Source organism: Marmota monax, unplaced genomic scaffold (assembly GCF_021218885.2).
Source record: "Marmota monax isolate L192 unplaced genomic scaffold, Marmota_monax_Labrador192_F-V1.1 WCK01_AAM20220418_F8-fsc00122, whole genome shotgun sequence".
Classification (NCBI taxonomy): Eukaryota; Metazoa; Chordata; class Mammalia; order Rodentia; family Sciuridae; genus Marmota; species Marmota monax.
This window is the reverse complement of record NW_026695223.1, coordinates 6,987,834-7,041,840: the sequence shown is the minus strand read 5'-3', so window position 1 is coordinate 7,041,840 and position 54,007 is coordinate 6,987,834. Positions and strand designations below refer to the sequence as shown.

At 42.6% G+C, this 54,007-nt stretch overlaps 4 protein-coding genes and 1 non-coding gene across 10 annotated transcripts; all 5 read right to left on the bottom strand.

Moving 5' to 3' along the window:
- Positions 1–3,926: 3,926 nt before the first annotated feature.
- Positions 3,927–19,093, bottom strand: Casp2 (caspase 2). 4 transcript variants are annotated; one of them, XR_009225858.1, is made up of 12 exons: positions 18,930–19,091; positions 16,636–16,786; positions 16,182–16,349; positions 15,947–16,028; positions 15,269–15,363; positions 14,831–15,007; positions 10,716–10,844; positions 10,472–10,562; positions 7,156–7,293; positions 6,911–7,020; positions 5,905–6,748; positions 3,927–4,683 (listed from the first exon to the last, which is right to left on the bottom strand). XR_009225858.1 is itself a non-coding variant. In XM_046434123.2 (12 exons), the coding sequence occupies exons 1-11, from the start codon at positions 19,001–19,003 to the stop codon at positions 6,617–6,619; spliced, it is 1,347 nt and encodes a 448-aa protein (XP_046290079.1). In that variant the 5' UTR covers positions 19,004–19,092; the 3' UTR covers positions 3,927–6,115; positions 6,568–6,616. The 4 variants fall into 4 exon arrangements, 3 of the variants coding, with proteins under 3 accessions (XP_046290079.1, XP_046290078.1, XP_046290080.1); XM_046434123.2 differs by having other exon boundaries at positions 3,927–6,115; positions 6,568–6,748; positions 18,930–19,092; XM_046434122.2 differs by having other exon boundaries at positions 3,927–6,748.
- Positions 19,094–19,373: 280 nt separating this feature from the next.
- Positions 19,374–30,904, bottom strand: Tmem139 (transmembrane protein 139). Of its 2 annotated transcripts, XM_046434120.2 has the most exons (5): positions 28,931–30,904; positions 23,465–23,620; positions 21,863–21,909; positions 21,133–21,382; positions 19,374–20,922 (listed from the first exon to the last, which is right to left on the bottom strand). In XM_046434120.2, exons 2-5 carry the CDS (start codon positions 23,479–23,481, stop codon positions 20,520–20,522), a joined length of 717 nt encoding a protein of 238 aa, XP_046290076.1. In that variant the 5' UTR covers positions 23,482–23,620; positions 28,931–30,904; the 3' UTR covers positions 19,374–20,519. The 2 variants fall into 2 exon arrangements, with proteins under 2 accessions (XP_046290076.1, XP_046290077.1); XM_046434121.2 differs by lacking the exons at positions 23,465–23,620; positions 28,931–30,904 and adding an exon at positions 22,302–22,366.
- A 147-nt stretch (positions 30,905–31,051) lies between these two features.
- Positions 31,052–35,591, bottom strand: Gstk1 (glutathione S-transferase kappa 1). 2 transcript variants are annotated; one of them, XM_046434170.1, is made up of 8 exons: positions 35,429–35,587; positions 34,889–34,970; positions 34,554–34,682; positions 34,159–34,259; positions 33,959–33,994; positions 32,102–32,218; positions 31,650–31,743; positions 31,052–31,374 (listed from the first exon to the last, which is right to left on the bottom strand). In XM_046434170.1, the coding sequence occupies exons 1-8, from the start codon at positions 35,498–35,500 to the stop codon at positions 31,325–31,327; spliced, it is 681 nt and encodes a 226-aa protein (XP_046290126.1). In that variant the 5' UTR covers positions 35,501–35,587; the 3' UTR covers positions 31,052–31,324. The 2 variants fall into 2 exon arrangements, with proteins under 2 accessions (XP_046290126.1, XP_058431703.1); XM_058575720.1 differs by lacking the exon at positions 34,554–34,682 and having other exon boundaries at positions 35,429–35,591.
- A 1,911-nt stretch (positions 35,592–37,502) lies between these two features.
- Positions 37,503–37,576, bottom strand: Trnaa-agc (transfer RNA alanine (anticodon AGC)). Its single transcript has one exon. It is a non-coding gene; the product is annotated as a tRNA-Ala (tRNA).
- A 13,100-nt stretch (positions 37,577–50,676) lies between these two features.
- On the bottom strand, positions 50,677–51,639 carry Tas2r40 (taste 2 receptor member 40). The gene has a single exon (XM_046434041.1). It carries the CDS (start codon positions 51,637–51,639, stop codon positions 50,677–50,679), a length of 963 nt encoding a protein of 320 aa, XP_046289997.1.
- Between the last annotated feature and the right edge of the window lie 2,368 nt (positions 51,640–54,007).

The window sequence follows — 54,007 nt, the reverse complement described above, 5'->3', positions numbered from 1 at the left end:
CCTTGACAGCTCTGTCAGCGCAGGCAGATAACAGGGAGAAGCGGAAATAAGCCAGAGGCAAGGTGGTGGGAAAGGAGTGCTTCCCATGATGAGCCAACAAGCAAAAGACAAAGGGGAAGTCACCTCTTTATTCTTCCTCTTTTAGGCCAATAAATGATTTTTGACCGAGGCCTATCTGCTCCATCCAGCATTGGGTCTATTTCACAGACTTTCCTAAGAAGATTCCTTCCCAATGATCTCATTATAGATGAAAGCTATAAACTGAGGCAAAATTTAGGATCCATCCAAATTCAAGGACCAGGAGGTAGGGACACCAAACGTCTAGCCTACAATGTTTAATTTTGACCTAAACTAAATGGAATCACCCAAACAATCGGGAAGATGGATACCATTAAAAAGTACCTTTTCCAGGTGCTCAACATTTCTAACATTCAGAGAAATGAAATCAAAACCACGAGATATCACCTTTTAGGATGGCTACTATCAAAAAGATAAGAGGTAAGTGTTGGAGAGTATGCAAAGAATAGGGAACTATTGTGGACTCGGGTGAGAATCTAAACTGGTACAATACTTATGGAAAATAGTATGGAAATTCCTCAAAAAATTAAAAATAGAAATACCATATTATCTAGCAGTCCCACTTCTAGGTATCTGCCCAGAGACAAATAAATCACTCTAAGAGATATCAATACTCTCTTGTTCAATGCAGGACTGTTCACAACAGCCAAGATATAGAAACAACAGATCAACAGATGAATGTGATATGCATATACAATGGACTATTATTCAGCCTTAAAAAGAAGGTAACTCTGTCATTTGTGACAACTTGGATGGATCAAGAGGACATCATGCTAAGTAAAATATGCCAGAAACAGAGAGACAAATACTTCATGATCTCACTCATGGGTGGAATCTAAAGCAGTGGAATTCACAGAAGCAGAGAGCAGCGGCTGGGCTAGGGGTATAGGTCCTGGGGAGATGGTGGTCAAAGGATGTAAGGTTTTAGTTATCAAATGAGTTCTGGAGATGTAATGTGTGTGGTGAGTATAATTAACAATACTATACTAAGTGTCTGAAATTTGCTGAGGGTAGAGCTTAAGTGTGCTCAACACACACACACACACACACACACACACGTACACACACTCCGGGGTAACCGTGAGATGATGGTTAACTACCTTGATTATAGTGATCACTTCACAATGTATACGTATACTAATACATCAAGTTGTACGCCATAAATATGTAAAATCTCTATTTGCCAATTATATACCAATAAAATTGAAAAAAATCTCGTCTTTTCTACCATTAGTCCCATAAATCCTCAGACCTATCATCCACCCTTCGAGATGACAAATGTTTGTGATTGTTTGTTTGAGGGACTAAAGGTTCTGTGAGGCTACCTGCTCTTACTGCAGACAGTAGATAAGGCAAGCTCTAAGGAACTGGTGCGAAATGAAAGGAGAGCTTCCTCAACAAAGAAAATAGAGTGAAAAATGACATTATATTGTTGGAGGCCTTCAGAAACAGAAAAGATTTTTCACTTGTTTGTGAGGTCTGGCTCTTTTAAAGGTAATTGGTTTTTGTACAAAACTGATACAACTATCAGATGCAATTGCTATTTCCTTCCTGCCCCTGAGAAACTCAGCCTGACTCAGACTTGGAGGCGGAGACCAGAGGGGTCAGGAAAGTGCTCATACCTGCCAAGTGGAAACATGCAGTCCTGAAGGAAAGCAGACTGCCACTCTAAGAACCAGATTCTTATATTAGGAGAATCAAGAACAAACCTGCGGCTTCTGGAACTGCTGTTTGAAGGAAGTTATACAGAGTGGCCACAGGGGGCATAAGCGGGAGGGAGGTTTGTTTGGCAGGTAAAGGTGCTTGTATAGGATAGTCCTATGCATCTCCCTTGGAATTTAGGTATGGATTTTCTGAGTTTTTCGTATTTTCCAACTCCAAGTCCAGCCTCCCCAACTGATGGGGCAATAAATCCGACAGTCATCCTGTTATCCCTCTGCATGGCTGGCAGCACAGCACTCATGCTCCGCTTTCTGAAATTTTAGCAAAGCAACTACAACTACCTCTGAGACACTTTCTCTTTGTAGAAGACCCCACTGGTGCTCATTTCTCCTCTACTCCTTATTGGGCTTTGCTCTTTCAGGACTCCTTGATCCTAGGCTGGGGATGTAGCTATCATTATGATAGAAAGCTTGTCTAGCATGTTTAAGGGGCCGAGTTCTGGGTTCAAGTCCCAGCACAGGGTGAAAAATCCTTGGTCTTTTTCTATCTGTTCCCAGCAGATTAGGATTTCCCTGTAGTAATCAGCAGGCCTCTTTCTACCTCTTCTGGCTTTCCAAATATGATAATCTTTTTCCTGCATCACATTTAATCCTCATTGGGGCCTTTGAAGACAGAGACCTTTTCCTCATTTTTAAGTAAGGGCAACCGAGGTTCAATGTAAATTATCTGGGCCAAGGTTTCTAGTATCTTCAAAGGCAGGGCCAGATTTGAAAATCATACCTAGAAAGTTCTAGAATCCAAGTTCTTAATGCTACATTTCATTTATGATAAATGATAATTGAATCTCTGAGCCTCGTTTTCCTTCTGAACAAACCAAACCAAAAAACAGTGGGAAGTCCCACTCCTTGCTCAGTGCCTCCCTAGGCCCTGCACTCCATCCCCAGTAGCCACTCTCCTGTCTTCAGACAGCTCTCCCTCCTCTTAGGTTCACAGCTCTGGTCTATCATTTGTTTCATTTCTTCCTGTTTTCCTTTTCCGTTTGTGAAAACAGGATGGGGAAGGGCGGCAGAGGGCAGCCCCCAGCTCAGGGAGGGGGATAATTTTAGAAGAGAATCCCCTGGCAGAGGTAAGTGGGGGAAGGGAATTGAGTTGTGAAATTCAACCTGATGCCCTGATTCAAGGGCAGGTGGCAAGGACATGAACTTCTGCTCAGCAAACACTGTTCTGTAATTCCGAAGCTTTCCCGTCTTGAAAATGGGTTCTTACTCCCAAGATTCCTGCAATTCCTTAAACTTTCCTAGATTCTTGTATCCCTGACAGCGTGACCAACTGGTTTCAGTCCCTTTTTTGTGCTCTTTGCCCCTGGTATTCTTTCACACTGGATCCCCTGTCTGGTGACATGCTTCAGCTTAACTATGCCCTTTCCCTCTTCTTGGACAATTGCCCCCCCCCCCCCACTCTGTACTCCTCAGCAACTTTCCCCAAGTCCCACAGCTATTTCCCACCCAAATGCTCCTACAGAATTTTTAATCTCTTGCTAAACCTCTGAAGCCCACCTCTACCTGCACATTTGTCTCTAGACATATACCCCAAGAGCACAACTCAGAATCCAGTGCTTCCATGCTGCCCTAGAATTCTTTTTTTTTTTTTTTTTTTTTTGGTACCAGGAACTGAACTCGGAGGCACTCAACCACTGAGCCACATCCCCAACCCTATCTTGTATTTTATTTAGAGACGGGGTCTTAGTGAGTTGCTAAGTGCCTCGCCTTTGCCGAGGCTAGCTTTGAACTCGAGATCCTTCTGCCACCTTGTGCCACCATGCCCAGCCCTAAGTCTGTTACAATCTCTGCTCACCTTAAACCTCACTTGGACCATGTGAGAAATAGAGTACTACTATTCCTTCCCTCCTATCCTCCTATTCCAGTCCAGTCTGTCACTCCAGCCTCCATCCCATAATTAAATAAGCTAGAACCAACACTGCTTGGTAAAGACTCATCTGAACATGAGAAATCAAACCCAGGGCTATGCCAATGTATGAGAAAGAGGGGCAGCAAAATAAGGGGTCTTAAGTTCTAGGTATGCCTCGTGAGGTGGCAAGGAACGACGCAGGACAAGGCCCAAGAAAATGAAGACATGTGGCTCTGAAAACTGAGCATCTACAGAAACAGACACCAGGTAGGCAACAGTAACAAATATGAACATTTATTTGGCACCTCATGGCAAAACAAATCTTGGCAGTGGGAAGTTGAAAGGCTAGATCACTTAAATACGCCCATCCTACACTGACCCAAAGGGAGCAAGTCTTCAAGCCACCCGCTCGCACAACAAATGTTTATTGAGCACCTTGACTATTGCATGTGTGCATTCCGCTAGGCACCATGCAGGATGTGAAAGAAGCTGTCTCACAGATGGTATGTCTTCAAGGAGCTAAAAATACCAGTGGACAAAAACAGAACACCTGGAAAAACACAAGTACAAATACTCAACTGTACAATGTCAAAAGGGAAATTTTGTCAAAAAGTAGGATTCTAGAAAGGGTTGGCTGCTGCCTCCTTTCTTCATTCAACGAACATTTACTGAAGATTTAGTAAGCGCCAAGCACTGGGTCCATACTGGTAAGAGAGCCAGGGTTCCTGCCCTTTTGGAGCTTATAGCCTAGTAGGAGATATAAAAACAAACAAGTAAAACAAACAAATATGTAATTACAAGTTGCAATAAGTGCAAGGAAAGAATGAAACGAGCTGGACAAGGTGGTGGACACCGTAATTGCAGGTTCTTGGAAGGCTGAGGCAGGAGGATCAAAAGTTCAAGACCAGAATCAACAATGTGGCAAAACGGGGCTGGGGGTGTGGCTCAAGCGGTAGCGCACTTGCCTGGCATGCGTGGGGCCCTGGTTCGATCCTCAGCACCACATACAAACAAAGATGTTGTGTCCGCCAAGAACTGAAAAATAAATATTAAAAAACAAAAACAAAACAAAACAAAAAAAACCCAAAAAAACAATGTGGCAAAACCTCTTCTCAAAAAATTAAAAGGACTAGAGGATGCAGCTCAATGGAAGCATGCCCCTAGGTTCAATCCTCAGAACCAAAGAAGAAGAATTAAACAGAAAGCAGTAATAAACAGAGAAGACTGTTTATAGACCATAGGTTGGGAAGGCCTCCATGAAACTCGAAGAATAAGATGCTATCCCAGGCAAGAGCATTGGGATAGAGAGCTTAGAACAGCTGAGACACTAAGAGGCCACGGGGTTACAGCATAGTGAGAAGCCACTACTTAATAAGGTTCAAGTGGAAGACAAGGGCCATATCTCACAAACCGGGGTAAGGAGTTTGAATTTTATGAGGTGTAACAGGAAGCCAAAGAGTTCCAAGCAGGAGAATGACATCATCAGATTTATATTTAAAAAACAAAAAGTGGCCAGGCAATGGAACATGCTTATCATTCCAGTGACTTAGGAAGCTGAGGCAGGAGGATCAAAAGTTCCAGGCAGCCTCAGGAACCTAGTAAAACCCTAAGTAACTTACAAAAAACCTGTCGTCCCCCCTCCCCCCCAAATAATAAAAAGGGCTAGAGATGCAGCTCAGTGGTACAGTGTCCCTGAGTTCAATCTCTAATACCAAGAAACTAAAAACTAAAATAATGTCCCCCAAAACATAATGAACAAACAAAAAAACCCCAAACCATTCTGTTATGTGAAGAATAGATTGGAGGGGGTAAAATGGAAATGGAAAAGAATGCCTTAAGAACAGGAAGGTTTCATAGAAGTAGAAATAAAGTTTCTAGGTTTGAAAGAATAATAATGTATGTGGTAATATCCTCACTGAAATAGAATGGGAGGGGAGAGAAGACCACATAAAATCGAAACAAGTCTGACCAAGAAGCAGAGTGCAGGAGCCAAAGGACCCAGCAAAGGGGCACCGCCCACTGACATGGCAGCACTGAACAGGAGGAAACGCAGCGAAAGGGAGAGACATGAAGGAGGGAGACAACAGTGGGAAGCTAGTCCAGAAATCCAGACGTGAGGTTCCCTTTGACGGCTCGGACATGAGAACACTACAGGAGAGGAAGGGACATCTCGGAGAGAAAGCAGACACGGTGGCAGGTCAGTGTGAGGAGAACACCACCCTCCTGGCCTTTTGCCCACTCTCCCCACACACTCACTTCAGTAACTGCTCGGGGAAAAAAGGCCCAAGGAAGCTCTTTAACACTCCCAGGAGCAAAGCATGCAGACCCAACCGCTGATGAAAGGCTGGCTTCCTGCAGCCCAAAGGACGAAGTGAGAAGACTGCTGTCCACAGGGACCCGCGGTCCTGAAGGGAATGTACAGGCACTTCTGCTCACAGTAGAGGGTGTGTCTTTCAGTCACATCTACCTTTTCAAAGCCAAATGAAAATGCCTATGTTAACTAAGGACACCCTCCAAACTCTCACTCTGGGACAAACGGTGTTGGGAAGCGAAACAAACAACAGATATGAGACCATCTCTGAGACATCATTACTACTGTAATAAGAGTGACGACCAAAGTGCCCCGCAGAAGCCCTGGGGGCCGAAGTAACAAACACTAAGAAATCTGCATGCCCTCCCCCACAATAGTACTGTTCATAGCACTGCCTGCCAGGCTCTTTGATTGCAGCCAAAACATTCCTGGCAACAAGTTCAGCCACAGCCGGCTCTACAGGGAGAGCTTCACACAAGAGGAGCTGGCCTGGAGTCCCACACACAAAGGCGGAGATGACGGGTACTGGAAACAAGCCTGGGGGGTCCCCATATCCCTGAGGGGGCAGAACAGAAACTGCATCTGGAAGAAAAAAGGCTCTATCGTGCCTCTGGTGGTCCAGTGGCCGCCAACAGCATGGACGATGGGGAGGTGGCATCACGTGGGAGGGTATCCTGGGAACAGGTAGAGGTGACGGCACAGAGTGCTGCAGTACTCAGACATCTCCTTGCATCGGTGGAACTCTGTGCCAGGGGCGTAGCCTTCACGCTCCTTGATGAGGGCATTCACCTGGAAAGGCAGAGCCAGTGGTCCAGAGTCTGAGATCAGCTTGTGCTTTCACGACAGCAGTCCAACACAGGAGAAGAGAGCCTAAGAGAAGTGGGGCAAGGAAGAGGAAGGGAGAATGCTACGGAGATGCGAGGGCTTGTGGAGCCGGCCAGGCTGACTTACCTTAACCAGCATGTCGGCCACATGCATGTCACAAGCCCTCTCAGAGAACACCTGAGTGAGTGCCTCAATATACCAGGAACCCCGTTTGGTATTCCGCATGGCAGCAGTGCCTGCAACCAGAAGGCATGAAGGTCATGGGGAATCCTCCCCCATACAGGTGACTTCCATGGTATCTTGTAACCTGCAGTATGAAAAACTCAAGCCCAGAGTATACCTTCTGGGTTACCTACTGGAATTCCAAATACCTTTGAGGCAGGCATAGCCACAAATCATGTCAGAGCGAGTGGGCAGTCTCATCCTCAGCATCTCCTCCTTCCCAGCATCACTCTCCTCACACCCGGGCTTCTTTCCATCCTGCTGGTCAACACCGCGATCAGTCTCGTCTGTAGAAAGGCACACAAATTGAACAAAGATGTTACTTTCTCCCATCTCTAGCAGCCTGTCACAGGTAAGCCCAAGTTCCCTATAACCTTGAATGGGAAGAGTCATCTCCAGCTGTTGTCTCCAACCTATGATAGATGAATTTAAAAACAGAAGTTATTACTTTCCCAGCATGCCTCATTATCCAGGGGGTGCCTACTAGGCCAGGCACTGACTGCACTCAAACACATGCATATATACACGGCGAGGCAAAAAAAAATCATCTAAGTTCAATTGGAAAAATACCTAGAAGTCACAGTGCTTTGACTGTAAAAAGCAATAGAATATTGACACACTCAGTTTTATTACATAAGCAAAAACCAAAAAATGCTATATAAAAATCATAACTTTAATCTGTATTATCGGTAAAATAAGCTATAAAACTAATCATGATCAGTAGTTCCCATGGTGATTTTGATATCTTTAAAGCACTTACTACTTGTTTAATTTTACAAGATAAATTATAGCAGGCATCTAAGATTTAAGAGAAATTTTTTTTTTTTTAAATATTTATTTTTTAGTTTTCGGTGGACACAACATCTTTGTTTGTATGTGGTGCTGAGGATCGAACCCGGGCCGCACACACGCCAGGCAAGCGCGCTACCGCTTGAGCCACATCCCCAGCCCCTTAAGAGAAATTTTAAAAAGGAAGAAATTAAAATAGGAATAATTTATTTTTTTCCCTCAAAACTGAAAAAAGAACACCATCATTCAAGCTCAGTGGTAGTGTCATAGCATCACTGAGCACATGCCCAAACTCTTTGACTTAGAGCTTATCTATCCCAAGACAGATTCTTATTTTCAATGTTGCTGTTTCATTTGGGGGGAGGCAGGAGTCCTGTTGGTAGAAAGGGAGACAGGGAAGACCACAGGTCAATAGCAGAGGTGTGTGCTCTTTCATAGTATTTCCTGCTCCATGCAACATTCAAGAGCCTGGTGAAAAATTGTGGAAAAAAGGACCAAGATTCATTGATTCAATAATAGGTCACTGAGCAACAGCCATGTATCAGATGCTGTTTTATATGAAGCCCTAAGGATATGGTAAAGGAAAAGTCACCTTATGAAACTTCCACTTCAATTGAGATGTTAGTCAACTTGGCAGGGGTCATACTTTCATAGACATTAATTATATTATCAAATGTAGCAGAAGGAAAGCTCAAATTTTCAAAGGAATAATCAACTACTGTTCATCCTTTAATGAATACAGTTTTGAGAGACAAGGGGAAGAGGAGGAGCAAAGATTCAGATTACCCCAGGAAAGAGCAATTGCCCTATCCAGATTCAGTTCTGTATTCATCTCTGAATTCAGAAGAAAATGACCACTAATGTCCTATTTATTTCACTTTGCTGGTTATGACTCCTAAAGGAAATGGGCCAAGATAAGAATGTCCTTCAAGAGACAGGGAACTCCTTTTTTGCCTTCATATCATAGATCTATCACTCAGTAAATGCTACTGGTTCTTTCTTTACAACATCTCCTAATGTTTTCTATATTACTGCTATAATTTCTTAGGCAGGTAAATTTTCATTCATTCATCAACATTTGTAAGTGCCACCAGGGCAGGCAGTGCTCTGGACTTGGGAAAAGCACAGTTAATGCAAAACTAGGTTTGTGTTCTCATATGCTCTTAGAGCAGCTCCCTCACATGGTGACCTTCCTGGGGGAAACTCAACATATTATTTCTTTCTTAAGCTCCCAATAGCTCCATACTGTCATCTGTTGAAGTTCAAAATCTCAACTATGAGTAAAAGTTTGTAATCAGCTGGACCTACTTCCTGTGATCATACACACCACAGAAAATGTCAGCTTTTTAACTGGATCCCACAACTGGGGTTAGGGGGAATGTGTCCTTTTACTCTCAGGTGCTTGTCACATTATACTGTTCCTTTCCCTTGGAAAAACTCTCCAAAGACTTTACCAAAGATTTACCTATGTAAATCATATATCCTGGATCCAAATTAAGCCTTACCCTAGCCACAAAAGTCTTTTCATACTAACTGCACTTAAAATGATGTATTCTTACCAAGTATTTCCTCATAGGTGTGGTTTCTAATTTTGCTCATGCTTGAGAACTAGTCTCAAGCTACTAAGTGTATATTTGCTTTAGTTTCCAAAGTAACTGCTAGGCTCTAAAGTGAGGCCACATCCTCTTTTGCTTCTGTGATAGTATCGGGTGTAGTATTAGTCATGTTGTAGGGCCTCAGTAAACTACATCTTTGGTGATATCAGATTAGGAAAATAATGTTAGCTATTATATAACAGCTTAAAAAATGTGAATGGTTGGACAAAATGGACTTCAACCCAAACTATAAGCCCCTTGAGGGCAGTGACCACATTCTAACAGTAATAGCTAGCTTTGTAGATTTACCCTAAATCAGGTACTGTGTAAACTTGCTTTTTCATGCACTATTCTATCTAATCATCACAACCACCTTATGAAATAGGTATAACTGTCTACATTTTATTTAAAGAAAACTGAGGCGAAGGAATGTCAAGTAACTTCTTTAACTTCAAATAATTACTAAGCAGCAGAGTCAGAATTTGACTCCAAATTTAGAACTCTTAATTACTACTGTTTTCCTCCAGGGTGAGAAGCAGGCCTGTGGTGTCTTCTGAGCCTTGTCATGCAGGCCTGCCTCTTAAAGGGGTAGAACAGACTGCAGGAAAAAAAAAAGAGGGACAGAAGCAGCTCAGGAAAGTCCAAGGTTGAAATGGAATCTGTATTGTTATCCTGTGTGGTCCATGAATGATAAAAAGGAAGCAAGAATGGAAGTGTAGGTGAACAGAGAAGTACAAGGGGGAAGACAGAAGGAAAGAGAAAAGAGGAAGGAGATAAAATGTGAAGAGAAGTAGGAAAAGAGAGACAGAAAAAGGGGCGAAGACACTGACAAGAGAACTCTGAGAACAGGCTATGGTGGTGCACAGAGAACTGACCAGCCTGAGAGCCAGGGGCTGCCCAAGTCCCAGCACACCCCATGCATTGGGAGACACTTACAGAGCAAGAGAGGCGGTGGCAGCAGTGAACAGAAGGAGGTGCCCAAGGGATCCAATAGCACCTGAGAGGAGCAAACAGGAAAGTGAGAGCTGGTGGAGGCTGCCCAGGAGCCATTACCCAGGTGCCGGTCTGCCAGGGCACTCACCTCCACGGCAGGCCTGGATGAAGAACATTTTCGGCTTGTTCTGTAGGCTTGGACAGTTAGCGTTGTCAAAGAGCCGAAAAACCTCTTGGAGCTGCGGAGAGAAATAAAGGAGAAGAGAGGATAAGTTGTCAATAAGGACTCCGGAAGTCCTACACATACAACAGTAACTGCTGCTATAAAGGAGGGCAGGCGGGAAGTGACGCAGCTTAGGTCCAACTGTCAGCTTCCCCTAGATTACACACACCTGCAGCAGTTTGCCGTCCACACCATAGATGCTGCCCTCCACACCATGTGAAAGGAGTGCCACTATGCAGGAGTCTGTGACACGGTGTGCAGGTAACTGTGCAAAATTCTGGAGTTTCTCTTGCATTTCCTAGAAGAAAAACACCTTTAAGAGTTGTTTACTGACATCAGCATCAATATAAATACCAATCTCTAGTTTCTGTTTGAAACCCTAAGCTATTAAAGATAAAATGTTTTCTGTATATTCCTGTAGCAAATGATAAGTCACCCCTTTGAGAGGCTAAAGAAAGCTATGCACTTGCCAGAAAAATGCACAAGAATTCAGACACAAAACTCTGCATATAGATTCACAGACTCACTGGGAAAGGTTACAAACTCCTAGACTAAAGCAAGTCCCTAATGAAGCTATTCCTGAGCTGGTCAACTGTAATTTGTTCCCTGACAATGAACCAGATCCTTCATTTGAACAAATGACCTTACAAATGAAACAAGGGGGACCATTATTCAGCTACAGGTAAAAAACATTGCTCTGTGACAGGGTTAATATCATCATGACAGAAAGCACAGCAGAATTTATATGTTTCTTTCTGTCAGGGACTACAAATATCCAAAAGACAATGACAACGTCTGCATAAAACATTTTGCTTAAGGAAAGCACACTGTGATGGACGATTCCACACAGGGCAGACTACATATGTGAATTCCGATGTTAGTCACCTAGGAGTGAACCAGGGTCCGTAGATTAGAACAATGGTTAGCCTCTTGAGGCTCCAATTTCCACATAATAGGAAAATAATTACAAGCAAATGTTCTTAGTTTGTGAAGATTAAATGAGCTATTGCACAGAAAGGAATCAATCACTGTGTTTGTCATTATAACACGCATGTCTAATAGAGTAATCATGTTACTTAAAAAAAAAAAAACCTATTATGGATCAATCTTGTAGTTTGAATGAAGATCTTGTTTATCTTGCACAAATGCCTACAGGAAAATCACTAACTTAAACATTTGGTTCATCCACCAGAGAGTTATATATTGTCTTATAGTATAATAATTTTCAAACCTATGTCTCTCTGGGTCTTCTCTCGTACCTGAGATAAGCAGAGAGAAAACAAATTCATTTGATTATGAATTTGAAGAAAATTTAATGAAAATATGCTCTTTCCCATATATATTTACCATCCACTCATCCCATTAAAGACCACGTTAGTACAATATATTTTACTGGTTCCCAAAGTGTGATCCCTAAAGCAGCAATAGCAACATCAGATAGGAACTTGTGAGAAAGTTTCTGCTGCAAACTGTTAACAAGCCCTCCAGCTGATCCTGATGCTATAAGTTTGAGATGTATTGATCTATTTGTTTGGAATAATACTTCTGTTTGTATATAATTGAAATGTAATATAAAAGAGTTAAATGCATGGCAACATAACTTGAAATAGACAATATTGAAAAAAAAAAAACAACTATTTTTTCTATCTTTGGGGTAAATAGAAGCCAACTATAATGGAAATCTTAAATTAATAAAAGATCCAAAATTAATCTGTTTATGAAACACATAATTTCAAGAGATAACATGCTTGTGACTGTTCCTTTAGAGTTGACCATTAGTAGAATTGAACATGTAATAGTTAAGAAGTTACTTTTGCTTGAAGAATGGAATAAAATATATACCTGGGCATCTAGTCATAAGTATTTTCAACTTCATAAAATTATTCGGCCAGTAAATAGAGTATAACAAAACTCAAAGTAAGAACATACATACTTTGTAGCTAAACTTAATAAGATTAAACTATTCAACAAATGCAGATTAGTTATTTGGAGGAATTTTTCCACAAGTAGAATAGCTTAAAATAGGATCTGTAGATTTATTTCTGCAGTAGTTCTATAAATAGCGGGGTTCTTAGCTCTTGGGTGTGTTTTGGCTGGGGGTTGGGAAACATGTGAAAAGAACCTGTGAATCCTCTGAAATTACACACAAATTATAAGGATGGCTGCATTTTCCAGGGATGATCCAGCCTGTCCTTACATTCTCAAAGCAGTCTGTGATTGGAATGTAAGTTAGAAGACATTAGCACATCAGAAAAGGAACTTTGCCACTTCAAAATGTATCTCCATTTCTTAATGTCCGCATTAGGTCTAGCAACCTCCTGAGGTACAAGGTAGATGCAACAATGCAAAGAGATACTGAAAATAAACCTGGGCGGAGAGAGTTCTGGTGTTCTCTTTGGCACTATCAACAGAAGAGTGTTCACTATGATTAACTGTATTATTCCCTGTTTTCTAATGGAATTTAAAGTCAAAATGTCTGACAGGCGAAAAAGAAGACCTTAATGTTTTTTGGTGCTGAAAAATTACACAAGAGTAGTCTCTTGAGAGGTTTACCAGGAAGCAGCACGCAGGGCAGATGCCCGGTGCATCAAATTATGACACCCACGGTGATCACCTAGTTTATGACTCACGCAGCTCTTGCCTACACACTCTTCTCCCTGCCTAGATGCCACCACTCTCCTCTGCCTTAGTAGCCTCTTTAAGTCTCACCTGCCTCATTTATCCTTCAGACCACATCTTCCCAGGGGATTCTTCCTCTTTGCTCCTACAGAAAATGGTGTCTCTAATCCTGTTTGGTCTTTAGGAATATAAAGGGATGCATTTCCTTTTCAGATGACATTAAGACTCCTTAATCTATCTCAAGTCCCTTGAATTCAAGGCCCACATTTTAAAAATTTCTGATAGCTAACAGTCCCCCATTATAAGGTGCTCAAAATTAAGCCTCATTGCAACTCTAGTTATAGAACACTGTTCCCAGAGAATGAGAATTCAATAGGTCCTTGAATCTGCATCAGGCTTGCCATAAATGAAATGGCATTTATTAAATCTACTGAATGTATCAAAATACAGCAGTAAACAGCTGATTTGGTGACTCAGTATTGTATCTTTAACTATTATGCATATAAAATCCTTTCTCAGTTGTGTATGATTTAGAAAACCATCACATAATAGACTCCTAGTGAAATGAATGGCTGAACCAAAACCTCTGAGGAAACATACACAGTGTACATTTTGTGTCAGTGACCTTGTCACAGGACTCCCTCTGTAGTGACTGGTACACAGGCTACCCTTGTCCCTGCATGGCCAGCAGGCCTCTCTGGCAAGTGTGTGACCTACTTCAGTACAAGACAACCGAAGATGCTGTTCTGCTTGGCTCTTATGGTGAAGCTGGCAAAAACACCAGAGGACAACATCTAGGTACCCGCTGACGAAAATGGCTGCAGCCAAGTGACAGCAGATGCATAACTATTCCCACAGAAGCAGGACAGCTGGGGAACAAACAAAGGACACAGAACAAATGCTAAACAGAAAACCAAGATTCTTTGCCTCAACAGGACAAAGTGAATCTCCTAGAAATTTTAATGTCACCACTAACAACCCCAAAGGCAAGTTTAAGGAAGTATTATTATGGAATCAAAATAGTTCATAATAAACTTGTATATAAGTGACTGTTAACTTCAAGAGAAATTCTAAAGGCAATGAAATCAGTAGTGGTGCAGCTTGGTCACTGAGGTTAATGAGGAATAACCCCAATGAAACTGCTTATGGTCTGAGAATCTAGTCTGGAAGCAATCTACCCACAAAAGGACTTGGGGCCATAACCCCATAACATATGGGGAATATGATTTGAAAGAATTATACCTTCTAAAGTAATCATTTAACAAATAATTAAGCTCCTAAGCAGTGGTATCAAGCAAGAATAAATGTCCTGCATAGTCCCAGTTTATAAATATCTTTTCTGAGTTAGTTAGGGTGAATCCCAGTATCTCATCACTTCCTGAGAGGCTGGGAATCAAGTTTCTGAACATGTAAAAGTGAGAACCTAACCCTGGACTATTATTACTCCATGAAAGCACAGTTACTCTGAGATGTCAACACTGATACAGCTGGATGGTTCTAATTCTTTTTTACTAGATTGCAAAGTGAAGAGCACAACAGTAGTGACGCTGTGAGTACATAACCTCTAAGACACATCCTAGCAGGCACAGAGGCAGCAGACTTGTCTGGCCCCCACGTGTTGCCCAGTCATCTGATTTACATGCCAGTCTTTCCAGTCTCAGGTACCTGTGCAGTCTGGTCATGTAGAACATGGACATTGTAGCCCAAATGTTTGAAGAGGGTGACTAGAGTACTGTGGTCCACATCCCCTCCAGAGCGAAATTCCAGTTCTTTCTCTCCAGTGAAGAGCACATTACTCAGCACCAATGCCAGGCCGCGAGGCCGAGACTGCAACCTGTAGGCCTGGGGAGTGGGGGCAAGTTAGACCATGAGCTTCTTAATGACAGGAACTATGACACCCTCACTAGATTAGGCATCCCCCACTCCCAAAGACATAATCTTCTTAACTTCACCAGGTGAATAGAGACCCACTCACAGAAGGCATCCAACCAGCAATGACTTTCTGACTAATAAGGCAGTTAGAAAATGCACATGAAAACTAGGTTCAAAGACTCATGAAAGAGTATCTAATTTCCAACTTTCTTGCCATTACACAAGACTCACCAACTGGCAGTGTGTTTGATAAAACTCAGGAGTGCAAGGCTTCACCTGAAGGCAAGGAGGACCATCTCCATTATCTAGGGAGTGTTCCATAGTGTCTGTGATACAAAAAGAATGCAAAAAAACTTGTATATAATTCAAACATCAATTCTAGCAGTTAATTATAATATCAGACATCCCTCTGAACTGAGGTTTTGATAAATTTTGGTCTCTTATTCCCCTGACTGGTAAACTCCAAGAGGGCACAGGTGCTGTTAGCTTCAGCTCACAGGGGATCCTCTACACTGGGCTTAGGAGTAGTAGGTACTCAACTTGTTTAATGTCTGAAAAGGTGATCTGATAAATGCCTGTTTTTAACCACCAGGCTACACAATTAGTAGGTTGGTAGCCCCAAACATAGTCTTTTCTCATTCAGTTTTAAAGAAAAGACAAGTTAGTTGGATAGAAATTTTCTACCAATATAAGTTGCTCAACAGGCCAATCATTATAAAGAATATTAACTGTGATGGAAGGGAAATGGGCCCAGCTAATGCACTATTTAAATTATCCTACTAGTCCTTAACAAATTCACTGAAGGAATTGTTCCCAGTATGAAATATGTCTTAGTTAAGGAAAAGTCAAACACTAGTCAAAAAAAGAGAAATCAATGTGTGAGACTCCTTTTAACCCATTAATTCTCACCTGATGACAGGCGGAGCTGCTTGTGAGGGGTACAGGACTCACATACTGGGAAAGGGAGATTCATGTCGTAGTCACAGCTCAACTGTAAAAAAATTTTAGGACTCACCATGATAGACCTTAGGGAGAAGGTTCAGTCCAAATAAAATAAAATCTAGTTTCCCCACCCTGTCCCCAAAAAGTCCTTTCCAGCCAGAGTAACCCTTCCCCAAATCTCAACATATCCAGGGCTCCATACCGGTGGGAGTACGTGCTGAAGACCAGAGAGAGTGGTGAGCAATAGATCCTCCAGGTGCCCCTGCTTGGTCTCCCTCAGTGCTGCACAGAAAGCATCAAAAGCCTGGGGTCCCCTCTTGGGCAGCAAGTTGAGGAGTTCCACATTCTGGCTGAAACTGCCCACTTTGGCCTGAGAGACCAGAACAAACTATGAAATCACAATTATCTAGTTATAATCCCATTTTTTACATAAGCTTTCTAGTAGTTTCCTCATTCATCTTAAGAATTCCTTTTACAGAAAAAGTTATGTACAGGTGAAGTCTTTTCCATTATGTCTTTTCTTTCAAATTCTCTATAGTTAGGAAGGCACCTGCATATCCTTAGCAAGGCATCATGGCTTTCCACATTTTATCATCTTCTATTCCTATCCCTAAGATTAATTTATCTCCTTGCCCCTCTCTTTTGCCTCCAGATACCTGGATGAGCTCCCTCATTTCCAGAGTGATGATGTCCTTCTCCAGGAGATGTTCCAATAGTTCACTCAGCAACAGCTGTTTGGCTAGCACCACTCGGTTCTTTTTCAGAGTCTCCTGATGGTCAGGATGCATACCATAAACCACTGATATCCTATAGACAACAGTAAATGAAAAGGCAGTCGAGTACAAGTTGGGACAAAGAGTAGAGGAAGAGCCATGGACAAAATAAACAAAAAGGGGACTTACAATAACAAAGATTAGGCTCATTATACTGAATTTGGTTAAAATCAAAGATGTACTAAGCAGTAATAGTACACCAATCCTAAGGGAATAATGTAAAATTCTTTGGGGAGTACATGCAACTGAGGCTATCTGAGATGAACTGTCTGACTGTGGGATAAAAATATCTTGATACCAAATACAAGCACACATATATTTAAGAGAAAGGATATATCTCTGTCAGACAGACCAATATTAAGAGAGTTCCAGAAAACATTCATATTATTAATCTAAAAGTAACGTAAGTTTAAAATGACCTTGGGTGAGGAATAAAATAATTTAATACAAAGGCAAAATCAGAAGCCAATGGCCAGATTTAATAGTCACATGCTTTCTAGATTACTTACACAAACGAAGTTTTTTAAAACCTTTAAGTTACTGTGACAAAATGACACTAGAAATGATCAGAATCCTATCAGATGTAGTGATGAACAGTGTCACTTGAAATTATACTGCAAGGTTAAATTACTTTGGTAATAGATATCTGTATTTCAAAGATTTTTTAGTGTTTCTATCAATTTGGGAAGAGACCAACTTCTGCTTATGAATTAAAGACTCCTATTTCCGATATATTATCTAGGTGCCCTTGTATGTAAATGCAGAGGTCTGCTTAGTTTTCAAATACACAACATTAAAGGCTTGTTGGCAGTGAGAAAAGAAAAAAAGGTCCATCACACAACCTAAAACCTAGTTAATTAAACCTTCATCCTGACTTCAAAAAATAATAAAATTTACAAGAAAAACATGCATCTATAAAATGGATGTACTTGGACTAGATATTTATAGTTAGAGGGAAAAGCAGAGTCTGAGAGGAATTCAGATATCCAAGAAGAGAACAAGTGGGCACCTAAGACAGAGGAGATATTTAGAATACTCCTGCTATTCCAAATGTGGTTCATAAGTAACAGATCTCTTTTCAAAGCAGCAGATCTCTTATGATTGGTAACAACCCTAAGGAATTTGAGATAAAGATCAGTCTTTAAAACTTTCTCTTCCGATAGTTTTCACAAGGGCCATTCCCTCTAGGTCCTCTCTGCCTACCATGCTTCTATTTCTTTTGGAAGACCTTTGGCCTGTCCTTAAAGTTGATACTGAATTAGGACTCCCCAAAAAGACTCTCCTCCCTAGGCAATCTTATCCATTCTCACAACTTATTCAATTTCCCTCAAGTACCAGACTTGGTACTTGAATTTTCAACCAAAAACTTATCGGTTTTTATCGAAAACGTGGTCCACTCTCTGCACACCTGCTCCCAATGTGAACTTTTCAAAAGTTTCCAAACCTTCAATTTTTAAGACACAGTTGCAAGGTGGGGGCAGAGAACCAAGGGAGTCCTAAAGTTTTGATTCTGTGTGCTTCTGAAGGTGCCTATTCCGAAATTCTGGGTTAATCCCCAGTCCTGGCCCTGGTTTGGACCAAGACCATTACAATATATCTTTCTAGTTACATCTGTCTCATTACAGGAAAGATCAAGGCAGAAGTGGCCACTTGCTCTGAGACTCAGGAGCCTCCCAATCTTCCCAGAGTACTTAAACTTCAATGCCTATGTTGAATTCTTCTTAAAAACTTGGTCATTATATGGAAAGCAATGCAGGTCATGAAACTGTCTATCCAAATCAAATGTATATCAGGCAGAACACTTATGTCTGCAGAAAGGCTCATTGGTTTTTAAGGAGAACAGTTAGTTCCTCCTCATCACCCAGAAGAAAGGATGGAGACCAGCAGGGCTGCAAAGAGCTATCCTTATGCAGAGCCCCCAAGAGGTGGACAAAGGGAGGCTGGGGCAGTCTTTGCTCACGAAAGGCAAGGCCAAGAGGGCTGCTCGCGCGCCCCTGCGCGGGGTTTGGCTCGGAACGGCCCCGAAGGATCCTCAGGGCCTCCCATCCTTGGCAGCTAGCCCGGACACGGCTACTTTTAGGGCTCCAAGAACAGGGGGCGACAAGACTGCACACTGGGACCGCGCGGTCCACTCTCCTGGACGCCATGAAGGCCCCAATGACCCCTTCCCCTCTCACCTGCGCCTCCGGTCAGCAGCCATTAGCCCCCTTTGCTGCAGGGCGGGAGGGGACCCTGCGCTCGGCGCCGCCATTTCCCGCTTTTCCCGGGCTGTGCACGCACCGCCCACAACCCAAACAAACCCAGGGCCGCCACTTCCTCTGCATCCCTCCCCCGACCTCCTGGGCAATCGCGCCTGCGCCTACTGCCCCTAGCCCCGCCCCGCTTTCAGGCAGGTCCGCCTTCGTGATGGTGCGTGCGCAACACAGAACTCTTGCCGGGGTCGCGCCGTCTAATGGGAAGAGAGCAGGCGCCGGCGGAACTGGAAGGGGCGGGGAATGGCTGAAGCCCCTCCTACTGAAGAATCCGACTGGCCATCGGCTCCCGCGGAAATCAAGGCCTCCTCCTTTGGCTCCTCCCCCCCCTCCCTGCCAATCCTGCTGCAATAACTTCCGGAGACCGAGGCAGTGAGACTTGTCGCTTTACTGGAGTTACCCCCAGGGGCGGCATGCACAGATTAGAGGGCGAACACCAGAAGGCGCTAGACAAGACCCCCGCGACGCATGTTGGTTTGCGGGGGAAGTGAGGAGCATCCCAGTCGCAGCACATTGGGGGTCTGAAGAAGCAGGACACGGGGCTGGGGTAGAACCCCAGCAGTCAGTCAGAGTGAAGCCGAAGGGGCTGGGGACACTCTGCAGGTGATCCCGCGCTCCAAGATAGATATTCAGGAGGGAGTCTCCTTGGATACTACCCTTCACCCGTTGCCAAGAAACACGTTGTTAACCTTTCTGACCTTCATCCATTGTCAAAACTTGAAGTCTACCTGGGGCAATTTACTCCACTGCTTTCAGACAGGATGAAGACCCTGCGTGGGGATTGCACTGTAGCTCCTGGGTAGGGGAGAGGCACAGTAACTGCTTCCCACATGGAGCAGGGACCATCAGAGCTGTGATTAGCCTTACTACTGTAGGAAGCTGGGTCACTCCTGATCCTGCCCAGCCCACCCTGTTAGATGTAAGGATCCTGCATTCTGTTTGTATGAAGTCCTCTGTATAGCAACTGTTCCATGATAGGGACTGAGACAAATGTGGAAGGCCTGGCTTCCTAGTCCTTGCCTTGCATTGAAATCAGGAGTTCATTCAAGTTATTTTTATGTTATTTACTAGCTGTATGTCCTAGTGCATGTTTTATAACTCCTCTGACCCTTGAAACCCCATTTTTCAATGAGGGTAATAATACTTAATAAGGCTGAAAGCCTGAGAGAGCTAACAGAGGTAAGGCATTTGGAACAGATGGAAATATATCTGTCATTCAGATATTACTTTACTTCCTTCCTCAGCTTCTCTGGATTACCCCACCACCTCACCCTAATTTAACTCTGGAAATACTGGGCATAGGGCATGTCATAAAATGTTGCCAGAAGACTCAAATTCTGTTACCCATTTCTTCACTGGGAAAGGCTTACCATAGCCTGACTCCCCTCTGGATTCAAGTCCCCATTTTTGATGTCCAGGCAGAAATGCGGTTCCTGACACATGGTGAGCGCTGGGAAATGCTGGTCAAATGAATGAATGGGTCTGATGTAGAGCCATAAGTCCTGAGAGAGTTGCTTAGGGGAGTGTCCAGTTGTTTTCATAGAAAACATTATCATCATCAGGGTGAGCAAAGCAGACATCATAGGCAGGGGGTGGAGTAAGAGGCTCCCTTTTGGGGGTTGCCCTCAAGCTCTGCAGATCAGGAGCAGTGGATATGACCCGCGGTCCCCGAAGCCGAAGGCTGATCAGAACTCTTCCAGGGCTTCCTCCTGGGGTCATAGCCCCCTCTGAGCCCACTCGTCTTTCCAGTCTATGTGTCACGGGCCTTTCTGATTGGCTAGGTTGTCCCCCATCAAGTTCTGGGGGGATTACAACACTGCTGTAAGGGGGTGGTTGATCCAGCTGTTGGGGGTGACTCTCTGATTCCAACACTACCATGGCCTCTTCATATGTTGGCACCTCAAAAGCTTCATTGTCCCTGGGGGAGAAGAAATAAGGTCATTAGTGGCTTCCTGAAAGGACCCCTTTTCCCCTTTCCTGTTTGCAATCCAGACCCCTCTACTGGTCCTTAACCCTTGCTCTCATTAGTACCAGTGAAGGAGGAAAGCAGAGTCTCTTAGAGTCTAAAGGTGTAGAGGAAGGATGGTCCCAGTATGTATTCCTGTCATCCACCCACACCTTCACTCACCGTGCATTGCTTGGGGTCTCTGGGCTCTCTGTCTGCATTGATCGGAGCCCCCGTTCCAGAAAACAGGCCAGGAGGGAGGCAAACAAGAAGAAGCCAGCCAAGGTGAGAAAAAAATAAGCAACAGGGGCGATGTCTGGCCATATGCTCAGTAAAGCCAGCCCCAGGAGTAGGGAGGCACAACTCAGGGAGAGAAGTGGTTTCTCCAGTCTCCCCCACAATTGGCTTGGCACCATGGCCCTGCCCAGAATGCCTGCAAAGAGATACACAGCTATGGTGTGTAACTAGAAATTGGGATCATGGCTGTACCAGGTAAACAAATTATATTCCTCAGGTGGGTTCCATGTGCTTCAATCTCAAATAATGACCTGCAGGATCCCCTCCAAGTCCACAGTTCTCTCTAGGTTATCATGTAGCAGGAAACCAGCCCAAGAGTTCTGACTTCCAGCATTCAAGCGAGTTTATTGTGTCTTGGCTCTGCCTGCATTCCTTTCTCCTTACCTGTAGTCTCCCTTCCATCTTCCCTATAAACCATCCAGAATCCAGTGCAGGCCACCCTGCCACGGCCTCAGTGCACACCGGCATCTCTGGAATCCAGGTGATTCTGGAATCCAGGTGATGGGGCAGGCCCGCCTTTCTCCATTATTGCACCTGTTGGACCTCCACCCTTTGTTTCTCCAGCTAGAGGCTTTCAGTCTGATCCAGTTGGAAAGAGAAGGGGTATATCACTTACCCTGTCTGTCCCGGTTATCTTCCAATGTCCCCACAGTCAGCCATGCTCTAGTAAAGAGAGAAAGTACACATTGACGCAGCAGAGCCACAGGGACACAATTATGTGAGAAAGAATCTTACAAAGGCCTGGTAGGGGACAAGGCCCTGATCACTCTTGTCCTCTTTGACCCCATATCTGCCAGACACCACTCCATCCCCAACTCACTAAACTGGGGTTTCAAGTTTCTGCTAGGAGTCAGAACAGGGGCAGCAAGTTTAGCGGACAAGGGAAAACTTTTCTCTCACAGTAACAATCCTGAAGCAGTCCATATCCCCAAACCAGCCTGCCAATTCCCTGAAGTTTATATAGCAAAATGTTATAGATCCCCCTCCTGACACACCAGTCCAATTCCTCAACCCCAGCCCCGCCCCCCCCAGCGGCCTCAGGAGTTCCTGCTCACCTGTTTCCATAGACTGCAGGAAGCAGGTCTGTGTGTGGGGTGGGGGTGGGGAAGGGTGCTGGGGGAAGGAGGCGGAGTCCACTGGCCCCACCCTCTCTTCTGCCCCAATCCCTTTGTCCTGCCCAGTCTTCCTCCTCCCCTCTCCCACCAAGGCTGACCTCCTACTATCCCCACCTGGATTTCCTTTCCACCTATCCATACAAAGTCTTGATGAGCGGGCTCCCCCATCCTAGTGATCTTTGTACTTAGGACCCAAAGTAGAATTAACCTTTCTCTTCTTTTCAATGCACTGGAAGTTAATCAGCCTGGGCAGTTTGCCTTTTATTTAGGTAATTTATTTTCTGCCTGTCTTTCTGACCAGAGTGGTTATTTTGTTTCTTATTTCACCTTTGTGGACCACAAGGTGCTTGGCACTTAGTGAGCCATGGTGTGTGCTTGGAGTGGGTGCATAGCTTCTGCTGTTGTTGCTGCAGACTGCCTCTTTCCTGCCAACCTGTCAGAGGGGTGTGTGTGTGTGTATGTGTGTGTGTGTGTGTTTCTTGGCCTGTTTAACTCTTGATTCTTCAAAATTCACTTAGGGGTGATACCTGCTTTGGAGCCTGTCTGCACTGTATAGCCACATCATTTTTTTATTTCTTTCTCTGGGCCTTTTCCTGGTTATATACTTTTCTTCCACTGTTCCTTAAGGAGAGTTATTAGTTTCAGTCATCTTTGAAACCCTGAAACTAGTACGGTTCCTGTCACAGGGTAGGTATGAGCTCAGTAGAGTTGATTCCAGTATCAGAAGCCACCTTGCTTGAGGCCTCATGACACTCTGTGGATCCAAAGCCACTCCTTAGCTTTGGGTCAGGCAGTAAGTCTCTGTGAGGGAGGTGCTGGGAAATGGAGAGTGGCTGGAGCCTATAATGTCCTGGAGCCACTCAAGACTGGACTCTTTTCCTTCTGCCTGTTAGTGGGAATAAAGGGGGAAGCTGCAGACAGAGGGGCACAAATATAATCCAGAGCCCCCAGGGACAGTTGTGGGGGTCTAGCCAGGCTGCTGTAGCAGAGGGTACGTGGAGTGTTCACCCCAGGGCTGCAAATGTTCCAGCCTACTGTTTTCCAGTCCCAAAGAAAGAGTTTGGAAGACTCAACAGAGAGGTTTTGGACATTTTATAACTTACTCCTTAGCAGCGGCCATGGTGATGTAACGGAGGGATGCATGTGCCTACAGCCAGGGGAATATGCACGACAGGCTGCAGCCCACTGCACAGGTGGTTTTCCCCAGATGTATTATGAGTACATTCCTTTATTTCACAATCCTCTCTTCAGATGCTCTCCTAAAGATAGAAGATAAGAAAATGGCCAATTTCCCCCTGTCTATTTCCTGAGGTATCACATTCCTTAGAGACTTTATCTTACTGCAAGCTTTCCTGGGCACTGATCAGTGTTTAACCCAACAGTGGTGTTTGTGTGTGTGTGTGTGTGTGTGTGTGTGTGTGTGAGAGAGAGAGAGAGAGAGAGAGAGAGAGAGAGAGAGAGAGAGAGAGAATATGGATATGTGTGCAGTATTAGCTTCATTTCCTTTGTCTCAGATCATTATGGGAAGAGGGAAGAGAGTGATGGTAACCACTTGAGGTGTGTCTATACACAGTAGACTTTGGAAGTGGAAGAAGAGAGTGGTTATTTTGTTTCCACCAATATGGCTAGAATCAGGATTTTGACCTTCAGTTAATATATGAACAGAAGGAAATTGACCAGGCATTCATCTTTGGTATGTGTGCTAAGTTAGGGAGCTTTGTTGGAAGGTGTTTGGAGAGGGAAGAAGGTACAGAGTAAAAGACAAAGGTCAAAAGGTGTGGGCCTGAATGTCTGCAGTGTGAGGGAGGGTTCTGCTGTCTGGGAGAGGTGGGGCCATTCATAGCTTAGGGCTCTTCCAAGTCAGAAGAGGGTGCTGGACTGCCTGCTGGCTGTTCCCTTTATTAAAGCAACAATTTAAAATAGGTTTTTTTAAAAATTGCATTTGTTAAAAAAAAGAAGTTACAAAATATTTAAAAGCTAAAGAAAAGTGATTTGAAATATCCTAATATGACCATTTAAAATTTTTACAATTCCTTCCAGGTTGTCCACATACAAACTAGACTGTTCTTCAGTTGAGATCAGATTAATTTCATCATTTGGTATTTTAAAAAGTTTCAAACATTATATAGAGTATATTTTGCCAGTTACTATAGTTCTTTTTCTTTTCTTTATATATAAATATTTTTTTTGGGGGGGGGGTGAATACTAAGCACACATTCTCTACTGACCTATATACCCCATTCTTACAATAGTAATTTCTAATAACCATACAATATTTTGTTGAATGGATATGCCATAATTTGGCTAACATACCCTTATGATGTATTGCTCTATAACACTGAGCTTATTTCATTCAGTTTTCTGGGTTATTAAAAATGAAGCCACAAGAAAAAGAAAGGTGGGGGAGGGTCCTGTGAAAATCAATGGGGGATCAGTAGGGTAGAGGAAAGAGACCAGCAGGGGAGAGAAAAGGGGAGGAGAAGGGGAAACCCGGGGGAGTTTGTATATGTATGAATATGTGACCATGAATTCCACCATTATGTACAACTATAATGTGCCAATGAAAATATGGGGAAAAAAATGATACCTCAAGAAGCAGAAAGTAGTTTGAGGTTGCAGGGACCACAGTGGGGGAGGGAAGGTTGAGCAGTACTTGCTAAATGTTTTTTTTTTTTTTTTTTTTTTTTTGCGGGGGTGACAAAAATGTTCTGGAGTTAGTGGTGATGCTTGCAGAACTCTATGAATATACTTATAAAAACCCCAGTGAGTTGTACACTTCAAAAGGGTGAATTATTTCTCAGTAAAGCTGTTTAAAGATAATGTAATGAACATCTTCTTACAGGTAGTTTTTCCTTCTTTTTTGGATTGAATGATGAACTCTAAGAGGAGAACGAATTATAAGTTATGTCATCAAGAGGCAAGCAATATGAATGATTTTATTGCTCTGAATACATGTGGCCAAACAGTTCCCCAAAGATTTTCCTTTTTTCTTTTCACTAACTTAGTATCTTAGAAAAATGCAAATGCATGATTTGATTAAACTATCATTCCACTTTCTACTTGGCTGCTTTTGACAAACCTGTGAGAGGTTAAATCACTCCTCTCTGCCCACTCACGATTTCCACCTCATCTTGGGGACAACAATGGAGACCCGGGAAGGGGGAACAAAGGAGGAGACAGATGATTGTGATTGTGGTGAGATCTGGGTGTCCCAATGGGTGCTTGTCTCTGCTGTGCATTTCTGTGATCTTGTGTTTCTGAGTCTGGGTCTGCTTCATAGTTGTGGTCAACATGCATGGGATGTTTGATGTGTACTGCTCCCTGTGCTTGGAAACACAAATTAAGTAATTTGAAGTACATTAGGTAGTTTCTGTGATTTTGTCCATTTTATGGATGAGGTCAGAAACTCGAGGGACCTGAGTCTAATCAGACTGACCTAATCAGAGTTGGGATCAAGGTTTGAATCCACATCCAAGCTTAGAACCCTGGCTCTTAACCACTGTATCATCCCCCTCCAAACACTTTTAGTGGCTGCCCACATAATGATAATTTAACAAAATACCTACAGCAGTCTGGTCTCCCTGAGGAGTGGTTCGTGGTTCGTTGCTGTTTTCTCCAATGTTTGACATATTAACAGAAGGCTGTTCTTGAGGCAGCAAGGTCAGCACAGAAGACCACCAGACAATAAGGGAAGGTTAGGGACACACAAGGCAGGAGGGGAAGCTAAGACTGCACCTGTGCACCAGGATGCTAACTTTCCATCATCTACTTAAGACCGAACAACCCGAGATCCTAATGCTGAGGCCACTGGCTTCTTCTGAAAGGATATTGGTGGTCATAGCTATTTATCTGTGTAGAAACAATTGATTGGACCCACATACGAAGATCCTTAATAATAAACATGAAGGGTAAGTCTGATCATCATTTTCATTTTACAGAGGAGGAAACCAGTTCAGAGAAAAATGCATGATTTATTTAGTTAGAACCAAATTCAGAGCCGTGACCTTTTAACTCAGACAGATTTTCTGCTCCACAATTATCTTATTTCTTCCAAAGAACCATAAATCCTCCAATAATGGAGGAAAACTGCGTGCCAGCGCCCTCACTACTAGTTTCAGTATCATACAATGCTCCCTAAGAGAAAATGTGAACAATGGTGTTTGGGCAGTTGCCTCAGCTCAGGTGTACAGCAGGACGTCACCAAAAGCTCTTCTGAAACTTGAGAAAGTGAGTGTGGTTGTTGCTGAGCAGCCGCAACAACAAAAGCACCATTTGTTAGAAATGCCTTCAGATGGTAGCAAAAGTCCCACATGTGTGCTCCCTAAAAATACCAGCAAACAGAAGGCATTGGGGTTAAGCACGTGTGTTTTGGAGATGGCCAAACCTGGTTTTAAACAGCTCATTTCTGCAAGTTGTGTGCCCTTGCTTAAGTTACATAACCTTTTGAGCTTCAGTTTCTAATCCCTAAATTGGGGAAATTAAGCCCAAGTTTACTGCCCCCTTTCTATTTGTATTCCTCACCTTGGTGAACTGCAGGTTTTTGGTTTGAATGTAAGGGACACATCTGTATGAGACCAGGGTGGGGGGACCATCCTGTGACTGGGCACCTGATGTCACATGGAACATTTGTTTGTTAACATTGCACATGACCTGGTGCTAACCTCCAAGAGTCCCTACCCAGGAAAGGTAACATTTGATCTTGATCTTTGGGGTTTTTGTGATGTGGGTAGGGAGATAAAACACCATATGAAAGAAATAATGATTGAGGACAGTATCGGAGATTGTATCTTGTGGATATTAATAAATCTTGAAGAACATAAAAGTTAGAGATTACTAAAATATAATTATTTTATTTAGTTAAAAATAATTTAAGTTGTAGTATAAAATTTAATAGTTAACAAGATTATAGTTGAAAGCAAGTCTCCTTATAGTGCTAAACTGGTCTCTTGGATCCCTTCCCCAGAGGAAGTTTCCTGGTGTTTTCTAGGTAACTGTGTTCACACTACCCTGACAGAGACCATGAGTATGCAAAAGCAATATGTAGATAGGAATGGCAGCACACATCTGTAATCTCAGCAGCTGGGTGGGGAGAATGGAGAGGTTTTGAACTAGCCTTAGCAACTTAATAAGGCCCTCAGCAACTTCTCAAGACCCTGTCTCAAAATAATAATAATACAAAAAAAGGCTGGGGATGTGGGCTCAGTGGTTGAGTGCCCCTGGGTACCAGGAAAAAAACACACACAAACACATACAGAAAAGAATTTTGTAGTGTATCCACGACCTAATCTTGCAATTAACATTATATGTACTTGCTTTATTATGTGTTTCTCCTTCTATCTATGCCTTTGTTCATTCATCAATGTATCTTTTTTTTTTGATGGGGGGAGTATTGGAGATTGAACTCTGAGGCACTCAATCACTGAGCAACATACCCAGCCCTATTTTGTATTTTATTTAGAGACAGGATCTCACTGAGTTGCTTAACACCTCGCTTTTGCTGAGGTTGGCTTTGAACTCTCCATCCTCCTGTTTCAGCCTCCTGTGCCTCTGGGATTACAGGTGTGTGCCACCACACCCGGCTCATCAATATATCTTAATCCTTAGTACATTTCAAAGAAGTCTGCAGACGTAAGCACACTTCTGCCTAAATACTTCAGCATGCACAAAAATGGAGTTCAATATTTGCTTTGAAGTAACATCAGTGTAGAACAAAGCATACAGATTTTAAGTAGCTCATGCTCCAAATTTTGACAAAGGCATACACTTGTGTGACCTCAACTCCATTTAAAATGTGAAACATTATTATTGTCCAGAAAGTTTCTTCATATCCCTTCCCAGTCAATTCCATATGCAAATATTATTTTTTCCAACTTTTGAAATACATTTTTATATTATAAAACATGTATTTGATTTTATTGTGTGTGTGTGTGTGTATGTGTGTGTGTGGTGCTGGGGGTTGAACCCAGGGCTTTGTGCTTGAGAGATTTTATTGTATTTTAGGAAACATCTATTAATGTGTTTAATGACTTTCCAGCTGATAACCATTTAGATTGTTTTCAGGATTCTGCAATTAATATTTTTCTCCATTTGTCTTTATTTACATGTATATATAAGAAACATTTCTCAAAGTGAGGCTTTTGATAGGTATGACCAAATTCAAAGAAGGTGTAGCTGGCCACACTTCTGCTGCTGGGGCCCTGCTTCCTCATGCTCTGAGGGAAGGAGTTGACAAATTTTTATCCTGCACTGGCGATGTGGACAATCTAAGGGGTGCATTCAAGAGGCAGCTCAGAGAGGAATCTCACTCACTGGGAGCTACAGACCAGAGAGGACAGATGCCTGTACAACTAACTGTAAGACAAAGTTCCAAGTGACCGGGGCTGGGAGTGAGGCACAGGTGCTGCTGGGTTTCAGAGAGGACACTGAGTGCTGGGCAGGGTGGGGATGGGGAATGTGCCAGGGAGGAAGCAGGGTTTGTCCACACTCCTTTTATGCATGGCTCGGTAATAGGCATGGGGCAGGGAATAAATACTTGTCAAATATTTTATTGGTAATTAGTGAATACTTACTGATTTAATGAGTCATGATCTTCTGATCCCTTGGTTTCCCCTTAATTGACACACACCCTATTCAAATCTTTTCCAGTCTGGCACAAGCTAAAGCCAGCCACACCCTTGAACATGGGCTTGGCTGTAAAAAGGAGTTAGGATTATTTCTTTAGAGGTGGTAACCTAGGAAAATATCAAATAATGATTAAAAACAGACTTATATATTAGTGATTTATTTAAACTGAGATTCAAATTTTTTTTAAAAATATAGATTTTGAACTGTGGACTGAGTCTGGAGTACTCTACCACTGAGCTATATCCCTGGTCCTTTTTATTTTTTATTTTGAGACAATGTCTCCCTAAGTTGCTGAGACTGGCCTTGAACTTGCAATCATCCTACCTCAGCCTCCTGGGATTGCAGGCATGTGCTACCGCACCTAGCTGAAATAAATAAAAATTTCTTATTTATAGTACATATTTTATTCATTTATTTAAAACATATAGTACATGTTTTAGTTAGCTTTTTTGTTGCTGCAACTGAAAGACCCAACTAGAACAACTGTAGAGGACAAAAAGTTTATTTGGGGGCTCACAGTTTCAGAGGTCTTAGTCCACAGAAGTCCTGTGCTATTCCTCGGGGCTTGAGGTGAGGAAGAACATCATGGTGAAAGAGTGTGGGAGGAAGCAGCTCACATGGTGATCAGGAAGTAGAGAGAGATTACACTCTCCACATACAAAATATATACCCCAAAGCCACGTCCCAATCCCTACCTCCTCCAGCGACAACCACCACTTCAGTTGCCACTGTTAGTCTCTATCAGAGGATTAATTCACTGATTAGGTTAAGGCTCACGTAACCCAATTATTTCTCCTCTGAACCTTCTTGCATTGTCTCACTTGGAAGCTTTTGAGGGACACCTCACATCCAAACCATAACAGTAGAAAAACATCACTGTTCAAATGGCAGCACATGAAGCCAGCTGCCCATTCCACTGCAGTTCTCTAGTCTTGTATCATGTAAATGCTTTCCATGCCTTTATAATAAATTAGTGATATTTAAACAATTAAATGATATTTAAAAAATTCAAAAGGTGTGTGTCTGATCCAAGCCAAGGTTTTACTTTTCCCCAAGATTAAAGAGACTCTCTTAGCTGGGATTAAGGGGATGGGACAATTAAGCAATGGTCCAGTTGGCCTCCCAGCCTCTGCTGGCCTCTGGCCACCTTTCAGTGCTTCTACTTTTGCTTGTGCATAGGAATAGCAGTTGAATGAAACTCCTTCGAGAAGGAAAATGATGGGTAATGGGTGTCCAATGCTTACTTCCACACAGACTCCCACTATCACTCATCTGCCCTGCTTTCCCAGCAGCAGCATTTCCGGCACTCTCCATTTGACTTTTCAACTTTGTAACTTCATCCTCCTCTCCTGCGACCTTGCAGTCTCCTCCTCCTTGCTACCTCCATCTCTGTTTTGCTTCTCTCCCTGACTCTCTTCCCTCTTCTTTGCTCCATTTATTCAGGAAGCATTTTCTCAGCATGTATGATGTGCTTACAGGATCAGCTACAGCCACAGAATGTGTGAGATTTAGTGCAAAATGAAAAATTCAGGACTGCATGTTAAAAATTATGAAGAATTTCAAGACAGTGACTGCAAGGGTAAAGCCACTTGCAAGGCCATGTGAATGTGTAGGCTGCAAGCCTGTGAAGCTGGTCTGTGCGCATAGTACTGTGGGGATAAGGCAAAACATGGAGCATCACAAAATTATAATCTCATTACATCCTTTTTTTTCCTGACAGTACTTATGTAACATTTTAATACCTTTAATTATGTTGCAAATAGTTGTGTGTATTTATAAGGCACAATGTGATATTTTAATATAGTACATTATTCTATGTCTTGGCAAACTGGTTAGTTACAAAGTTTATGTGGCTTCGTCCTCTGTCCCTGACAGAGACAAACAGGCGACTGACTAAGGAAAGGAGGGGATTGTTTCCCCAGGTCTGCCCCACAACTGTCCAACAGGAGGCTAAAGAGCAGGGTGGGTTGTCCTGAAAGAGCTCTTTTTGCTCCACTCCTACAGTAGACAGGATGTGATTGTAGGACTGAGGGTATGGCAACACCACCAGCAGACTCAGACATAGAAAGGTTTTGCCTGATGGTATTAGGTTTATTTTGTGGGATAGCAGAATTTGGGGCTTTCATAAGGCACTTATAAGGCATAGAATTAAAGGTAACCACAGCTAAGGAGAGGCCCACTCCCCATTATCCCTGGGGACAGGTGTAAGAGAGCACTTTTGGGGCCACAGAGGACACCCTGCCAGAGAGAGAAATCCAAGTCCAGTGCTCCAATAGTGTGGCAGGAGAGAGGTGTGACAACAGGCCTGCTTGTTGATACCAAGAGCCTGCAGGACAATCTTAAAGTCTGGCATTCAGGGTTGGAGGCACAGGGCCCATCCACTTCTCTCCTGCATGAAGAAAATCACAGATGTCTACACGCTATTTTCAAGTGAGTTGGCAGAGAAGTTGGCCCACGGGGGTTTTCCAGGAAGCCAAAAGGCTTCCTTCTCTTCCATGGGGGGTGGTGGTGGCACCTCCCACCCCATTTGACCTTGAGCAGCACTGACTATCCAAGGCTTCCTGTTGGATGTGCCAAGAATATTTTGCTCTGAACCCTTCTGTCTAGTCAACTGATATAACAGAAGTGGGGCTGGAATCAAAGGCTGCGGGAACTTGAACTTACCCAGCAGGTATGCCAGCAACTCCATTCGGTCAGAGCCAAATAGCATGTGAGTTTGGCCATCCACATGGGCCACGGTGACAGGCAGTCCAAAGGCCTGAGAAAGCAGTTAGTAGTGCAGGGGGCAAGGTGGACCAGGTGTTTATTAGGCTGGGGTGGAAGGCTATAGTAACTTTTATTAGGGACCATAGAAGCAAAGCCACCAAACAAATGTTTGAAAAGAGGCTCCATGATGCAAGGCACCTTCTCTGCTTCTATAGCACAGAGGCTCTGAATTTCTCTCAACATGTTCCTTCCCCACCTATCTTGGGCTCAGGCAGAGGAAGAGAGGAAAGGATTGCCTGGAGAGCTAAGAAGGACTCATGAGGGCAGGGGGCTTTTGGGTAGGAGCCCCATGCTCAGAGATTCTCAGGCTGTACCTTCAGGATGGGGCTTGGGAACACACAGTCACTCACCCCATATTTACAGGCCACCTCTGTGACCTCCCTGAGCTTCTTTTTCACCTCGGCTGTGGAGATCATCTCCAGAAGGCCTTGGGCTTGCTCTGCAGATAGACCTGCCTTCTCTGCAGCCTGAGGGGACATGAGGGAATATAACTGTTGGCACTATGAAGGTGAAGCTCTATAGAAAATTCTGGTTGTTCTTTTTCTTCCTCCAAGCTTTCCTGGCAATGTCTTGACCCACCCATCAGTGGTGGTCAATTCTTGTCAAGAGAAACTCTTCTTTCTCTAAAATCTTCACAAAAGTGAAAAGAGCAGAGGGCACAGAATCATAGTCACAGAAACTAAATGCCAGAGAGCATCTTAGAAATCAACTAATCCTACCTCTTCCCTTCAGGAATGAATTACAAATTACTAGCTCAGAGGCAGAGGCTGTTGGCAGCAACACTAGATTCCAAGTCCCTAGAATTTAAGTCCTGTCACCATGGCCCATGTGGTTCCTTCCTTTCTTGGATTTCCTGAATATCTCATGCTGCTTTTTTGTTTGTTTTGCAGTGCAGGGGATGGAAGCCTGGGCCTGAAGCATGTTAGACAACTGCTCTACCACCAAGGTACACACTCAGCTCTCATGCTGTTTTGAATCAGTGGCTGGATTCTAATTCCCATGGAACTATTCAGAACTCTGGAATAAGGTCATGGCTACAGCTACGTACTTGGCTTCAAGAGAATGATAAAGACTTCAGTTTAAGGGTGGTTGTTAAGGTTTGGGATCAGTGATTCTTACCTCTTGAGCTGCACATTAAAATCTCCTGGGAGTTTAAAAAAAATTCTAATGTATAATCCATCCCCCAGTCTCTACTGGAATTTCTGGGAATAGGGTGGCACTCAGTTGTTCTATGTATTGTTAATGTACTGCTTAGGTTGAGAAGCACTGCAACCTGACTTCACGAAGTCCATGCTAAAGACTCATCATCTTTGACAGGTTAAATAAGAGAATGTGTCCTGGACCAAACAAATGTTCAACAATAGGGGAATGGATAAGTAAACAGAAAGGTCACTGGGTGGAATGCTAGAGACAATAAACAACACCTTCAAAAAGTTAAGGTTGGAGCAGAAAATGATAAGTAAAAAAAGCAGGTTAAAAATATGCATATACTTTTCAGGAACAAAGAAAGACGTCAGCAGATGTATTGACTGATCTTTGTTACATTTAACTGGTATGATTCACCACCATTTGTTAGGTATGAATATGCATCATCTATCTTCTGTAAGCTGGAGGAAAAATACTGTTCTGAATTTCCTGACTTAATCCTAAAGAACATTTTACTTTAAAGCCCCTGTGTCTGTCTGGCATCGATGCTTCGAGCTCTTCACTCAGTGTCTATATAATTCTGGCACTTGTCATTATCCCTTTTTGTCTTTTTAAAGTCTCCTGCTTTCTACTCTGCATGTATTGGGGTCCTTGGAGATTTGTGAATACTCCATCCTTCCCCATCTGGAATTCTAATACTGATCATCTCTTTCCCACTGACTTCTTTCATCAAATACATTATATCCACGGTTGCCCATTTTGCATTTCCTCTTGCAACCATGAGAATTTTTTCTGTTTTGGTGCAGATTGAACCCAGGGCCTCAAGCAGGCTAAGCACACATTCTACTACTGAGCTATACCCAGCCTCTGAGACATTCTTTTAAGAATCCTCCTCATTCAAGCTTTCTGGTAATTTGTTCCCTTAAACACAGATACTCTTTCTCTCCAAACCTCTCGGGCCTTTCCCATGCAGTATGAAAAATACTGTGTTCTTCCCTCTCAAGTGCCAGCTGTTCTCAGGTTCTCTACAATTGTACTGGGGATGGAGTCAGGGTACTCACAGCCAGGATGCTCTGGGGCTCTGAGATGTCTTGGTCCTAGGAAGAAGAGAATACTCAGCAGGAAGCAGTGTGGCAGGAGAGAGGTGTGACAACAGGGAAGGGCACGATCAGAATTCAAGAAATGGGCCTCAAAAGGGTCAGATCCTCCAGAGTTCCTCCACCCCCCCACCCCCAGTGAATTCCCACATTCCTGCCCTCACCCGTGACCAGACTCGCATCCATAGCTCCCTGGACACCTTCTCCAGCATCTCTGGGTTCTCCATTTTCACAGCAGTAAGGAATCGCATGGCAGATACACTTCCTGTGGGCAGAGGCATTCAGAGATAGGGCTCCTCTCCTTTGTATCAGGATGGAGGACCAGCTATTCTGATGTCCCCAAGGCTCTATCACCTGCAGCCTTTCACCAAGTTTCCCATGACCAACTTGCCCTGCTCAGTCTAAGTCCCCATGACCTTTAGCTCACCCTGCTCTGATCCTGAAGTTTCCCAAGGATGTTTCACTTAAGTTAGTCTCCAGAGTCCCTCCTTCCTGGCCCTCTGATCTCCAGCTGCTCTGCTCTCCACTTGATTCCCCACATGCAGCCCACTCTTGTTACCTTTTTCAATAATCACAGAGAAGAAATCCTTGGGGAATCTGAGGGGAACCTGGAAATGCTGTTTCAGGAGACTGAGTTCACTTTTCAAGTACTGTCCTTTGCGAGGAAGCAGACCTGGGGGTTTGTTTCCTGGCAGTGGAGAATTGTACATGCTGAGAGAAGACCTAAGAGTCCCAGGCTTGGAGGATCCCTCCCTGGTTGAAGGGCAGAGGGTAAATTACTAGCTGCAGGTGCCAATATAAAGACTTGGTTGAGGACAGCTCCTCCAGACCACTGAGATCAGCCCTCCTGCAACACCCCCGCCCAGCCTACCCCAAATGCTTCTCCTTTCCTACCGCTGTCTTTCATGATTCCTGCAATGAGAGTGGGCTGCAACTGTAGCTTGATGTTCCAGATCTTCTGATACCTGCACAGGACCTACTGGTGCAAAGGAGGTGAGCCAGTGTGGACCACAGAAAAAGTGACATGCTGAAGGAAAGGGATGGGGCTGGCTCAGGGCAACCAACTAACGGGCAGAGCAATGGTGTTAAGAGCACTGAATTGTTTGGTGATAAGATCAAAACACTCTCCAGTCCTAGAAATCGATTCCATGATCTTTGTTCCTGTGGATGGTTTCCATCCCGTTCTTGATTATTTGGAGTTTGCCCCCGTTCTTTCTCACTATTGTGGAAAGCAACTGTACCATCTTAGGAAATAAAGACTCCACTTGGAAATTAGGACTGCGACTCTATTTAAAAGCACACAGTGAACTTCAATCAGGTACGCTCTCTGTCCTAACCCCAAGGGCAGTTCCAGGAATTTTTGGAGGCCTCTGCTCCACTGCTCTGCGCTCGCGCTACCCGCTGCCCTCGCCCTTCAGGCTCTCCCACTGTCACCTCGAAGCACAGCCAGGAGTACGGGGACAGGACGTCGTAGAAGAGCTCCAGGGTGCGCGGCAAGGGCCCCATGCTGCAGCGAAGGAGACCAAAAGCGAGGCGGACCGCTGGAGTAAAGGCTGCGAGAGAGCACCTTTGCTCCTTGGCCCCAGGCTCCGCCCGCTTTGCTTTTTTGGGCCCGCCCTTCGACCCGCCCACCGCGGTGGAGAGACGTTCCTGGGGCCCAATGGGGCGAATCGCGAAGGATTTCGCCTAGGCTTGGTGCAGAGTGCACCGGAAGAAGACCCGCGCGAGGATTGAGAGGGGTGGGGCTGGCACCTGCAGTCTCCGCCCCGTATGAGGTGGAGGCCGGGGCGCAGAGGGTGGTGTGAGACGTTTGTGGGGTCGCCCAATTACCTGTGCTCATTTAGCGAACCACTAGACCCCTCAGAACCTCATTCCTCCAGCAAATGGGATCTACTTAATGATTTAAGAGTTGTGAGAAATGAAGGCATGCCAATAAACGTTAGCTGTATATTGTTACATGGCAGTTGCATGAACATCTTAGGACTGGTGCCTTGTAGAAGTTCCCCGTTACACATTTTCTTGTGTTGCCTTTATCAAAAATTAGCACAATGGCTAGAACATAATTGACAACATAATAGTCCTCTCTTATCCACCCTCCCAATACATTTAAGATCCCCAGGGAAATAACTGAAATCGAAGGTGCAGATTGAAGGTCACTGTGTGCTTTTAAATGGGATAGAGTACCAAAACCTATCTGTTTTTTCCTGTACAAACATAATTATGATTTTAATTTGTAACTTAGGCACAGAAATTAGCAGCAATAATAGAATAATCACAACAAAATACTGCACTAAAAGTATGCACTTTGGAACCATTATTAAGTAAAATAAGTATTACTTGAACTTAAGCACTTCAGTACTACAACCTAGATGGCTAAGTGACCAAGAGGTGGGTGATATATACAGTGGGGATACCATGGACAAAGAAAGGGATGATTCACATCAAAGTGGGAAAGGTGCATGATTTTATCAAGCTACTCAGAAAGACTGGCAATATAAAACTTATGAATTTTATTTGTTTCTAGATTTTCCCCTTAGTATTTTTTGACACCAGTAGACTATGGCAGAAATGAAACTCTAGAAAATGAAACTATGGATAAGAGAAGGAGGACTCTGCAGGCCCAATTAGCCCACCTAAGTGGCCTGGGAAAGAAAATATAATTACAGCTTCCAAAAGACCCCAGCAGATTTTGAGAATATAAATTGCAGAGTTGAAACTCTGTGTGTCAAGAACCTGGTATCTTTGATCATAAGATCATTGAAAAGCTCACTAAATGAGCAGCAAAAAAATGAAGGGAATTTTTACATTCTTCTGAGTGTGTAACAGAGAGACTGGTAGGGGATGAGGAAGACTCACTCATTATCCCACAGTAATTATAGGGACAATGGGGAATGATCTGCCCTATTTTTATCAGCTAACATGTCATGTCTTAAATGAGAATTTCATATACTGCATTGAAACAGCATTTTAAAAAAATCTTATTTAACTTTATTAAAACTATTTTGAACATTACTAATTTAGAAATTAGAGCACACACAGTAAAAATACAGCTTCTCGTGTATTCATTAGCACATAACTACAGCCTATCAGAATCCAAAAAGCCAATCTCTACTTCTATATGAAATATGTTATAATTTGTATCTGGAATGTCTTCCAAAGGTCCATGTGCTCAAAGTGTGATAACTAGCTTAGCACTATTGAGAGGTGGTATTCTGAGTGCTGAGGAATATAAGCACCTGGCTAATTATTTGATGTGGGAGTGAAAAAACAAAACAAAAAAAAAAGTTGCTCATTTTAGTCCTTTAGATATAAAACAAAGAATAGGATAACTGGGTCAAATGGTGGTTCCATTCCAAGTTTTGTTTTTTTTTTTTTTTGAATCTCCATATTGCTTTCCAGAGTGGTTGCACCAGTTTGCAGTCTCAACAGCAATGTATTAGTGTACTTTTTCCCTCACATCCACACCAATATTTATTGTTACTTGTATTTATTTATTTTTCTTTTTATTTTGTGGTGCTGGGGATTGAACCCAGGGCCTTGTGCATGCTAGGCAAGCACTCTACCAACTGAGCTACATCCCCAGCCTGTTACTTGTATTCTTGATAATGGCCATTCCGACTGGAGTGAGATGGAATCTCAGTGTAGTTTAATTTGCATTTCTGATTGCTAGAGATGTTGAACATTTTTTCATATATTTGATGACCAATCATGTTTCTTCTTCTGTGAAGTGCCTGTTAAGTTCCTTTGCCCATTTATTGATTGGATCATTTGTTTTTTGATGTTAAGTTTTTTGAGTTCTTTGTATATCCTGTTGATTAATGCTCTTTCTGAGGTGCAGAAGGCAAAGATTTTCTCCCATTTTGTAGGCTCTCTCAGTTCTTGATTATTTCCTTTGCTGTGAAGAAGTTTTTTAGTTTGATACTATCCCATTTACTGGTTTTTAATATACAGTGGTGCAGCCATATCAATGTTTATAGCAGCTCAATTCACAATAGCTAAGCTATGAAACCAACCTAGGTGCCCTTCAACAAAAGAATGAATAAAGAAAAGGTGGTATATATACACAATGGATTATTATATAGCCATAAAGAAGAATGAAATTGTGGCATTTGCTGGTAAATGGATGGAACTGGAGACTATCATGCTAAGTGAAATAAGTCAATCTTCCCAAACCAAAGGCTAAATGTTCTCTCTGCTATGTGGATTCTAACACACAATAGGGCAAGGGAATAGAAGTTCATTGGATTAGACAAAGGGGAATGAAAGGAAGGGGGGATGGGATTAGGAAAGACAGTAGAATGAATCAGTCATGACTTTCCTATGTATATGAATACATGACCAGTGTAACTCCTTATCATGTATAGCCACAAGAATGGGATCCTATTTAGGATAAGTTATACTCCACATATGTATAATATGCCAAAATACACTCTACTATCATGCATACATAAAAACAATAAATAAAAAAAATTTTTTTCTAAGTTGGTTGGCAAATTCAATATAAAGTGTGTGTGTGTACTGAAGAGAGGGTTTAAGACAACGAGAATAAACCCAGGAACAGCTCCCCAGAGAAAGTGACCAAACGAAGAGTTGAATGGTAGGTGGGAGATAGACCGTTGAATGTAAGTTAGGTGTGCTGCAAATATAGGATAGTATAGACTGGAAAGTTATAAATTTATTTATTTATTTATTACAAACAAAATTTATTTTTTTATAGTTCTAGAGGTTGGGAATTCAAGATCAAGACACCAGCAGATTTGGTGTCCAGTGAGAACCCGCCTTCCGGTTCTCATTTTGTTCTCACATGGAGGAAGGGAAAAGGAAGCTCTCCAGGGTCTCCTAATCACACTCATCCCATTCCTGAGAGGTCCTCATGGCCCAGTCACCTCCCAAAGCCCTCACTTCCCGATGCCAGCACCTGGGGAATGAGGATTTCAACATAACAAAATTTGGGGCAGGGGACACAAACATCCATGACAGAAAGAGTGTGTGTGTGGTGGGGGGAGCAGGTGAACATTCCACATAGAGCCAGCAACATGTGCAAAAACCCATTTCTGGGGTCTGGAGGAACTGACAAGGGCTCTTCAGCTGCAGGACTGAGAGGGCAGTACAGGAGATGAGGCTGGACCCGGGGCAGGTAAAGGGTGGTCATGTGACAGAGTCCCATTGTATTAATGGACCACATTTTATTCATCTACTAGCCAGAGGATGGACATTTTAGTGTTCTAGTTATTGACCATTATGAACAATGCTGTGAATATTTGCATACAAATCTCGGTGTGGGCATATGTTTGTATTTTTCTGGATAGATACCTAGGAGTGGGATTAGCAAGCAGATTTGATGATAGGTTTGTCTTAATTAAAAAAACAACAAAAGGATAGACTTCTCCAAAGTCGCTGTTCAGATAGTTAGCATCACCATCATCTCCACTTTATGGATGGGGAAATTATGAGACCTTAAAGCCTGTGAGTGATGAGGGTGTGAACTGAATCTTTGAGATCCTGATTCAACCTCTGCTGATTTAACACTTTGGTGACCACTTCCTTTGTTTGAAATTTTCAATTTCTAAGAACAAATCTTGTCTTCTTCCCTCATCTCATCTTGGTTTCAGAAGTGTTAAAGAACATGTCATTCAGTTCTGTCTTGGGGGTGGGGATTGTGCCTGTAGGAATTCCTGCTGTGTTTGTTTTCTTCTTTGGTCCCAATGTGGATTCCTACGCAAATTTCAGGCCACTTGAGAATTTTTATTTTCATGCTCTTTCCAGGAGGAAAATGAACAAACCTAGCAAGTGTTTTCCATTTGATCACTCCAGTGATCAAATCCCCCTTCTTGTATCAAGAACAATCTTCTTGGGGCAAAATAAATAACATTCTAGGTGCTGACTTAGTGTGGTTTCTTTCCAATGCAGCAGCTGGTGGCCTGTGGTGCTCATGCCAAGGACAGCATGTGGGCTGACTGTCAGGGGCCCATGAACCAGTTGCTCAAAGGACATTTTGCCTCTGGCTGGTAATTACCTCCTCATGATTTTAAAGGTTGCATCAGCCGCCTTCTGCTTTCAAGATTTGAGCTGATTACCATGCTCACATCCTCATTTTGCTGAGGATTGCAGAAGAGTGAGGCAGCTCCACTCTCCAGGTTCTGAACAAAGCAGCCAGGAAATACATTTTCAGGCCTTTAGCTCAACTTTCACATGACCCATGGATGATATGCAGGGGAATTGCTTTTGCAGAGACAGGGCTACCTGCAGAGAAGGCTCAGGCAAGGGTAAGGTTACCTGCAGAGGCCCCACTGGGGTCTTTGAGTTTCAGTTGTATATTCTTAGGGCCTGGGTGTTTTTTAGGTATCCAGACTCTGAGAGTATACCTTGCCACAAATTACACAGGCTAGGAACACAACTGGGATCCTGATTCGGGCTCCAAATCTTAAGCTGTGAATCAAGCTGCTTCCAAGATTCTTGCTCTCCAGAACGCCTTTGTGAGTCTCCAGGCTAGCTGTAGGGCCCTCTCTTGTGTTTTCTTGCCATCTGTGCCTTCTCTTATGACAGACCTTGCCATATGATATTGAAATTGTCAGCATCTTCCACTGTACTATAAACTTGGGTAGGGGGGATGACAGGCACGTGTGTTATTGACCTGTAGTACAGAGTTTGGTTATTCATTCCCTTTAATTCACAGCTCGTATGATACAGGTCCGTACCCTTTTAAAAATCTTTTCCTTTACACTGTGATATCCCCCTTATATTATTATCAATAACAACAAAGACACAGGCATAGTTTAAGCAACTTCTATTAGCTCAGTTGGTCCTTCAAGGGTCCCATAAAGTAGTTGCCATGATTAACTCCCATTTTTCAGTCAATGGAACTGATTTATAGAGAGGTTAAGGAATTTGTACATGGTGTCAGAGTGAGTTGGCAGGGCCAGGATCTGAATTCAAGTGGTCCCTCTCTGGAAGCCACACTTCTACCTTCTATGCTGTATCATGACATAGATACTGTTGCGTGTGATTGGTGACAACCTTGGGCATGATCATTACCTCCTAAAATGCACTGTGAGAAGCTTTCTATAAATACAGATGGCACTGGACTGCAGGTCTTGTTCTGCCTCTTGTGTTTTTCACTTGACACTTTCACCTCATTGCTATTGACACATTTATCTCACTATTTCTGACTGTTATGTCCTATTTTATCCTGGCCATGAGCTTCAACTCACTTCCTCCACAAAGAACAATGCAAGGAGATCCCCTCATGAACCTGTGCTGGATTTTCTTCTGGGAGCCCATTCAGGAGTGGATCTCTGAGTTAAGATCTATGTGAATACATTATTTCACCAGTGCTGATAAGTTGCTGCCAGAACTATGGTACTGTGTGGCACTCTGGTCAGAAACACCAAGGTTTTCCTTTCTTCCCATTCTCACCAACACTTGGTAATTTCTGGCTATTCTGAGGAATGTAAAATGGTACAGTAGTCCCTTCTCATCCACAGAGGATATATACCAGGACTTCCAAATGGGCGTCTGAAACTGCAAATAGTCCTGAGCCTTATATATACTATTCTTTTTCCTAATGGACATATCTATGATAAAGTTTAACTTACAATTTAGATGCAGTATGAGATTAGCAACCATAAGTGATGATGAAATAGAATAATTATAAAAATATACCATAATAAAAGTTATGTGAACATTCTCTCTCTCTCTCTCTCTCTCTCAGAATCTCTTACTATACTGTTCTCACCCTTGACTGGGAGTAATGAAACTTTAGAAAATGAAACCCTGGATAAAAGGTGATGACTGTATCTTATTGTTGTTTTAATTTGCATATTTCTGGTTACAAGTAGGCATGAACACTTCTTCTGTTTGCTGGTCAACTGGGTTTTCTCTGCCTACTTGTGCGTGTGCGTGCACGTGCACCCGCGCGTGCATGCACACCCCCCCGACTATTTTCCTTGTATAGCCTAGCTGGTGGCTTCATAGAGTTCAGATATCATTATGTCTTCTTCCTCTCCTTTCACTGAATGGAAATCCAGTCTTTGCCTTATGATGAGCACTTTTGGGATTTTTATTTTGTTTTGCTTTTGTTTTTTTGATTTTTTAAATTGTAGATTGACATGATACTTTTAATTAATTAATTAATTAATTTTTATGTGGCGCTGAGGATCGAACCCAGTGCCTCACATGTGCTAGGCAAGCACTCCATCACCGATCCACAATCCCAGTCCACTTTTGGGATTTGGTACAGTAAGTCATTCCCAACCCCTTGGTTACAAAGTTATTTATGTTTTCTTCTATTAGTTTATAACTTTGTTCTTTACATTTAGATCTTTTATTTATTTGGATTTACCTCTGCATAAAGTTCAAGGATGAGATCCAGCTTGGTCTCTTTCTAAATAGTGAGCCCCAGTGCTCAGTCCCACTTAGCAATTTGTCCTTTATCCACTTTTATGGGCGACATATCTTCAGTTCTCATGGATAAGTGAGTCAGTCTATATACCTACTTTCTTGTTATCTTTGTTTATAACTTGCTGTATCTTAATATCTGGTAGTGATATTCACTATTCAAGAACTCCTATTCTTCTACGTAAGTTTTAGGGTAGGTTGTTGGGTTCATCAAAAAGTAAATATTTTATTTCTAGGAAGATTGAGTAGATTTTTTGATAGGAAATTCCTTGCTTCTTTATGATTCTTATTTGCCTTTATGTCCTCTATGCCTGTATCCCATTATATCTCAGACATACAGTTGCTTAATAAATATTTATAGAATTGGACTATTGTTGAACTGATTGATGATCTCCTTTCAGTGGCTAGTGAGAAATGTAATAATGCAAATCAGCATTGAAGCCATCTTGTTTTCTTTTGAGGAAGGGGAACCAGAGGAGGAGAGCAAAGCCAGGAAGTGGACCCCTTGAGGAATGAATGTGGCTTTGGTTTTAATTTTTATTATAACTCAAGGAGACCAGCGATTTTTGACTGAAAATAGCTTTTGCTTAGAGATTTAGAAGTGGCCATATGAAAGGGCCAGTAGCACATAACTTTCCTATGTCCAATTATTACAGAGGGAAAATGTTGTGAGTTAATTCATATAATCAAATCGTGGCTTGTTAAAAAGTTGAGTTGCTGATACCTCTACAGAAAAGATCATAAATCAGCTCAACAATAGTTCAGAGGTGGGCGCCATCTAGTGGCTATGAGCCCAAACACTACCACTGGCTCCTCAGTACTGAATAATAGGATGCGTTTTAAAATACTTCCTAATTGCAGGGCACTATTCTAAGAATTTTTCGCATTACCATTACCCTGTAAAACATTGTTTATTATTATCCCTATTTTAAAAATGAGGAAGTTTAGACTTAGAAGAGTTAGGCAACTTGCCAGGATCACAGAGCTATGATCTGTGATTTAGATTGTTGAAATCTAGACAGTGTAGGTCTAGAATAAATATGTTCAAGGTTTCTGCCATTGTGTCTGGAAAAGAGACAGTGGTGTGTTGGAGTTGACTCCGACCATCTAGAGAGAGATGACTGGTGTGATTTCTTCCAATTCCCTAATCAGCACCGTCGTGTGGGTAGTTTGAATTCCGATATGGTAGAATTATTTACACAGTGGAAATCAGAAAACTTTACACATTGGAAAGTCTCAAACTAAAGGCAAGAGGGAAATATAAGCAATCATGAGGCTAATGAACATCTTTCCAATGAAAGGTGGTTTGAAGAGAGGATCCCAGTACAGATGTGCCGAGAGAACTGATAAGTGAGAACTGATAAGTGAGAGAGTTGATGGAGAGAAGGGAGACGGAGGAAGAAAAGAAAAGCTGGGGGAAGAGGAGAGGAGGAGACTCTCTGATGGTTGTCCAGTTTTCATGAATCTCAGTCTTATTTCCTGAAATTTCCTAGATGAGGTTCCATGAAATCCTCGGAATGACATTGGTAATCCACGCTTTTGCTGCTCTGCATTGATTTCTATTTTTTTGCAACCAAATGATCCACATTAAAGACATTGCTGAATTTGAGGAAATGTATAGATCTTTCCATCACAAGGATGGTACATATCAGATAGTGTGTGTTTCAAAGACGGATCTCAGCGTCTAATTAACTGTGATAGGAACTAAAATTTAACTGGAAGCAAAAGAAGCCACAAAATCTTTTGGGCTAGAGCTACTAGAAATATTTGAAACATATAATAACCCTTATAGAAAGCCTTCAGTACTTAGTACTGGCTAAGTGTTGATGGGTGTTAAGCTGAGTAACAGATACATAGGGATCAGTGCACAATTTCTTCTGTTTTGTGTATGTTTGAAAATTTCCAAGATTAAAATAAAGAAAAAAATGATTATATTCAGTCGGGTGGATAAAATAAAAAATCAAGACCTGTCAGCAAAGGTAGACCAGAAATGCATGTGGAGGGCTTTGCATGCTAGTGGGAAGGTCTATGGGTAGTAGGAAGTCTTCAGAAGATTTTGAGCAGGTGGTGTGTGGGTGAGTGTAGGTGAGTGTGCAAGTGTGAATGTATAGTCCAAATTCTTTTTTTGTGTGTGCACATCTCCTGCACACATTAAAAAAAATGGATCTGGGATGAAGTTCATAGCTGCAGTTGAAAGGTCATACTTGAATCTGAACATAGCTTCAGTTATCTGAATGGTGCTAGGGTGACCAACTGTCCTGGGTGGTCCAGCACAGAGGGGTTTACTGGGACATAGAACAAACTTCTTCAGATCAGGACTTTGTCTGACATATTGTTTAGCTACTTAGCCATTAAAACCAAAATCAAAACAAAAAATGGAAACAAAAATTTCTGCTATCCAGTGCAGTTATATGAAAAATACCAAATATATAAATTGAATTCATATTCTTGGATATTAGAATACAGGCATAAGAATGAATTGTTTAAAAAACCCATGAGGGCTGGGGTTGTGGCTCAGTGGTAGATCGCTTGTCTAGCGCATGTGGGGTTCTAGGTTTGATTCTCAGCACCACATAAAAATAATAAATAAATAAAATAAAGGTATTGTATCCAGATACAACTAAAAAATTTTAAAAATAAAAAAAGTCCACAAAAGGTAAAATGTAAAGGCAAAGGCATTCTAATTGTTTAACTTTTTCTTATTGTTAGTTAAGGAAAAGGTTAAAACAATCTCTTACTCTTTGGAGATAGCTTTTATTCTGACATTTCACAAAACATCCAAGAAATCTTAATCAAAACACATAAATATCAAACACAAATACATAGCTGACTTAATATACTCCAGAGAAAATCATTTTAGCCAACTTGCTCATCTTGTGATCTTAATTAATGTACTAATCTCCCTTGGCATTTGTTATGCTGTGCTGAGCAAGGTCCTGGGCTAAGGCTGTGGAGACTCGAAAAGCTGAGATAAATAGTCTTCCAAGGAGATAGTGAACAGTTTCTTTTTGTCTGAAGGATGCAGATCTGTAGAGCAGATCTTGGGCTGCTGGGACTTTAAGGCTCATTCATCAAGGTGCTTTGGGCACTGACTGACCTGAGCGTTGTTTTGCCTTCTCCAAGAAACCTCAGTCAGAGCTGGAACAGTCACGTGGCTTTTCTTGTCTTGTACCGCATCACCTTATGGCCCTGCTTACCTTGGGCTTAGCCATCTCCTGTTGCTATTGTCACACATTCAACAAAGGCAGAGAAATACTCACCCACTTTTCCCCGCGGAGCTACTGCAGTGGAGTGGGCCATCTTGATGGGTCCAAGAAGGGCAGGGGTTGGGGTGAGGGGATAAGACATGGCTCCACTTAACTCCAACCTCTGCAAAGGATACAAAATCCAGCCTCCCTCATCCACATCCCTGCAGAACCCCTCTGACAGATATTCCATTGTTCCTGGGGAGCAGATTAAGGCTGTGAGGAAAAGCTGGGAGGAGGCCCCAGAGCCCTGTGCAGATCTGACCTCCAAGGGACTGGTCTGATTTACCAAGGCATTTTCTGGGCCTTTGAATCCAAAGGTGAGCAAAGTATCCTTACTGCATATGAGCAGAGTATGAGTATGAGGGGCTATTCCACTGAGAAGGGAGGCGGGAGCAGTGGCCCTTGGGGCCTTGATCTGTCCAGGAGTCTCACTGGTGCCTCCTCCCCCCGTAAACGTTGTTTCACTCTTGGTCCCAGATGCACTCAGGCCCACCAGCTGCAATCAATCTATCATCCAGCAACTGGTTTGAATAATCCACAGGTTCATTTGCAGTCCCTGAGGGCTCCAGGCAGGAGATGCAAAGGGCAGCTTTCCCTAGAGAGGTCTGACTGTAATGGGACCCTTTTCTGTTTTGCATCCTCAGGATCCAATGAGAGTCTCTGAAGATGCTCAGTGGAAATTTTTTCTCACATTCCCTACCTCTTCTGACTGGTTCAGTAAGAAGAAGAGATTCTGCCCTGAGTTCTCCCCTCCCCACCATAAAGGAGCTAAAGGAAAAAGACCAGGACGAGGGAAAAAAAACTTTTTTTTGAGGTTAAACATTTTTATGTGAGCATTTTTTGCAGTTTAAGAGACATCTCTGACTCCACAGCACAAAATTTGGAATATTTCCTACTTTGTAATTTTATCAGTTGCTGTTCCCCACACTATGTACTCTTGGAGGGAGAAATTTTGGTTGATTTAATCTTTGAATGAACACATCCACTTTTGTGTTGATGAATGAATACATACACTAATCTTTGTATGATGGTCTGTAGTTTATTATACACTTTTTTGAGGTTAAACATTTTTATGTGAGCATTTTTTGCAGTTTAAGAGACATCTCTGACTCCACAGCACAAAATTTGGAATATTTCCTACTTTGTAATTTTATCAGTTGCTGTTCCCCACACTTCTATATCGTTACCTTTAAGCCTCACAGAAACCTTGTGAATGGATGTTATTTTCTTGCACTTGACATAAAGGATTTGATGAACCTCTTGACCATGTTCTGCCACCAAGTCTACAGGACTGTAAAAGTCCAGCTCTTTGTGTGCCTCTGCCCAGTCTGGGTGGGCTCTGGCCTTTTCACATTTGGCCTACTTTGAATGTCCTCAGTTTCCCTTTAGAGTCCAAACACTAACATTTATTGACAGTTTCCTGTGGGCCAGACACTGTGTACTAAATGCTTTAGCTCACTCATCTCTTGGACTGAGATGACCTTAGGAGGTACACATTAGTATCATTGTGATTTTCATTTTACAGATGTAGAAACTGAGGCTCAAGGAGATGCAATATCACGCCCATGACTCAGAGCCAGGACTCAAACCTAGGGACTGCATAGAGTTGAGGGTAGGGAGGAGCAGCTACCCAAGGAGCCTGTGGGTTTTCCCTTTGATCTTTCACTTTAGAGAGTTCTTCCCTGAATGGCCTCTCCCTGTCAAGTCACAGACAAAGCCATAATGGTTGTGGATTCTTGTTCTCTTTGAATTGTCTTTAAGACCACTTTTCTCTTATTTTCTTCTAAAGCAACTGAGAGAAGGTCGAAAATTCATAGGACATCTTATTAAGAGAAATGAAAATCAAGTGAGAGATCAACCAGAACATTTAAAAAAGGCTATTTTTCTCTCATGGAAGTTGATTGACAGGTGAGTGTCCCAAGATGGAGCACCTTTGCAATGCCACATCCCAAACTGGTAAAGGTCGCACCCAGAAATGTTCCCCTTGAAGGCTCTCGTATGACCTTTTGTTTCCATGTGTGTAGAGATAATGCCCAAAGGACTAGGACCAGTGTCAGTAGAGAGTTTCTGACAAACAGCCAAGAGTGACGTTAGCACTTAATACCTGATACCTTCCCTTTCTGTTTCTTCTGCTCCAACCTCTCTCTCCCAACCTTGCTGCCACTTCCTGCCATTTCCTGTCCAGACCTGCCCTTCCTGGGCCACATCCCAGGCTCTAGAATGCTCCTGTTCTCCTTCCATCAACAGAAACTGTGTCAGTGTCTGTAACATCTTACGTTTTTCCCAGAGCACGCTTGAAGCGAGCATTTCCCCCAAACTCTTGCCTCTTTTACATCAGGTAACTCTTCCCCAGTTTAGAAAGGGGTGCAGAGAGCTCCTGCAGCTTCTAATCAATCAGGACTGGCTCCTCGGCCTTTCTATCCTCCATTCTGCTCCTATAAACCAATCTTTCTTAGTAGGTAAGAAATTTCCATTCCTCTCAGATCTCTCCTAAAAATTCTTCTCTCCAGAGTGTCTGGGAAAATCCAGTCAGAACGGAAGTGTTCCTCTCTTAGTGTCTCTTTTTCCTTCCCCTCCATCATTTGCTTCTGACTCCTGCCCTTGGTCACTCTTCCCCTCCCCTAACACAAGATTTGTTTTAGGTGGGCTGACCAGGTAGCCCCAAGTAAAGGACGATTGGGAAAATTGAAAAAGAGATGTCATGCAGAGGAAACTCAAAGACAAGCAGAAATCACAGTGAAATTTTATCAGACACTGGGATAATTAGAAGGGGAAGGTGATGTGTGATTGGAGGTTTACCTAGTGCCCCTCAAGTCACAGGCCTTAGATCAGCCCTGGCTGCCCTCACCTGTGGGAGTTCCACCAGGTGGACCTCTACACTGCATCTTCAGCAACCAAGAGTCCCTCAGCTTGTCCACATGGAGTACAGATGTACAGAGAGACTTCATCAGTGAATCGTCCTTCACGCTAGAAACTTCACCTTCCCTGGGTGTTGAGGGAGTCTCCTGCAAGGATCCTGGGTCCACAGCAAGCCAGGCTTTTCATTTGGTTATGAACTTTCATCCAAAAAAATCTGAGTTTTGTTTTCATTTAGGACTTTTGATTTCTATTTAAAGTCAATGAATTTGGAGACCAAGTATTCTGGCCTTTTCTGGACACTTAGTTGGGCTTTACAGAAAGGAAGAAAGAGAATTGGAGAGAACTTCATCTAGCTGAAGGCAGGGTGACCACAGTGACAATGAGAATGTTGTCCTTGAAGCTCTTGTCAGTTCTCTCGTCGATGCCTTAGGCTGTTGCAAACAATGGGATGATATTTCTTCATAATAAATACAGAGAGGGATTATCCATTTTCTCATCTTGGCAGGGGTCTCATTAAAGTAATGGCAACTTCAAACCAATGTTCTGTTTTTCTCTGTGCTGCATTAGATACTCTTAGGATGGATGCTCTTTTGTCAGCAGGTGTTGTTAGGGAAAAAAAAAGCATATTTCTGTATTCTTTAGGAATTGGAATGAAACTTCAAAATCTAATTTGTCTTACTGTAATAGCTATACTAACCTTAAATAGTCACATAAATAAGTATCATTTTAAGAAAACTATGAAAACTATATGTTTTCACAAATACTTTACTTTCCAATTAAAAAGTCTCAGGGCATTTGAATTATAAAGGGATGTATGTGTGTGAGACAGGGGGAGAAAGACAAATGGAGAAGAGAGAGAGTGTGGTATGTGTGAGTTATTTTTGCAATTTATGGATATAAAGAAGTCTCTTAAATACATGCTTGGGGACTCAGGAGCTCAAAACTTAGTCTTTTTGCTCCCAAGCTCATATTTTCTTTAGGGAACTGCCTTAGCCTGTTATGAGGGTAGCTTTCTTTTTACATTTTCCTTAGTAATTATGAGTTGTAAAAATACCTAATAAAAGAAGAGCTAGAGTTCCTAGTTTTTGAGTTCCAAGATATCTAGGGTTGAGTGTCTTATTTTGTGAATGACCCTTTGAGACAATGCTGATGATCCCTCATTCTGAAGAGTGACAGTAAAGAAGAAAGTTTTCCTTCTGCTCCAAAGGCCGCTCCCAGGGAAGCTGCCCTGACCCCATCAACTATTTCAAAGTGACCCAGAGCCAGTCACCTAGAGGCACAGGTGCCCCTTCATTGCCACAGACTCGGGTGCTGAGCACAGTAGACACTCATGCTCTGGCCTCTTTCTGCTCACTTCATTCTTTCCCCTTCGTTCTTCTTTTCCTCTCTTCTCACTTTGACATTTCCATGGAAAAATGAAATGTTCAGTTGACCCTCCACTTCCCCACCTGCCATCTTTCATTTTGCCTTGGTCTCCAAGCACCTTCCCTCCATCATTGGTCTCTACACGCTTGCTCATCACTATCTCTGGAAACTCCTGGGATCCAAATGCTACCCTGTCACTCCACTGACAGTGTGCATGGCCTCTGCTTCAGTCAGATCCAAAGCCTCTTTCTCCACTCTGCACTCTCCTTGGAGCCTCTGCACCCTTGGTGGTCTTGGCCAGCCTTTCTTCCCTGGATCCCATTTCTCTGTAGTTTTCTAGTTTCTCTTCTACCTCTTGGACTGCATGCGGTCCCCTTCACTAGTCCCCTTGTCCCTATCTGTGGGTTAGTCAGTGGTCTACAGTAGGTTGACCACATACTTTTTCATCCAGATCAAAATGTCCTTGACAATTAAATGGTGTTCAATGGACAGCACACCACAGAACGTGTTCCAAGTGGATTGAAATGTCTGCTTGCCCACTCCTTAAGGCTTAGAGGAGGGGACAGTGAAGAGCTGAGGGCAGGATGCCAACGGACCCCATTAGGCACTTTCAGAAGTCCACCATTGCATGGCTTAGCTCCTTCTGCTTAGAGTCTCAATTCAGCTTTCCATTCACAAGATAATTCAGTTACCCGAGAAGAAGTGTCAGCAGGTTTGGGGGATAAAAAATGGGAGAGAGAGAGATCTAGGCGAGGAAAAGGCAGAGCTCATTGGGCCAGAACTTGTCATCTCTCTGGGCTCCAGTCACTGGGGCTACCCTTTAAAGTAAAGATGAATTTGGTGCTGAAACCGCCTCCAGGCTCTTCTCAGCCCAGGGTTGCCCAAGATCAGTTGCACTGAGTGGCTAGCGGGATAGGCAGCCAGGATACATTTACACAAAATATTCCCAGAGTTGTAGGTGTTAAAGATGTTGGACATGGAAATAAACAGAACGACTGCATTGATGATGTAGAAGATGAGAAAGAAGCTGGTTGATTTAATGGCCCCCAAGTGAGCCTCCATGCTGGGGTCCCTAGAGCCCGTGGCATTGCTTTTCATGTGTAAGGTGTGTCTCTTGAGAGAGATGATCAACAGAGTGGCTGCCAGGATGAACATGATCAGAGGAACCAAGATTCCCAAGTAATAGAAAAAAGCCAAGTAGACCATATTGGTCTCAGAGACATACTTGTTCTTAGTGGAATTGGAGGAAGGGGTATGAAAGGACATACTCACATACGCATTGAAGGTGTCTTTAGAGAAGAGAGAGGTCAAGCCCAGGGACACCAGCACGGAGAGACTCACAAGCCGAGGCAGCAGCACCGTGATTCTCCTCTTCATCATAAGGAACAAAGGCTGAGTAAAGTTTGCAATTTTGAGACAATAGAAGACGTTGAGCCAGGCACCAAACCAGAGGTTGGCATAGTTCAGAAACAGCATGACGATTTTGAAGAATATGAACACTGTCTTTTGGTTATAAATGACTGGGAATACTTGACTGTAAGTAATGTCCAGCATCACCCAAATCTGTAGAAAGATCCTGGAACAACTCAGCATGAACATAAGGTAGTCCCCACCAGGGAGTCTCTTGTCCCTAACCCACTCAATCCCATAGATGGCCACGATGAAGCCATTCCCAAGTACACCAATGGCGCACAGGATTCCAGAGATCACCAACATGAAGGGGACTTTAGGCCCAGAAATGTCTTTGTCTGTGGCATCTGTATTCATCACTACCATTTCTTCTGACTCTGCCTTTCAGGTTTTCACACAAAGAACTGGTACCTACTCTGTAGCCTTCTGACCCTCACCCAATGTTATTGTAATTTCCCCCTTAGTTAATGGTTATTTCCAGTTTTTCTTCATTTGCTTGTCACATGACTGCAAGTTAGAGGCTTGCCATGCAAATTATGAGAGGATCTAGTTACTGGTTCTGTCTCCATTATTCATAATGGCCCATTTGTTTTGGGCTTTCAGAAGCTCATCAAATAGAATTTGCAATGTGTGTTCAGCTCAGCACCTTCTTATTTTATATTCTGTCCATATTCACCTGACAAGACAAGAATCCCAAGTGAGGAGTCTTAGGGTCTCCTGGCCTTTTTATTTGTCTTACAAGACCTGTGTTACTTCTGAAATCATCTGTCAAAATGCACACTGCTTCTTTTACGTGCTTTCTTCCTCCTTTCTTATCTCCCTTATGATGGGAGAGGATTTTTTTCCCTATGGTTACTGTGAGTGTGAATAAGAACTTACCATACACTCATGCATGAGCCTCTTTACTTAGTGTCTTTCAGAAGGGCCAGCTACAACAAGGACCTCAGAGAAGCCAACATTGGGTGCTATCTGGGGGAACTAGAGATTAGAGAATCTTCATGACCTTTGTTTTCATTGTCACCAAAAACAACTGACTAACCTCTGCATGACTTTGGGCTCAGGAGTAGGTAGATTTAGGCTGGGAAGGTTTTGCAGTGTTCTTAACATGGTGTTGAAATTGGGAAATGTATAAACACTGCAACTCAAAAATTCTGACTTCTTACCTCTCACTGTGAATCACAGTGAACTCTGGAGTAATTTAAAAGACATGTGGGTCCAGGATTCATCACAACTCTACTAAATCAGAATCTTGGGTAGGACTGGCCTATATTTTTATGAAGCTAAAAGAGCATGCTGCTCATAGGTAACATGAAGTACCAAAGTTTTAGCTAGAAGCGAAAGTGCCTGGGCCAAATTTGGCCTGCACTTGTGTTTTATCTTGAATTGTATAGCCCTGCACAGTGAGAGTCTACCAGTGATTAACTTTTTTTTTTTGTAATTGGCCAATATTTGAATTTAAAAGATTGCATACAAACACACACACAAAATCTTCTCTTGAAAAATTAGAAGAATTTGGCAATATTTGATCTGCATGGTTAATTGATTGAAGCTGGGCACTGTCTGTTTATTTTAAGCAATATATATACTTTTCAGTATGTTATCAATATCCCCTAGTTCCTAAGGCTTTTTTTTTTTGGCATGGGAGATTGAAGCCAGGGGGACTTAACTACTGAGCCATATCCCCAGCCCTTTTTTTTGTTGTTGTTGTTGTTGTTGTTTTCAGAGACAGGGTTTCATAAAGTTGATTAGGTCCTTGCTAAGTTGCTGAGGCTGGCATTGAACTTGGAATCCTCCCGCCTCAGCCTCCTGAGACACAGGGATTACAGGTGTGCATCACCATGCCCAGCTTCCTAATGCCTTATTTTTTATTTTTTAAATTTTTTAAATTGTTGATAGAACTTTATTTTTCTTTATTTATATGTGGTGATGAGAACCCAGTGCCTCACACATGCTAGGCAAGCGCTTTACCACTGAGCTACAACCTGAGCTCCCCTAATGCCTTCTTGACACTCAGTTGTGGTGCCACATGCTGTTTGCTTGTGTGCTTTCCCTATTCTATTGGGCAATTTGTATATGTTAGGCATTTGTACTATATATGGAGGAATGATAAAAATTAATTTTATTTAAAATAAAGTCAAAAATTTTTTATTATAAAATTTTATTGTTGTTAGATCATATTTGTATAAAATAGCACCAAAGTAATACATTGCAAAACTAAGAAAGCATTGTTAAAAGAAATTAAAAAAAAAAAAAAACACCTGTCAGAAGAGTAGCTGGCAAAGATTTTCTCCCATTCTTTAGGCTCTTTCTTGTTTCCTTTGCTCTTCAGAAGCTTTTTAATTTGAAACCATCTCTATTGATTCTTGGTTGTATTTCTTGAGCTTTAGGAGTCTTATTAAGGAAGTTGGTGCCTGAACCAATATATTGGAGTGTTGACCCTATGTTTTCTTTTAGCAGTTGCACTGTTTTTGGTTTAATTCCTGGGTCTTTGATGCACTTTGAGTTGATTTTTGAACAAGATGAGAAATAGGGATCTTGTTTTATTCTTCTACATATGACTATTCAGTTTTCCCATCACAATTTGTTAAAAGACTGCCTTTTCTCCAATATATGTTTTTGGCACCTTTATCAAGGATCAGATGATTGTATCTGTGTGGGGTTTTTTTTGTCTTAAGGAAATTTATTATTTTATGTCCTCAGAAGTTCTGAGAAAGAACGAAGGAACAGCACATTC

What these genes read in the sequence shown, in the direction of transcription:
- Gstk1 (XM_046434170.1), bottom strand. Translation starts at nt 35,500, where the DNA reads ATGGGGCCCTTGCCGCGCACCCTGGAGCTCTTCTACGACGTCCTGTCC. An exon ending in ACTCCTGGCTGTGCTTCGAG is followed by an intron (nt 34,971 to 35,428) that starts GTGACAGTGGGA and finishes TTGCACCAGTAG; the next exon opens with GTCCTGTGCAGGTATCAGAA. An exon ending in GGATGCGAGTCTGGTCACGG is followed by an intron (nt 33,995 to 34,158) that starts GTGAGGGCAGGA and finishes TCTTCTTCCTAG; the next exon opens with GACCAAGACATCTCAGAGCC.
- Tas2r40 (XM_046434041.1), bottom strand. Translation starts at nt 51,639, where the DNA reads ATGGTAGTGATGAATACAGATGCCACAGACAAAGACATTTCTGGGCCT.
- Casp2 (XM_046434123.2), bottom strand. Translation starts at nt 19,003, where the DNA reads ATGGCGGCGCCGAGCGCAGGGTCCCCTCCCGCCCTGCAGCAAAGGGGG. An exon ending in GCTGCTGACCGGAGGCGCAG is followed by an intron (nt 16,787 to 18,929) that starts GTGAGAGGGGAA and finishes TGTTGTCTATAG; the next exon opens with GATATCAGTGGTTTATGGTA. An exon ending in CATCCAGGCCTGCCGTGGAG is followed by an intron (nt 7,294 to 10,471) that starts GTGAGTGCCCTG and finishes GCCTTTCTACAG; the next exon opens with ACGAGACTGATCGCGGTGTT.
- Tmem139 (XM_046434120.2), bottom strand. An exon ending in AGATAACCGGGACAGACAGG is followed by an intron (nt 21,383 to 21,862) that starts GTAAGTGATATA and finishes ATCTCTTTGCAG; the next exon opens with GCATTCTGGGCAGGGCCATG. An exon ending in GAGACCCCAAGCAATGCACG is followed by an intron (nt 20,923 to 21,132) that starts GTGAGTGAAGGT and finishes CTTCTCCCCCAG; the next exon opens with GGACAATGAAGCTTTTGAGG.